The sequence below is a fragment of the Hyaena hyaena genome, unplaced genomic scaffold (assembly GCF_003009895.1).
Source record: "Hyaena hyaena isolate Hyena2069 unplaced genomic scaffold, ASM300989v1 scaffold_163, whole genome shotgun sequence".
NCBI lineage: Eukaryota > Metazoa > Chordata > Mammalia > Carnivora > Hyaenidae > Hyaena > Hyaena hyaena.
Genome location: NW_024080794.1, coordinates 2581118 through 2653206, shown reverse-complemented (window position 1 = coordinate 2653206; position 72089 = coordinate 2581118). Strand labels below are relative to the sequence as shown.

Sequence of the window (72089 nt, the reverse complement as noted above, 5' to 3'; positions counted from 1 at the left end):
TTATTTGAAAACATTTAAGAGCACTTGAATAGGTGTTCTTCATGTATTTGTCGGTAAGTAGCTTTTTGTCACTTGCTTCTTGCATAAAAAATATGCTGGTAAAGAGTTTCATCACCTTTTCACTGTAAATCTATATCCCTTCATGTGCAAGAACTGTGTACGTTTGGATTTTAAGTAAGAGCAAATTGCACTACATGCTTTGAGGGGAAACAAGTTTTAAGTGATTTAAAACAATGTTTCTTATCTAATAATACCCAAGTCTTATTTATGTCTCTCTGTCCATACTATAATGAAATAAGGGCCGTAGATTTAAAATAATATGAGACAAAAAAGAAAGCAAAAAAGATAGGCTGCGTAGTGACAAGACCTTCTCCCTTCGTGCCAGTAAGGTTCTAGCTCTGAGCATGCTCAGACACATGGGAGGCACCAAAGTTACTATATCAGAACTCCTTCGGAGGTATAAGGAGGATACATCTAATACTTCAATTGCTGAAAACCTATTGTTATTTTTCTGATATTAAACATCTCTTCAGCCTTGGACTGATTGCAATGTTCCTTCTACTTCATTTCATCATCTTGATAGATGTCAAAGGTAAGACTGCTACTTTCTCGCTTAAATGAGCGCAATTCCAAAAGAATAGAAAATAGACTATTTCTATTTAGTTCTAACATATTTATAAAGGACTCATTGCAGTGTTTGAGAAACAGACATCCAGTTTACATTGTCACTGTCATGATCACTAATTGTAGTCCCATCCTAGCAATTTCTAGCAGCAACAATTTTTCATGGGAATTTGCTTTTATATGTTATTAAAATTATAGATAAAACATTTTTTAAAAAACAATGTAGAATATATCAATCAAAATGATGACAATATTTTTTAGTATTTGTAAAAAAAAAGCGTAACAAATTAAAAAATTAAAATTTGCCTTATGAAATTTCAACCTATTGAAATATCTTCATAAAATGTATGTAATTGTTAGTTGCTAAGTTTCGTTGTTAATGTAGCTAATCTGGGAACTGCCAAAAGAAAAAAAAAAACAAAGCCACAGACAAATCTAAAAATCAGAATCTCTTCCTTAGAGCAAACCTATCTAAAATAATTAAAAATGTACAAAAGTATTCTCCTTACTGGTTTTGATATTTAAACATTTTTATTTCAGCTACATTTATAATTTGGCATTTTTCTTAGGAAAAAAAATAATATCCACCTGCTTTTAAAGAAAAATATAGGCTTGTTTTACTGTGAGCTTGTGCACTTGTATCTATGTTATATCCAAGGCATGTTGGGTTTATTATTAGTATTCAAAATGTGTCTAAGTTCCTAGTCTTTCTTTAAAAATCTTAAACTTCTAAGAATAAAAGTTAGAATTTGAAATTATTTTTGTTTTCTGAGAAATTTGTTTTAGGTTTTTAAAATATTCAGTTTTTATTAAATGAATTCAATTGAGTATTTTTAATCGTAAAATAAAATGCAGTTATTTATGAACAGTTATTTACAAACTTTAACAAATAGAAGATTTTTAAATATTTAAAATTTAGTTTGAACTTGAAATATTAAAATTTTCTTCATATTATTTTAAAGTATTATCCTAATACATTTAGCATGATTTTTATTTTGCATTTTAAGCTCTTTTATATAAAAAACTTAAGTTACCATTTAAGTGTTACCTTATGTGTTTCTTAAAGAGAAAGAATATATGAACTCACTTGACATGAAATATGGTTAAAGAGAGCAGTCTATTTCTTTGATTTAAAGTCTTCCTTCAGTTTATATCCTATGCATGTCTGTAATATTCAAGTTTATATGATTTTTAAGAATCAAAGTTAAAAAGAAGGTTCTTGGATCTGATACACTGTGTAGAGGTCATCTGTACCTTTAATTCTTTACTGTACAGGAATGGCAATATAACCAATTTTAGTATAATATACAGTAAAATCTATATATATAGTATAAAGTATATATGTATAATATAAAGTGTTATATCGCTTGTGGTAATACATTTAATTGACTTTGTAAAACAAAATTTTTATGAGATGAAAAACATCCATTACTGAAATAATGTTTTAGGATTCACTGTAATGTAATGGTGTTCTTTAAATTAAAAAAGAAAGTAAAGAAATTTTAAACAAATGATTTTTGTTCTTTTCTTTCTAAGTAAATGCCATGTTTCAGATCCACAGTCCAACCTGATAAATATTTTAACTGTAATTCCTTGGAAATTTTTATTTTTCAATTAACCGTTACTTTCAATTGTTAACTTAACCCTTTATATTTAAAATTATTTATTTTAAAAGTTTGACATATTAATGCTTTGATATCTTATTCCTATTTATAAAAATAATAATCATTTGCTATATAATTAGTGGAAATTTCTCACAATAAAATTAATAGGCAGTTAAAGTAGTTAGGCTATAATAAAGAAAAGTCATTCAGAATTACGTAAGAGCACAGATTGCTTTTTAAATTTACATAAATATTTGTGATAGATTTTTAGGTCAGACCTAAACAAAAGGAAAAAGTAATTATGTTTTATCTTTTCTTTTCTGGCCATGATCACCCTTGAGTACCACTGATCCCTTAGGATCAGTGATATTGACTAACAAGCTACAGACATTAACTGATGAGTAAAGATAACATGTCTTATTATAACTTTGTACATGTATTTTATCATGAATTTATTCACTGGGTATCCTTGTTAACCAGACTCAAGCCACCTCCTCCCCAACAAGGTTTTTGTGGATTAATTACAGATAATACTACAAATCAAAACATGGGCTTCTATGGGAAGTTAAAAGCATAAAGTGCCCACAATGCTACTGGGTAACTAAAGGTTGCTACTTACGTAAAAAATTTGCTAATCTTCAAAAAAATGAAGTCATTGAAAACAGGGCCGGGAACAACATTTTGAAGTGAGCAGTATTTGACTGCCCCCTAATGGACAAGTTCAAGCCTCAGGTTGGATGCTTCTTTTTCTAAAAAGTGTCACTTCTAATTGGTTGCTGTGACTTGAGAAGAGGTTTTCCAACTAAATTTTAATTTCACACAGTTACATCATGCTGCTAGTAGCTGTGAAAATCAATTATATTGCGGGTCAGTCATACAGAGAGGCTACAGTAGCACCACTAATGAAAAAGAAACTTACCTGCTGGAAGTCTGAATGGAGCCCACTGTGAGGAAGAAATAAAATATCAGAAACCCAGAAGTGAAAGCTATTTGAGATGTGTTCTCTCTAAAGGCACTAACTAAATACATCTTGCAACAGACACTTATTCATTTGTTTATCTTATTGTAAATAAATACTGACAGATATATTAAGAGTATTAATGACTCTTACGTAAACTAACAATATTGGCTGTCACCTGAATTTTAGAGACAAAATTATTTTTCTTCAAATAAGTTAGTTTTGAAAAATGGAACACTTTCATCCTAGAAAATTGTAGCTTTGAAAAAATTCAATAACTAAGAATAGTTTTTGTGTACATAATTATATAATGATAAATGTATTTTTAGGAATATATATGTATATATGTCTTAAATATATGTATTCAAGAATCCAAAATGGATTGGTTTACTTTTTTGGTAAATATATAACTTAACATTCATCCTAAAAAATTAATGTGCTTGTTTTACATGGGAAATAGTATGGAATTATCTGAAAACAGATAATACATCCGTCTTTTCTGCTTTATTCACATGCATCAATTTCTCACCCCATACTTCCAGTCACTGAGTGTGTATGGGTAAAAACTAAGTTTGCTGGGTGTCTGGGTAGCTCACAATTAAGCATCTGATTTTGGCTCAGGTCATGATCTCATGGTTATGAGTTCAAGCCCCATGCTGACAGCAGAGCCTGCTTTGGATCCTCTGTTCCCTTCTCTCTTTGCTCCTGCCTATGTTTTACACTCTCTCTCCTCTCAAAAATAAATAAATATTGTTCAAAACTTTTAAAATTAAGTTTGCAATAATTTCAACTGTGTTCAGTGCCTCAGAACATGCTCCCAAATCAAAATGAAATGATTGATTTAATGCTCTTGTGATTAGACAAACTTTTGAATGTTCTAAGATTAGAAAGATAGAAGAATTAACTTTTTAACCAAGTAAAAAGCCTTTAAATAAATTCAGTGAGACTGATAAAATGGTAGACCACTTGTCTTAGGCTACTCCTCCTTTCCACTATTCTGGCTTTTCATCATAACCTCTGTTCCTATTTAGGCCTCTCTCTTCCCCCTGATTCCCCCACCCATACCCTCCCACCAGTGCTCCTTAGATTCAACTCCTGTGACACTTAACTCCTTCTTCTCCTCCCCTTTGCACATCTGTCTCAGATGCCCTGCTGGCCTCTCTTTCTGCTGTTTCTACATCTTACCCTCTCACTGTGGTCTCTTCCAGGTTTTCTGGCCAATGAGACCTCTTCTGTCTTGTCTTCCTGCCTCGACTTTTCAACTCTCTTGCTTTTTGAGTTCTTACCTTCTCCAGCTCAAGCTTCATGCTTTTCACATTTCATACTCCCTAATTCCCATACCTGCTCCACTTTGATGGTTAGCATCCGCATCGTCATTTCCCTTTGGAATCCATTCGCCCCTGGATTTCCTCCTTCTTCCTCAAGTATTCCTCACCTTTAATGGCCTCTTGTCATTCTTGAGCTTTCTCTCCAGGTCTTCTTGTATCTGTCTTGCTCCTTTTGATACCCTGGTCTCCTTTCTGTTATTTGTGTCTAGCCCCAGCGTCTCCTGGCCTGGCCAGCAGTCATCATTTCTGTTGCTCAGATTGCTAGAACATGTGTTCAAACACAAACAAACATGTACTATATCTTGTCATAACTTCAACCCCACCTTGCACTCGTTTGGAGGTCCATGGTGATTTCTCCACAGTTCTGAAATCCAGAGAGCTCTGAAAACCGAGAGTGTGACCTCTTTTGCCAACAAAATGTGGTTAGAATTGACAAAAAGCTATTTAGAGTCTTGATGTATAAATTTACTGCAAAATGTCATACATTATGATATATAGATAAATATTAATGTGTTTGATCATGTGATTTTGCCCTAGCCCCAGCAGAGAATGTTATGTCATTATAGCCTAAACATCATTTAACTTTCTAAAATAAAACCAATTATAAATTCTGAAATATATTTCTCCAAAGGGTTTCTGTTAAGGCGATATAGATCTGTACTAGCCATCACCCTATTCAGATTATCAACTGTCTGTCCAACATTTTTCTCACCAGTAGTATATGACGTTTTTTTTTTTTTGCCTAGGGAAGCTCTGTATTTCTAGAATAAGTGTTTGATGAGAGACAGACCACAGGGAAAGAGAGAGAGAGATCGTTTCAACCAATTTTCTTTTTCTGTGGTTCCAGTTCATTTTTTATTTAATCTGTTAAGATGTTTTTTAATGTTGGTGACTATTTTTCCCATGCCATTAATTCCAACTGTATTTAAATATGTCTGTTCTCAATTTATAACTTTTATTCTTACTTCATGATAGTATTCCTTCCATTATTTCTTTGAGAAATAAATACAGACTTAAACTATTTTTTAAAGCACGATCATCTAATTCTCCAGGCATGAATTCTCCCTTTTTTGGAGCAGTGCACATTTTCAAAAAGCCAGAAGGATTTTTCTCCTGCACACCTCTGCCTTTGAGGGATCAGCATTGCTGCAATATAGCCCATTGAGGTGTTCATATCTGAGCTATAGTTTATGCACAAATTTCAGGGATTTTACCTCATGGGTGATCCAGCTCCAAATCTCAAGGCGCCACTGCTGCTTTCACTGCTGATGTGGGCAGGGTGATATCCAATTCACAACCTTGGGTGGTCAGGCAGAGCTATTTACATTCATTGTCAGGGGATCAGTCCCAGTACACGCTTCTGCAGGTCCACATACCTGCTGGCCCAGCTTTCACATACAGGCTTGGAGCCCAATGTTCTTCTCATCCCAGCTCTCTACCCACCTTGGGGGCTAGCTCCTCTCACTCTAGTGGCTTTTTCTCTATTCATGTTCTGTGGAGAGTTCTCTCTGCTATGAGCTTAACATTTTTGCCATAGACACAAAATAAGATGGATATCATGTTTCTTCATTAAATCATTAAGTGTATTATGGGGAGTGTATTCAGAACTTGCTCAGAACAGGTCATCTTGATACAGATGTTCAGAAAAGAAGGTAGTTTTCATTCTTCAGATTTTGCTTTATCAAAAGTTGGACACTAGTGGCCACACACCAGAGATTTGGAGTGGCCAAGTGAAGTGCCATTCAAATGTAGAGGGTCAGGGTCAGGGTAGAGGAGGCAGCAGACCAGCAAGGATGTTAGATTTAGGATTAGCAGTACAGTGTTCAAGTCACTGCCTTATCCTTAGCAGCCTTTGGCCTTCAACGTATCAAATAACTTCCTAGCCTCAGTCATATTGGTATAAGTGTTGGTTTCTAAGAACTAATTGTGATGATGTCAAAGAAATAGATTCTAGGATTCCACCCCCAGTAGATTCAGTAGATATAGGCTGGGGCACACGGCTCTGCACAGTATAGAAGCAACCCAGGTGATCTGATAAACCTGTCCTATGGATCGCATTTCTGGAAACAGTGGTATTACATTAACACGTCAAAATATAAGTAGGCTTTTTTCCTATAAGAAATGCTAATTCCTTGCTGTACTCTTTAATCATATCAGGATGCTAATTGGGCTCACCTGCAGTATTTAATGTATTAATTCAACTTGAATTGTTTTAAATTTTGAGGATGGTAAGAACAAATGAAATATTTGGCAAGGGAATAGCTGAACATATGTTGTCTAGTGATCAATATACAGCCTCTTAATGGGTAGCATGATTCAAAAAAGTATAATTAATATGCAAGTTTAACTGTAAAGGAGTACCACTCCTTTTTTTTTTGGAAGAAACTCTAAACCTATGATACAAATGGTTAGGGAGACATCTCTTCTGATTTAGAGTAAGATCCTCTTTTTCATTCATCGTCTGGCTTTCATTGTCCACATTTTGTTTGATTATGGTGCAGCCAGTGGACACTGGGCTAGTCATTTGCCTGTAGGAGGACAAGAGTGCTGTTCAGGGATCTCTGCTCACTCCCTTCCTGCCCCTCCTCTCACCCATTTCTTTGTCTCTTTTTTTTTTCTTAAGTGTTTATTTTTAAGAGAGAGAGCGTGCGTGCACAAGCAGGGGAGGGGCAGAGAAAGGGAGACAGAGGATCTGAAGCGGGTTCCATGCTGATAGCAGTGAGCCTGATGTGGGGCTCAAACTCCTGAACTGTGAGATCATGACCTAGGCTGAAGATGGACGCTCAACCGACTGAGCCACCCAGGCGCCCTTCTGTCTCTTAGTCACATGCTTGCCTGAGATTCTCTGTCTCAATCAGATAGGATAAAAATAGTACATCTATTATTGTAGATATTTCTACTCTTAATTTTCTGTCATGTGGATTCATAAAATATAAGAAATTCAAAAGATTGGGGCGCCTGGGTGGCTTAGTCGGTTAAGCGTCCGACTTTCGCTTAGGTCATGATCTCGCGGTTCGTGGGTTCGGGCCCCCCGTCGGGCTCTGTGCTGACTGCCAGCTCAGAGCCTGGAGCCTGTTTCAGCCTGTGACTCCCTCTCTCTCTGACCCTCCCCTGCTCACGCTGTCTCTCTCTCTGTCTCTCTCCTAGAAATAAATAAAAATTAAAAAATTAAAAAAAAAGAAATAACCTATAAGATATATAATGAAAAGGCTTTAAGAAGGGAATGAAAGCATGCCAGCACAAATATCCATGAAACACAATGGAAGGTAGTAANTCTTCTTTTGAGGGCCACTGCAAAAATATTCCCTCAAAAGTCTTAACTTCTATGGGAGTGAGATAAGAGAGTCTTTAGGTAAACTTAGTTATAGTCAAGAAAAGGATAATATTCCATGCTGAGGGTTAGTGAAAAACTCTGTTCCCTCAGAAATATTCCTTTATGGCTATTTCCTATTCCCCACTTACAAACACCACTCTTATTATAATTAATGCTAAAATTATCTACTTGGAAAAGTAAGTGCCCCTCACTAAGAGCAGGGTTTTGCAAATGCAATGTGATTTTTGTCCATTGTATGAGTGGATTGCAAGAGTTTTGTGAAAAGCAAAGCATGAGGAAATTACTTGTACTATAACCTAATTCCCAGGCATAGAGCATATACAATAATAAGTCCATGGGGGCCACCCTTCCCCAAGTACATAGCATTTACCTGGAAATTAGGAGATACCCGACCATCTCTCCTCTTCCATGGTAGGTAACTTCAAGCAAAAATGTCAACATGAAAACCCCCTGAAGTATTGATATTAGATAAATGAAAAAAAAAAAAGAAATGAACATAAAGATTTTAGATGTACCTAACCCATATGGATGCCATATGCACATGTACACTCAAGTTTGGCCAACACTTCTGACACGAAGTAGCTATGTGCCCCCAGTCCACATATAGGAATTCAGGGAACATGGCTACCCCTGAAAATGTTAATTCAGTTTACATAACAATTTTGAGGCATATAGTATGTGCTAAAAACGGAAAACTTTGTTAGGCAGTGAGGAATACAAAATTGGTAAAATAAGTTCCTCTCCATAAGTGGTGCACAATACAGTATGGGATAAAGTAAAATATCTATAATAATAATACATATTAAAATATGTATTATATTTTATAATCATAAAATATCATAATTAGAGATATGTGTAAGATGCTTTGGGAGAAGAAAAGAGAAGGTTAATACTTGTAAGGGATTTTAGAGGGGATCCTTAAAGTTCTCACAGAAATAATTTTTGAAATGGGTATATAAACAGTGAGGAAGAGAAACAGGAGAGAAATGGCATTTTGGATGCAGTGAACAGCACATGCTGAATGAAACCTCACTGTCTTATTACCACAGGAGTCAGGGCTGCCAGGAGCATGTTCCTGACAGAGTCCACAAAAATTATTAAAAAAAAATAAAGGAGAACCATTCATTGCCTTTGCTTGATCTGAAATCACTTTGATTTAGTTTGCTCATTTTCAATACCATATTGTATGCCACTGATAAATATACCACAATTTTTACCAATTTATTTTTTAAGGATATTTGGGTTGTTTCCAGCTTGAGGCTGTTATGAAGAATGCTTCCGTGAATCTTCTTGTCTGAGTTTCTGTGTGCACATGTCCATGCATTTCTATGGCCACAAGCCTGCAAGTAAAACTGCAGACCCATCAGGTTTTTAAGGCTTCAGGTTTACCAAATAATGACAAATAGTGTCCCAAAGAAATAACTCCAAGGAACACCCTACCAGTGTGTAAGAGTTTGCACAGCTTAACATCCTCACCAAATAGTTTACGATGGTTTTTTTTTAAGCTTATTTATTTATTTGGAGGCAGGAGGACTAGAGAGAGAGAGAGAGGGAGAGAAAGAGAATCCCAAGCAGGCCCCATGCTCAGTGCAGAGCCTCATATGGGGCTTGATCTCACAACTTCAAGATCATGAACTGAGCCAAAATCAAGAGTCCCACGCTTATCCAACTGAACCACCCAGGTGCCCTGCTGATTTTTAAATTATAGCCATGCTGGTAACCTGTAGTAATATTTCTTGTAGTTTTAATTTGCATTTCCATGCTTACTAATGTGATTTAATGCCTTTTCAAATGTTTTTTGGATATTTGTATTATCTGCTTTGTTATGTGTCTGTTGCCTCTTGCTCATTTTCTGTTTATTGTTCGTATTTTCCTCATTACTTCGTAGGATCTCTTTCCCCCCAACATACCCCTGCACACTCACACATACACACTCACACACATAAATGCACATACACATTCACACACTCACACACATATTCTAATTATAAACTTTCTGGAATATCTTCTACTCTGTAGCTTGCCTTTAAACTTTATTTTTTTTAGTTAAAAAATTTTTAAAGTTTTACTTAAATCCAAGCTAGTTAACATATAGTAGTAGCTGTAGTAATGTAGTGTAGTAATGGTTTCAGGAGTAGAATTTAGTGATTAATCACTTACATATAACACCCAGTGCTCATCCCAACAAGTGTTCTCCTTAATCCCCATCACCCATTTAGCCCATCCCCACTGAACACCCTGCCAACAACCCTCAGTTTGTTCTCTACATTTAAAAGTCTCTTAAGGTTTGTCTGCCTCCCTGTTTTTATCTTATTTTTCCTCCACTTTCCCTATTTCATCTGTTTTGTTTCTTAAATTCCACATATGAGTGAAATCATATGAAATTTATCTTTCTCTGATGAATTATTTCACTTAGTATAATATGCTGTTTCAAATGGCAGGATTTCATTCTTTTTGATTGCTGAGTAATATTCCATTGTGTGTGTGTATGTTTGTGTGTATATATATATGCCATATTTTCTTCATCCATTCCTCAGTTGATAGACTTTTAGGCTTTCCATAATTTTGCTATTGTTTACAGTGCTTCTATAAACATTGGCATGCATGTGCCTCTTTGAATCAGCACTTTTGTATCCTGTGGCTAAATACCTAGTAGTGCAATTGCCAGGTCATAAGGTGGCTCTGTTTTTAATTTTTTAGAAAACTTCCATACTGTTTTCCAGAGTGGCTGCACCAGTTTGCATTCCCACCAAGAGTGCAAAAGTGTTCCCCTTCCTCCGCCTCTTGGCCAACATCTGTTGTTTCTGAAACATCTTCTACTCTGTAGCTTGCCTTTACACTTTCTTAATGGTATCTTTTTACTTTTTTTCTAATAGAATTTCTTAATTTTAATATAGCCTAATTTAGCTTTCTTTTCCTTAACAATTAATGTTTTTGTTTTCTATTTTTTATATTCTCCTTAAAAGTCTCTACCCCAAAGTCAAAGACTTTTTCCCATATTATCTTTCAGAAACTCTATTGTTTTACCTTTAGTATTTATATATAATCCACCTAGCTGTGCCCACCCACAGCCACTGCTCTGTAGTGCTACTTGTTCGTACATTAATGTTCGTATCTGTCTGTCTTTTTCTCAACTTTCTATTCCATTCAATTAGTCTATTGTTCATCCTTTGCCCCATCTTCACTCTTTGCCTAAATTATTATACCATCTTAGTTTAGAAGTTCTCTTGCCTTGTTCTCCTTCTTCCAAACTGACCTGGCTCTTCTTGTCAGAAACATATGCCTTTTAGAAACAACTTATTCATTTCTACACAGTGTACATGCACACTGCTGGATTTCTATTGTAATTGCTTTGAAGTTGTAGGTCAATTGGGGGAGGAATTAACATCTTTAAAATATTAAGTCTCCATTTATTTAAGTCTTTAATGTCGCTCAATAATTTTATATACTTTGCATAAGTATCTTGCAGATTTTTATTACATTTATTCCTAAATATATGACACTGGTGATGCTATAGCAAAAGCTATTTTTTTATTTTATTGTCTAATTATTTGTTGCTGACATACAGAAATGACATGGATTTTCAGAAACTTTGCTAAATTTACTAGTACTAAAATTTAATTATTTTGGATTTTTATGTTCACACTCATATTATTCATAAATGATGACAGTTTTATTTCTTCTCCTTCAATATTTAAACCACTGACTTACTTACCTCATCTCACTCATTTGCTAAGTCCCCCAGTATAATGTTGAATAGATATAGTAACAGTGGACATTGCTATCCTGTTCCCAATCTCAAAGGGAAAGCCTTCAAAAATCCACCATTAAGCATATTATATATTGTTGGTTTTTATAGATATCCTTTATTAAATCAAGTAAGTTACCTTCTGTTATTAGTTTGCATAGTTATGTTAAAGTCAGAACCTGATAGATTCATCTCTGGAGCCCTTGTCATAAGCAAAGTTAATGACGAATGGCAGACCAGGCAAAAATATTTGTGAGTTATAGACCAGAGGGCTAAGCTCTCTAAAGAATTCCTGTAACATTGCCAGATTCGATTTTCTCACACATAGTTCCAAACACTGTGTTCTGGGCCACTGCTGTCAGTGGAATGAAAGTTTCACCAGTCCACAAGCATAAACAAGTTAGTATTTTTCATAGAGCTAAGTATATTATTCCTTTTAAAGATTGTCTTTTTTCCTGTGGATTTGTTTTTTATAATTTTGAATGATAAAATATTATTTTTCTTATAAATCATTATTATAATACATAGTAATTTAGGGTTTTTAATTTTTTTTCTTATTTGACAAACTAAAATATTAGTAACTTGTTGTAGGTCCCTCTACATTCTTCAATTGATTTGATGATCTAAGAAATCTCTGACCAAATGTTTATCAGTGATCTTTAGGGTGTTGACAAAAAAAAAAAAAAAAAAGAGCCAGTGCATTGAGATGGGAGTGGGGCAGGACCTTTACAGAGTATGGAAGAGGAAGTAAACCAAGGCAGTGAAACATCACAAGCCATGGGAAAAATAGTTTCAGCTTGGTGGCTGTAGTTAGGCTGTGTCAAATGCTATAAAAATTTATGTAAGATGAAGACTATAAAACACCTACTGTATTTTGTAACAAAGGGGACATTAATGACTCTGATAGGAGACTTTCAGCAGAGTAGTAAGGCCAAGACCAAATGCTGTGGGTTGAAGGAAGGTTGGTGATGAAGTGGAGACATTGACTTGTTTGATTTTTCTGAGAAATTTAATTTTGAAGAGAGAAGTAGATTTCTTTCTTTTTAAAAATGTTTTTATTTATTTCTGAGAGAGAGAGACAGAGAGACAGCATGAGCAGGGGAGGGTGAGAGAGAGAGAGTGAGACACAGAATCTGAAGCAGGCTCTAGGCTCTGAGCTAGCTGTCAGCACAGAGCCTGACGCGGGACTCAAACCCACCAACCGTGAGATCATGAACTGAGCCAAAGCCCAACACTTAACCAACTGAGTCACCCAGGCACCCCGAGAGAAGTAGATTTCAGTTCTATTGTGGATATAGTAAGATTTGGGTTGATGGATTGGTTGGTTGCTTGCTTGACTGGTTTGTTTGTTTGTTTTGAACATGAGAGCTACCTGAATAAAATTAACATTAATTTAAAAACCAGTGGAGGGGCACCTGGGTGACTCAGTTGATTGAGCATTGGACTCTTGATTTTGGCTCAGGGCATGATCCCAGGGTTGTGGGATGGAGCCCTGCATCAGGCTCTGGGCTGATCATGGAGCCTGCTTAAGATTCTCTTGCTCTCTCCTTCTGCCCTTCTGCCCTGCTTACACACACTCTCTCTGTAAAATGAGACAAACAAATAAACATTAAAAATATTGTTAAAAAATAAAAATATAAACCAGTGGAGAGACAGTATATTAAAATATAGGAGACAGATAATAATTAACAGAGAGAGATTTGGAGAAGATGAGGTTAAATGGGATCTAGAACACAGATGGACAGTTTCACTACGGGCAGGAAAAGAGACCTTATCCTTTGTGCATCAAAAAAAGAAGCACCAGGGCCTCAGCTGAGTATGGTGTGGCTTTTACGTGGCTCAACACCAACAGTCTATTGAATGGTGTCCCATGTTGTGTGAAATACATCCTAGCCAGGCACATGCAGCAGTCTTGTGTGTAGGTAAATCTGTAAGTTGATGGAACTAGAATTTGGGAGAATTGCCACCAAGAGGAAGAATAGCTGGTGAAATTCCCTTGACACAGAGTAGTCAGCAAATTTGGGATGAGTTAGATGAGAGACTGGAGAAGGGAAAATGGACCACTTCCTCTCCTCTCTACATTTCCTATGCCAAGTTTCCATCAGGCTTCATCTTCACAGGCACCTTTTCTGTTCTTCCTTTTACCCACCACAGTGATCATTCTGTGAGTTCATTGTGCCCAGGCAGGTTTTAGGAATAAGGTAGCCTCTCAAACTCATACAGAACAATGTAGTTATTTAAATACTAAGAGACAATATTTTAACCTAAAATAATCCATCTCTAAAGGTGAAATTTAAGCAGTTTATTAGTGGGTAGCACAGATGTTTTTGTAGTAGAAGTCTTCCTTGTGACCTTCTATCCCTTATAACCCATCAAGGGCCACAACATTCAATTCGTAATCCACATAAATGCACCTGGCAAAGGGAGACATGGAGCTGAAATCCATTCCTGTTGATGATGGTATTGACAATCTGAAGTTCTTGTTTTCTAATTTAAATCAACATGTGTTGAGTCAATACTTGTTCCAGCTAGTTTGACATTGTTTCCTCATATCTGTTTGTTTCAAACATTGGACAATCATCTGAAGAGGGAAATGGGGTGACAGTTTCTGCAGAAAATTTGTGAGTGGGATCCTGAGGGACATTCATCTCAGGCCTGAGAGCCTTAGATGGTTGGTTTGTCCCAGAAGAACATGACAGAGAATAGGGGCTTAGAGAAATTCAGCTAAGGCAGAAATCTTTGAAATGAGAAGGAGGTGGATAAATGTATGAATGAAATTGAATCTGAATCCTATACATACTGGTTGATATGGCCACACAATATTGTCAGGGCAGGGGGAGACCAAACAGAAGCATAACAACATAAGGTTTCTAAGTTTAAAAAACACCAAAAAAGAGGCCAATATCTCCCCACTCACCTTAATATAAAAGTGTTTTAGAAAGAATTTACTAGTTACTTTCAAACAAACAATAAATCATCCATCCCACAAAGGTGGGCTTTTGGAGATCCTCTTACTCTTCCTAGAAATAGGAGAGCTTCTAGAAGGTGGATTCTGTGAATGAGCTGGATTCACCTTTGTTTTGCATTGTAAATGTAGTTGCTGTTCCTCTTAGACATCCTAGCACCTGAGCTCTGGATAGCAGTGGGCATTGTCTCACCTGTTGCCCTAGCATATAGCAGGCAATCAGGTAACATTTTTTTGCACATTAAATGTTTCTTCTGGTGCTGCTCTTTATAGTAAAGACTAGCTGGCTCTTTAGTCAATGGCAGAGGCTTCATCTACATCTGAATTGAGCTCTGATAAGAGTGGTGCAGTCTGGGAAATGGCCCCATTGGCCAGGATATCCTGTGTTCCCCCCTGGGACTGTAGAGCTGTCATCTCTGGCATTAGTGAGGAGAGAATCTTAGCCAGAACACTAGGTTGAGGGGATAAGGGCTTTCTTTAGCTTCATGCAGGACTCGTACTGGCAAGAAATCAGAGAAAGCAAAGAAGGGCTCGCACACCTTCATGGGTTCTTAAACTGAAGACCTAAAAAAGCTTTTTCACCTGTTGCTTCCCAGTTACACAAAAAAGGTGTTGGCAGGCAGCAAAAAATGTCCTTGGGCAGCAGTCCAGTTGGCTTCAAAAGGCTATCAAGAAGTCATTTAAAAAGCTCTTTGCACAGACATGCCCAGAATATTGACCAGAAAAGAGAAGAAGAAGCACTCACTGAGCAATTTTCTCTCACATGTTCAAACCTCCCCTCAGCTGTGTGTTTGGCAGGGGTCCCACAGAAATTGCTGCAGAAGCTATCAACATAGCTTTTATGTAGGCATCCTCCATTTTAATAATCCCTAAGATTCAATAAAAGCTATGTCTTTCCACTTCCACAGATGGCAGGAAGACTAGACAGCAGAATGCACTTTCTACTGATGGCTATTGATTCTTTTTCAGAATGTGCCAAATATAGGAGGGATTCTTAATTGTTTTTTAAATTATATAATGACAGAAAAAGTAGTAAGTGGAGTACTTGGAAGACTAAACAATATTTTTGTTATTAATATAAAAGTATAAGCTTGCAACTTCGAGAAGTTTAAATCTTGAAAGGGGATCTTCTTTCAATTATTTTTATTCCCAAATGATCTATTAATTCATTTGTTCACTAAAAAAAAATATTGAGCACCAAGTAAGTACCAGGTACTTGGACAGTAGGGATTTGGGATACTGAGGGCAAGGGGTAGGGAGCAGATTTCATTTATTTCTTTTCCTTCCACATAAAATGTATACCTTGAGGATATCTTCAGGAAGAAGCCATTCTTGAATGCAGAATGGCGAATTATGAGAAATGCAATTGATAAGTTCTGTTGGCACATGGTCAGTATTTCCATTCACCTTCCCTCACTCTAACTTGCTAGATGTGTTCCATTTTTTTTTCCAGGGGCAAGGAAGTAATCTTGATCCCTCTTGTCTGTGACAATTGATTACTTGTCTTGCTTTGAATCTGCTTCTGTGAGATGGGCATTTAGTTGGGTCCAACCCTCAAGGAACTCAAGGTTATCTTCATGATAAACCCACAAAGGAACACAATATATTTGCCTTCAAAATATGTTACACAGCCTCCACTTTCTCTTTCAAAATTGTCTTTAATCAAATGTTTAATCACCTCTTCTAGATCATTAAGAAAATTTTATTATTATTAGATTGTAAGGACATTTTCATTGTTTATTTATCATTTACAGCCCCCCTCCCCTTAGCTTTCAAAGTAACTTGAGGCTGCTTAAAAATAGAAACCATAAATGCTGTTTCAAATAGAAAAACATGAATGGGTAGGGAAATTTTTATTATAGTCCCTGTCATTGTTTTCTTAGAAGTCACATAAAAAAATCCAAACTCCTGCAATGGTAAGGCACAGCAAACTTTCATTCTACATTAGAGTTTCCTTCTTAAAGTCCTGTTTTCTTACCTTGTGTTGAAATTACCTGCACACCAACATTAACTGAGGGCTTATCATAGGCCAGGAACTCTCCAGTATTTCACAATATTATCTTGTCCACCTCCTGAAACACATCCATATTACATGAACTTTATTTTAAATGTGAGAAAACTAATTTGGAGATTAAGTAGCTTTCTTGAAATCTCATAAGTGGCAGAAAGAATATCAACCCTGGCAGGTCTGATAGTACCTAGAGCACTCATCACCAGTAAATACTTGTGAATAATGGGTCCTCAGCCAAAGTGAGATCAACTTAGTGGATTGTGATCCCATTTTGAATGAATATGATAGAATAGTGATGCTCAGAGTACATCCCATATGGTAAAAGGGAAGTTGTATTTCAAGAAATTTTGTTTGCGGTGTGTGCCTGTTTGTATGCTGAATTGTAATACAAGATCTATGTCTGTGAGTTACTATCATAAAAAATGTCAAGGCTGCTACACTAAGATATATTGACTCTCACTCATTCATATTCCAAACATGGGGGGACTACTAGCTTTTTATAAACCTGCCCTCTACAGAAGTCTTTACAAAAAAGAAGAGATTTAAAAATCTATGACTCAGTATGCCTCTCCCGTGTGAATAGGCTTAACTAGCCAACTCCCAGAGCCAGGCAGCAAAGCTTTTCTAAAATCACCAGACTTCACTGGTCTTATGCCAAATTACTAATAGTAAATCATTCATCTACCACTGCAACAATAGCAGAGAAAAATATCTTTTGCTTTGCTAAGAGCAAAAATCCAATGGATAGAAAAACATCCAAAAACCACCCTCCCCATCTACAGACGGTGTAGCAGATGCAGCAGCAGCAGCTTCTGCGGTAGAGCGTGTGTTGGAATGTCCAGTCGTCTCCAAGACAGGGCCAGGCTCTTATTTATTTATTTATTTATTTATTTTAGCATTACTGTATTTCTTAAATGAAAGGGAAAATTAGACAAAGTGAATGTAGACAATACAAAATATAATGTTTTCTAAGATGTTAAACTATTTTCTATGAAATAGAAATAGTTTCTTATAAAAGATCTTTTATTTCTCATATCCTCCCTCCCCTATACACATATTTGAATTATCCCCTGACCCCAGAAGACCACTGTTAACTACTGTGTTATGAAGATACCGATTGAAGGGGAACCTGAATTTCAAGGGGGCATAAGTCCTCTGTGAGGATGGATTAAAAACATAAGAGAAGGAAACATAAGAGAAGACAAGAGCTGATAGTGGCTAGGTTAAACGAGAAAATGAAGAGATGAATATAATTGACTTTGACAAAATTATTCTGTGGATAAGATGATCAAAAACATTCTAGAAATTTAGATGCAAGAGACATCTTTGAATTTGAAAGAGTACTTTCCAAAAAATAAGGAAATGTTCTCCATAAATACAATTGTGGAAGTCATGTATTTTTTTTAAAAGGCTGCAAGACAAAACTTCACAGAAATTAGCTAAGAGAGACTGTATACTCAGGCATGACTACAGTTCATTATAACTAATTGAAGGGAGTGGGGGGTGTGGGTAACGTGTTCCTAACCATGCCACAGAAGGTTGGCATCATGGCCAGGACTTTCCTTGGGTTGGTGGTATAATGTTTTTTAATATAGCAGAAGGATAGAGAACAAACCTTCTGTGCTTTTCCAGATGGATGACTGCGTTTAACTTCTTTATCCCTAAAACATAAAGGAAAATATCACCCATACGTAGTTTGGTTGAATGAATACCTGAGATAAACCACTTGTGCAAACGGCCTGGGGCACAATAAGCTCAATGAGGGTTAGATATTATTCTCACTATTTATCCCTCCTTATGCAAATGTGGTTCCTGATTTCTAATTCACACTTAAACTGTCTTTGTACATATATATATGTCACTTCAAATCCTTCTCAGAGAGGATTAATAAGTAAATAAATCCATCTATTTAATTCTTTTAGCTCATGGCTTTACCTTTCTGTTTCCAAGAGCGGACAACTCTCTGATTCCATACAAAAGTAGATGATTATTTAAGTTTTGTTTACTATTACCTTCCTAAAATTAGTTCAAAACTCAACCTTGATTCTTGGAATAGCTATGTTAGATATGACCATGATTGTTTGGAATGTTATAATTAAGAATATTATTCAAAGAAACTGTGCACTATGGATAACAGACAAACTTAACTCATAGGATCCTTTTGAAAAATAAAGGGAATGCCAGAAAAAGATTTTGGCCAAATTAACACTTTCTTTCTATTACATGAGACTATTTTCTCCTCTTTCACATAGATTTTGCACTGACCAAGGGCAGTACAATCACTCCTTTGTGCCCAAAAGGATACTTTCCCTGTGGGAATCTTACCAAGTGCTTACCCCGTGCTTTTCACTGTGATGGTGTGGATGACTGCGGAAACCAGGCTGATGAGGACAATTGTGGTGAGTCCCCCTCTGGGCTCTAAACATACACCTCCCCTTGTAAATGCCCCCCAAACTTTGCATCAATCAAGTAAGTGTAATGAAAGGGAAGAGATGATTTGATATTCTATGGGGAATCCTACTGTAACACAAATAATTACTCCCCAATTTATTTGTGATGATGACTAGAATTTTTCACAGGTAGAGGTTGCTTAAATCAGAAATACAAATGTGATAAAGATGGAAATCATATTTTGAAAGCTGCTTGAATGCTCATATTCTAATTTTAAATGTCTTCCTATTGACTACCTCTTTTTGGCTTGGTGGTTTGGTGCCGCTACACGAATACCCATAAAGTGTGAATGGGCCCTGCCTAGAGAATTGATTCATTGAATAAACCTACACTGAATGACTACTATGTGCCAGATACTTGTCTGACTCACCCAGACACAGCAGGCTCACAGGAGATGAGGTCTTGCCTTCATGGAGTTCACGTGGACCTGGAGAACAAGGAGGACAATAAACCTGTATATAAATAAGTTAAATATTAAATGTATTTAAATATTAAATGTATTTAAATATTAATATTTATTTAAACAATAAGTATTTTAGAGCATCATGAGTATTGTAAAGTCTTGAAAAAAAGGTGATGGGGTAGAAAGTGACCTGAAGTGAAGGTTATTTTAAAAAGGCAACCAGAAAACTTCCCTGAGATTATAACGTTCAAATTGAAAACCAAACCATGAAAAATTGTGGAGGAACAGAGTTGCAGGCAAAGGAAACAGCAAGTGAAAAAGACCCTGAGACTCAGTGAAATAAGCCAATGTGTTTGTGAGGCCAAAAAGCCAGCGTGGCTTGAGCAGAGTGAACAAGGATATAGAGGAGGAGGAGGTAAGCAGAGACCAGATCACCAAAAATCTTACAGGCCATTTTGGTCTGCATGCAGCGAGTGCATATATGTCTAATATAACCTGTTTATTTTTACCTAAATAAACTATGCCAAATTAACATAACTAGTTAGTGAGAGAGTAGACACTAGAACCCAGATCTCTTGAATCTGAAAGAACCCTGCGGGTTTTCTATCACAGGGAACAGCCATTCCTTGGCACCACCTAACTAGCAATCAGTGAGACACAAAGTCCAGGAATGCCAGGCATCTGTCTCTAGAATCTTCTTTCCTGCCCTTGAGTATTCATGTATGCTCCCTCTCATGGAATATTATGCCCTCACCTCCTGTGGATCATTCATACTCATCCTAAAGGATGAGGTACCCCTTTCACCTCAGAAGCTTGGCTTCCCCGGCCCCACTCCCCACGCTGAAGCTGTACCACCAGACCACTGGTCTAGGATAAGCACCTTTTCTCTCTGTTCCCATAGCATCCTGGCTGTACCTGTATGGTCATACCAAGGACTGCCTTGTCTTTTCATTGTACTTCTCACTGTAGACATGAACTTCTTGAGAAGAGTTCTTATTTGTGTCTTATTTATTTTGTTGTCATTAGAGCTTGAAATAGTTAGGTTACATAGTAGGTGTTCAATCACTTCTCAATAATGGGGGCAGCTGTCTGGATGTCAGTGGGCAAGTCCATCAAATCTTTGGTGTTCCCTCTTCACTGCATGCAGATCAGAGACCTTGCATATTTATCTACCTCATGAGGATGTTTGAAACACAAATTAAATAATTCATGTAAAGGCATCAAATAGAATCATTTTAAAAACATTGTGGGTATTAATAAGAAATAGAAATGTTATAGGTTGCAGGGATCAAAAGGGAACTGTGGGGAACTATATAAATTGCTTTTTTATTTGTAGGAACTTAACTATCATACATTATAATATGTATCTTACCATTGTAATAGCATATGCTAAAGTAATGATACTTCAAAATTAGGTTTCCTTTTTAATAAGAATATAATTTTCTTGCAGAAAAGGAGAAGGATATTTGGCAAATAAGCAGGTTAGGTCTTCTGACAAACTGAGAAAATATTTTTCTACTCAATAGGACTAGATGTCCTTTATTAAAAAGAACTTTGTTTTTGCTTTATTAAAAAGGTCAGGTGACACATATTTTATTATTAGTCATTACATGTATCAAACATGTGTCTACATATACATATGTAGCAGTATGTATATGACAAAACAATTCAGATTGTATTTTCTTCTGAGGACCTTAAAATTAATATCAAACATTTAAACTTTCAGCATTAGAAACAAGTAGTACTTTCCAAGATGGATATATGTAGTAAAAAAATTATCTATTTCCAATATATATTTTATGGTTCATACATTTGAAATATTTTTAGTTTTCCAAAAGGGAAAAACTCCAGATGTTTGCCTAGCTTTTTGTCCCTTACCATTGATGTTACCATTCAGTTACTTAAACAAAGTTTTAATTGATTTCATTATCAAATTTTTATACTTTTGTTTTGTAATTTGATATTTGATTTCTAGAATAACTGACACATATTCATCACCATTTCACAGGAGACACTAGTGGATGGGCGACCATATTTGGCACAGTCCATGGAAATGCTAATTATGTGGCATTAACACAGGAGTGCTGTAAGTGGTATTGATTCAAAGACTCAGTATCAGCTTTGCAAGCAACATGATTCGTGGTGCATGGATTTATATGGGTAGTGTGATCAATTCCCTTTAGAATTTCAGTTTCAGTTCAGTGTATTTCAGTGGTCAACTGCTCTATTGTCTGCCATGGGACTGAAGAGATGGAAGAAAACAACATACTCCTTTCATGCCCATTTTATGTAGTAGCCTATGATTGCGGGAATAGATAGATACTGAATAATGATGATAAATAATAAAGATCTTTTTCCCTTTAGATACTTTGTTCAGTAGAGATATTGAGCACCAACTACTTCCCAGCCCCTATGTTAAGGACTGAGAGTGCAAAGATTTGGTCCCAAATCACAAATACTTCACATTGTAGCAGGAAAGACAAAACCTCATGGAAACAGAGATGATACAATATAATGCTAAACAAGAGGGCTGATGTTTGCACAAGGGGATGTGGAAGCCCGTTGGAAGAAATGATGACTGTGCCAAGGGTGGGGAAAGATCCACAGATACAATGACCTTGAGATGGACCTAAAAGGGTGGGGCTAGCTCATAGAGGATTCTGGGTGTACACTTTGGACTTTGGCCTCTACCCTGTAAGATAGAATCATGTCTTTATATATACCTATATTACATACATGTGTATAATGTATACATGGAGATAATTATGTAGGTTTACATATATATATACATACATTAGTATGTGTGCATATATATTAAACACCGTATCAATATTCTATTATGACCTTTATAATATTAGCTTATAATTACCACTTATTATATACTTTATTATGCACAGGTATATCATATATAAAAATTAGAACTTAAAATGAAAAATAAACATAACTGTAAATTCTAATATTTTCTTCCTGAACCATAATGGGTCATCTTGTACACATCCCATTGTGCAGATCACTGCTGTACATGGTTGGCAACCACTGATACTGTGGGCTTCTTTTCTTTTAATGAAGAGGAAGAAGTACATGATAAGAAGTATTTGTGAGAGTGATTCTTCCATCAGAATTGTAGAGAATGGATTAAAACAGTGGATCTCAACCCCAGACAACTTTTGTCCCCAGAGAACATTTGGCAATGTCAAAAGATATTTGGGTTGTCACAACTGGTAGGTTGCTACTGGCGTCTAGTATGTAGAGGACAAGGATGCTGTTGAGTATCCTACAATGCACAGGACAGCCTCCCCACAACAGAGAATGAGCCAACCCAAATGTCCACCTTCCCAAGGTTGAGAGCAAAGAACAGTGAAAGAGATACTGATTGACCATTCATGTTTCCTGCAATACTCCAGAGCAGTACTAAGAATCTGAGCCCCCAAAATGCCAGTTGGAAGAGTGAGATAGAGAGAGGTGCAAGAAGCATGTCTGAAGAAGAATCCAGAGGCTGTGGGTATGACTGACTTGCAGGTGAGGTAGCTATGCTCACATTGCTGGTTTAGGCAATCCCAGCTTGGACTACATGAAATTCTTTTATTGGGTAAATAAAGACTTTCCAACCCCAGGCTTTCAATCTAATAACATAAACACCATTTTTGCAGTCAATAAACATTGAAGTAAATATTCTGAGCTTTAAGAAGTTGAGCTCATAGCATAAACCTATAACATAGGATATTCTTGAAAACTTCATAAAAAAGAGATTTTTGAAAACTTTATATATGATACTTCCAAAACTTTGTGCATCTGTTGAATTTACTAAAATTCAGTAACATTGATTTTAGAAAGTTTGGTTAAAGGAATTGAAAGAAGCAGAGAAATTAGAAAGGACATATAAAGATCTAAATAAATAATAATAATGAATACAAAAATTGGAAAAGAATCCTCATTTTTTTAGCTCCATCAAAACAAATACCCACAGGATCAGAGGCAAAATCAAGTGTTCTATAAATATCACAACTCTCTCTCTCTCTCTCTCTCTCTCACACACACACACACACACACACAGTGATTGTCCCATTGGACAATTTGACCTATTTTCTCCATAGATTTATTACCCCTTTATATGCCATTATCTTAATAATTATGTAAGCTTCTTCACAGTAAATCCTGAATTTTTGTCTCCTGAATGTTTCAGATCGATAGATCTTTGGTTTTCTCAGCTTTATAGCGTCTTTACCATTTTTATCTTCCACTATAACTTTATAGTAATGAATAACAAAGAACCAAACTAAGACAGTATCCCAACTTGGTTTATTTCAATAAGGCACAATGGAGGCTACTGCATCTGTCTCTTCTCACAGCTCTAGGAGAAGTTTGAAATGGGGAAAAATTGAATTTAATTTTAACCAACAAGCATTTATGGAGGAACCTCTTTGTGGCATTCAATTAAATTAAATTTACTGTTATACCCACTGCAGATTAACTTCGTCGTACTAATGTTTTTCATTGAGAACTAAATCTTGCTTCACTACACATTTTTGTGCTATTTAAACCTTTTTGTGGTTTCTTCCTAATCACATATTAAGTGCCTCTGAAATGACCACTGGAAGCTAGAGCTGAGATGAAACGCCACATTAGTCTAAGTTGGACTAGGAGCAATTCTTCTTTGCTTTTATTATGGACCTTTGTAAATTAGGGTGCTGAAGATGTAAATATTATACATTCAATGAGGAGAGAACAATGTCAGCTATTAGAGTTGAGGTCATAATTAAAGAAAAGTATTTTTTTCCCCAGTGAAATACTACTCTTTTACTCCCTAGTTCTAAACCAGTATCCACAATCCTGTGACTGTGAAGGAACTGAATTGGAATGTGTAAATATTGGCTTAAAGTCTGTGCCAGTGATTTCCAGCAATATGACATTACTGTGAGTAAAATTCACATCTTGATGATATTTGTCCCTGAAATCATATGAAAACCATGTAGTCCAATCTAACCTCTTGTTCTGTTTTGTGTTAGTTGTATGTTAGCAAAATAATAAAAGTTCCCTCTAAAACCACCAATTATCAGAGAATTCCACATGCTTCTTCTCCAGGGAAAACAAGTTTTTAAACACCGTGTGATAGATTCACCTGGTTATCATGAAGCTCACAATTGTCTCTGGTCTGGAGTGCTGTTTTCAGTTAATTTCTGATTCATTATTTTTTACTAAAACGCAAGTATTGTACAGCTAAAAATGAAAATAAAAAGGCAGAGCGCCAGCTTATTCTGCCTCATTTTAAATAGTGGTAATTGTCCAAGCCTGCAAAGAAATGAAAGACCCATGAAGCTGGCTACACTGTCACTGTGCAAGTTTGTCTGTACTTTGCAAAAATGTTTTGAGAGCCTCAGGAATTTGCAGTCATGTTATGATTTGAGTATGCACAAGTTGGTTAGGAACTTTTTGTTTTGTTTTGTTTGTTGTATTTTGTTAAATTTCCCAGAGAGTAAAGATGTGAAATCTTAATAGACATTCTAGTCTATGATACTGACTGGCCAAACTTGTCAGATACTTGCAAACTGCTTTAATTTTGCCTTATGGACTCCTCATTCTCACGTGAGAAAGTTTCAGTTACTAGAGTCATTTTCAAATGTGTGTTAAGTAGCATGGAGTATCAAAAAATATCTTGTTTTCAGGCATGCACTTTCTAGGGAAAAATTCACTTGGTCATAAAACCCATAATGAAGTCTGCTTTACCTGTTATTTTAGGTCTCTTAAGAAAAATAAAATTCACAGTCTTCCGGATAAAGTTTTCATCAAATACACAGCACTTAAACAGATGTAAGTAGCTATTAATAGTGTTTTTATGATGAAGTCTTTGTGATGTTTTGTTTAACATGCTTTTTATCTTTAAGTAAAATGGAACATAAGCTTAATAATCTTTATCATTAAATTTATTTTTCAAATGTAATTAAGATTAAGAATTAAAGCTTTGAAAACTAGCACATTATCTTTCCATTTCATAATTTAAAGTAGTTGAATTAATTTTATTTAAATTATTTTTAGAGAACTAAATTGAAGTTGAGATCAGGCACCTCAATAAGAAAACACATAGTTCCATTCCATGCTGTTTTCCCATTTGGAAAATGACATGATAGATTCAGAGGCACTAGACGCACTTCTTAACTTTAAAGGGGAATGTCAGACTAGATAAGAAAGATCAGATCATTTAAAACACATAATGGTACGAGGATGTGGAGAAACGGGCACCCTCCTACACTGTTGGTGGGAATGTAAACTGGTACAGCCCCTCTGGAAAACAGTGTGGAGGTTCCTCAGGAAACTAACAATAGAAAACTCCCCTATGACCCAGCAATAGCACTGCTAGGAATTTACCCAAGGGATACAGAAATGCTGATGCACAGGAGCACATGTACCCCAATGTTCATAGCAGCACTCTCCACAATAGCTAAAACATGGAAAGATCGGTGAAATCTGGCCATGTGTAGCAACATGGATGGACCTTGAGGGTGTTATGCTGAGCGAAATAAGTCAGGCAGAGAAGGACAAATATCATATGTTTGCACGTATAGGAGGATTAGGAGGAACTTAACTGAGGAACAAGGGGGAGAAGAAGGGGGGAAATGGTGGGGGAAAGGGAGAGAGCAAACCATGAGAGACTCTTGAATGCTGAGAACAAACTGAGGACTGATGGATGTGGGAGGGAGGGGGGAGATGGGCACGGAGGGGGGCACTTGTGGGGATGAGCACTGAGCGTTATGTGGAAACTAATTTGACAATAAACTATTTAAAAAAAAAACATTAAAAAAAATAAAGAAGGGCAAATGCTTAAAAAAATAAATAAATAAAACACATAATGGTAGGATACAGACTGCCTCCCAGGATAATAGGAACAAAAACTGCGATCTTAGTGAAATCAGCGATATTAGCATATCTGAGGAAAGAAAATGTTAATAAATACAACACAGTTGGCAGTGACGAAATGGTAGTCAGAGAGAAACAAAGTATCAAGATGCTTCCAGCATCTTCCGGGGCACCTGGGTGGCTCAGTGGGTTAAGCATCCGACTTCTGCTCAGGTCATGATCTCACAGTTTGTGGGTTCGAGCCCCACATCAGGCTCTGTGCTGATGGCTCAGAGCCTGTTTCAGATTCTGTGTCTCCCTCTCTCTCTGCCCCTTCCCCACTCATTCTCTGTCTCTCAAAACTGAATAAATGCTAAAAAATTAAAAAAAAAAAAGATGCTTCCAGCATCTTCCAAGAAAGAAAACCAGGATCTGGGAGACATAATCCCTATGTCTGTGCTGGAGGACTGGGAAGGATGGTCAATCTCCACCATGATTTGCATGAACTATCTTTTGATAGAGATTCCTTTACTTTGATGCTCTGCTCACCAAACAACCTTATGATGACTGCACTAACTTCCCAAATTGTCCACATTAAAGTATTGGGCAGTTACCATGGGAAATTACCTTGGATAGGGAATAAGAATGTTCCTTTTGGTGGAATATGATACCTTCTATTTGAATAAAGATATTGAGACTATTAAATCTCCTGTCAGTTGTTACTTTATGGTGGCCCCTCTGAGCCCAATAACTCTGGTATAATGAAGAGATCATGTTTCTACAATTGCCAATAGGATCATTAGACTAGATTTAAAAATGAACAAGGTAATGTTGTAAGGCTCCTGAGCAGGACAATCATACTGTTTTATCTTTGGCAGTCAGCATAGAAAGTTTCTAGAAATGTGAAATATGTTAAAATCTAGACATGTTAAAAAGAATAAAAATAATCTGATCCTTTGCTGATATCAGACAAACCTATTTGGTTTAAAATGCCATCAAAATTCTATGCTGTTCATGAATTTAGGTACAGATTTTCCCATCCAAGTAAAGAAGTCACTGAAGGAAGTCCATTAGTGAGGTAGAATAATCTAGATAATTAAGTGAACATAGATAATCATGCCTGGGTTAGATTACAACCTTTGTCAATGCTATCTGCAGTCAGGACTTTCTGCCCCATCCTGGTGCATGTTGTCATGTTGACATCACCACAATGGAGTAGCTGTGCATGGACTCTGGGTTTCCAGATTCCTCTAGAGAGGAAATCCTAACTATACTGTTGCTAATCTTACTAGAAATTCTTGGAATCACCACATGTTCATTTTGTGAATCAATATTGTTCTTGCATTTCCTGAATAATGCTGAAGGGAGGAAAAATAAAATGGCACTAGTGAAAAGGAAGGGAAAATATTTATGTTGTAGAGTACCTGTTTCAATTCTGTTATCTAGAGTCATGGAAGTTTTATGAATTTCTAATAAAATGTTCTTATTATTCCTGAGGTAACTAAAGTCTGCAATGGCAGACTTTAATTAGGATCTACAACTAGTAAGTGAAAGAGCCAGAATTAGAGCCCATAGCTTCTGATGCCCAATGCAGTGTTTATTTTACAATAACCAGGAAGTAGAGATGGAAAGACATTGTTCTAGCATCAGACTGAATGTTCTACCAACACATACTGCCCTGTCCCATGCAGAACTCCTTTCTCTCCATGTGCCCTCTAGTTTGGGACAATTTGATTTCTGGGAAGGCAGAGAGATCATCAAAGAATCAAGCAAAGGAGAGTTAAATTTCAACTTCTCCTACCACATTCTTTCATGGATCACTGATTTATATTTATGTCAATACTTTTCTCTTGTAGTATCAGCTAGCTACTTAAAGAAAGAATATGAAATCACTAATTTTGATAATCTAGGCCCCAATTTTTCCTAGTGAAATAAATAGGGATTAACCTTAATTGCCCAGATCAGCTGGAAAGTTCTCCAAGTAAATGTTTACTTCTACCTTGAGAAAACTTAGGTGTGACATCATTACCCAGCTGAAGCTCTCCTGATGCAAGGTGCTATTTGATGCTTTCTAGGCAAGTTAATTCTCCCAGAGGCTCAGAGAAAAAAGAATAGGAGACTCTCATCAATAAACATTCACTAAGTGTTTATCATAGGCAAAGTACAGCACAGTTTCTTATATTTGTTATCATCTTTTAAAGTTTACAAAAAATCCCAACATTTGGAATTCTCACTTGGACTTTGATCCCCATGATCTGCGAGGTGGGAGTGGACATTACCAGATCCTTTTAGGAATGAGGATATCTACCTTAGGGATTGTTTGCTCAAAGGCAACCAGCTGACAAGTTTAGATTTGACCTTAAAGCCAAACCTCTGACTGTGATCTTTTAGAAGCTTAACTGCATAGTCTAGTCTCAGAATATTGTTATTGTTGATGAAAATGACCACTAACCAAGCTTTGATTTGAAAATAACTCAAGGTCTTTACACTTGTTACTTAAATATCATAAAGCAGCTTATGATCTCAGCCATTCTTCCTTAAATCCAGTACCCCCACCTTCTTTCCTCCTACTCCTCAGTCACTCGTGCCACTCCTCTTCCAACCACCAGCCTCAGCCATGCACTTCTTTCCTGTCCTTCCACTCTTACCTTCTCCTTTCTTATTCTGCATTATAACAGCCCAAATAGCAATGTAGCAAAACCAGAATGATCCCCAGGGAAAGGTGCCTGGGGAAGGAAGAAATGGGTTCTTGGTAACATTTAGCAGGAAGGTAAAAGCTGACAAAACCACATATTCATTAATTCTTTCAACAAATATTTGTTGATACCTGCCAGGCTCTGGGTACTGAGGATAGAGCAGTAAATAACACATATGTAAAGCCCTCTCTTCATGGAGCTTGAGGCACAATGGAGGAGAATGGGCAATAAAATAGAAAATACATAGATACTGATTAAAGCCATGGAGCAAAATAAGCCAGGAAGGGAAGGAGGGTGTGCTGAGGAGAATAAATTTCAAAGAATACATTCATAAATTTTGTTCTGTCATGTAACTCTACTACTGCCTAAGGTATCTTTAACATTCCCAATTTTTCTTAGACTTACCCCCATGAAACTGATCAGAACATTCCCAATCAGTTCTCTACATACTGTAAATACTTAAAGCTGGCTGTTATCACCCTGAATGTTCCACAAGTCTCTTCAAGCAGAATTCTCCCCCAAAGGATGTGGTTTCAAATCCGATCATCATTCTGGTGACACTAATCTGTATATGTTCACCTACATTTGCCTTTCATGTAGTATCTAGAACAAACATAATATTGTCACTGAGACACGGGCAGGGCTGAGCGGAAGAAGGCTAGCAAGACTCCCATTGTAAACTCTTTATGCTCCAAGCTTACATTTGATTTTTTTAGTGGCTATTTCATACTCTTAACTCTTAGTGATCATGCTTCTAAAATTCCCAATCCCATACCATAGGTGTTTCTGCAAAGTGATGGCTTCTCCATCCTGCATTTGTGCACTTGGCATTTGAGAGCTAGTTGTAGGTCCATAAGATCAGTTTCATCCTGTTAGATTCAGCTTCTTTTATCAGACTATAAAGAACTTTTTGGAAAATTCAACATATTCTCTATGAATATGCTGAATATTCATATGAATATAAATATGAATGCAAGGAGGTCAGCATTACGCCATCTGAAAATTGGATGAAACATCTTTACCCAAATCATGGAGTAAAATATTGAAAAGGACAGTGCCAAATACTCTTTCCAGAGCCTTCATCATCATCCTTCAAACAATGTGTATTATTCTTTATTTTGTCCACAAGAACATCATAAAACCACTTGCTCAATGCATGGTAGACATATAAACAGTGTCAGCCACATGTTTGTGTTGGACTGATCAGCTTTTCAAAGAAGAAAATCAACTTAGTCTGACATGATTTGTTTCTCATGAAATGCCCTGTTCACTTTCTCTTTGAGGTTTTCACAGGCAGTTTCCTAAATAGCTTGTTCTGTGATTTTGCCCAGAACTAACATCAAGCTCATCTTACTACATATTGGAGTATATCCGAAGAGATCACTGAGTCTAACGTTGAGTGAGTCTGTGGTCTAGAATGTTCTAAATATGCAGCGCGTTGAGGTCATTTAGGCATCCAGAAGAATAAATTCATAAATCAAAATGTAATTTTAATTGCCAAATGAATAAATGTTGTTGAACATGCCCGAACGTTTTTACTATTGATCAGATTATTCATTTTAATAATCTTTTAAAATATGAAGCCTTTCTAATGTTGGGGGGAATAAATTTAAGATGACCTTTCAGAGAAATAAAATATACTTTAACAGTGACTATAATGCTTTATCACCACTACCGTGGAAACCAATAGCAGCTCTCCTCATTGTGAGAAAAACCTTATATAAATTAGCAATTTCTTCTTAAAGATGGTTCTTGTTCAAAACAATCATTGGCAACGAAATATAATTCAAGGAGTCTGCCTGGCTCATGAATACAAAATGTTGCATTAAAAAACATCCCATAAACATGCATGTCATTAAAGCATTTATTTGCTTTAGTTTCAGGTACATAAATTCCTGGCGTTTCTGCTTGAAAAGTCCTGACAGCTGAAACAGCAGGAATTCATGAACCAGTAAGTTATTCTTAGAAAAGCCATTCAGTGGAAAGTATATTAAATGGGCTCATATCTCAGCTCTGAATAAAAAGTGGACACCACTTGCCAAATTGTTATGTTTCCAAATTTCCCCTCATATTCACCAAGCTACTATTCTACAACAAAGAAAGGGACACTACAGTATCAAGTTAAAATCCAGTAGCCTAAGTCTGAGACAGGCGATCTGGAGCTCTTGTTCTCTGTGGGGTGCCAGCAAGCTGAAGCCGAACAGAAGACTAGAGGCTCTTCATTATTTAAAGTGTTGGAGTCTTAACTCATGTCAGGGAAGGCAGATAGGCTGTACACATCCAGTGAGTCATGCAGATCGAAAGCACAAAGTCAAACTCACAATTTATGACTGTACCCATCTCTTCAAGATTGACAACATGTAGGTAAAATGTGCATTACACTTTTGAATTCATTATCTTTTTTAATGTTTATTTATTTATTTTGGGGGATAGAGAGAGACAGTATGCATGTGCACAAGTGGGGGAGGGGCAGAGAATGAGGCAGAGAGAATCCCAAGCAGGCCCCACCCTGTCATCGCAGAGCCCTGTACAAGGCTCCATCTCCCGAATAGTGAGATCATGACCTGAGCTGAAACCAAGAGTCAGACACTTAACTGATGAGCCAACAAAGCCCCCCTTGAATTTCTTATCTGGAATAAAATATAAATGACACTAGCTAGGTAGTAAACTTTACACTTAAGAGGAACTTTGATATACATATATTATAGCATTATATTATTTTTCTATTTTCACTTACTATTGTAACATAATTCATTACATTAATTTTATTTTATCACTTCAAGGGCTTTGAAATGTTAAAGCAAATATTGATCCATATAGATTCATTCTATTCATAGCAGAACTTTAAAACCCAATGACAATTTGTGCTACACTGGGGAGCATCTCCTCATAGATGCGGTGCAGGGGACAAGGCAGGGAATGACACGAGTTCTCCATGGATTTCAAGTTTACTTGGAGAGATGGAAACGGATGCTCTGTGTATCTTATGGATGTAATGCATGTGGTCTGGAGTAGCAACTGTTTCCACTTGGTGGTACACAGAGAAAATGATAATATATGTTCAACACTTGGGTTTGAACTTGGGATGAATGGGTTTACTGATAACTGGGAGCTGATATTGGCTTTACCTAGCTACCTTGAAAGCTGAGGGCTCTGATATCCTGGCACTCCTATAATGGTTTCATGATTCAAAGGCTGGGAAGATTTGACAGAGCATAGTTATAGTACAATAAATTCAGAGTACAGCCAGATGCCAAAGGAGTACGTGTTCTACTAATAGTTTTGCAGTGAAGTATCCTAACAATTAAGGAAGTGTTGTGTAAGATTTTAGGAACTGAATTAAATCAAAATAAGAGATAGGGAAGCCATTCAAAACACTATGTAGTCATTAGTCACTATTATTAGTGTGGATATTTCCTGCTCCTAAATACCTTTAGAAAATATGAATTCAAGGCTAACCTCCCATTGTATAATGAGCACAGGAAATGGAAATTATTTTACTTAGATACTCCCAATAGTGCTATTATTGAATCAATACTATATTGCTAAATTGCTTCAGGGGTTAAGTAAATCATGACCCTGTGAGCTGAAGTTGATGTACTAGCTCCAGTTCAACAATGGATACCATTTGTGACCTTGAATACCTCACTAAATCCCTTTGTGCTTCCCCTTGCTTGGCATCTCAAAATAGAAACGGATAAGACTTGCCCTCTCCTTTTTTCATGGGAATAGAATGAAGAGAAATGGGGAGTTAAAGGTAGAACTCTGTGCTGAAAGAATAAAGCTCAGCAGGGAGAGACTGGCTGGTTCACATGGTGAACATCACCTGCAAGTCAGAATAAAAAAAACTGCAACACAAGACCCCTTCCCTCCTCAAACTCATCACATGGTAGCTCAGCAGTGCAAACCAGAGATGCCCAAATCTCATTGCATAGTTGCCAATGGGACAAAAATGTTGGCTAGCTTCACAGCCAACTCCTGAGCAATGCCACTACTACCCAACATAAGAATAGGACTTGGGACTTCATAAGCCAGTTTCACAAACTGTCCTTAGTTGAATAAAGTGGAGACCATGTTCCACAACTGGATAAAGTACCTATACCATAATCACATGGCTCTTCTATCTTATTCCTACCAGATTTCTTCAGCATAATTGTATAACACACATATCACGGAAAGCATTTTTTGGATTACATAACCTGCAAATATTGTTAGTAACTTCTTTATAATTATATTATGAGTACAATTTTAAGTAAAGATTAAAAGAGTAGAAATGGCGCTTTTTAAGGGCTTGACTTGGCTGTAGCAAAATAGGAGAAATAAGTTATCAGAATGCACTTAGATGAGTTATTAACCTGAAGAATTATTAAAAGATTCCTAGTTTTACCAGATGACAGAAACAAAGGCTCTCCTAACCCTGATCTTCTCAAGTTTGGGTCATTTCCACAATATTTTAGCATTTTATTTTTTCTAACCCTTGCTAACTTACCTATATATTTTCTTAAAACACATCCCAGTCTACTAGGGATGTGACCAAAAAGGACAAAAGCAAAAATCGCCTACTCTTAGCAAAATATAATATCCCAACACATTATTTTTGGCAAGTTTGCAGGCCTGGCCCTGATGTCATATACACTAGGCTTGTGGTTATCTCTATCTCTTGGTTGTTCCTTGATTTCTCCCCATCTTCTTATCCAGTTGAGTGCTTTCAGTAACAGATGTCCTTACTCCATAATCATCATCAGAGGCTCATATTCTGATTATATGTGACTAAAATGAACTATTGAGTTTGCCTAATTGACTTGCTTATGCTATTTATAGATATCTCAGCCACAACTGTATTACAACTCTCAGACCCGGAGTATTCAAAGACTTACATCAGCTAACTTGGCTGTAAGTATTCTAGCTTTTTCTTCAGAAGATCAGTCTTGATGATATACATCAATGCTTATAGTTTCTATCTATTTATGTGTCTTGTTTATTATACTCATTTTTCTGATTGTCACATAATCTGGAGCACATTACCCAAGCAATTCAGATAATGGCATGCCAAATGGTAGCTGTGTGCAAAGGAATCTGTGCCATGCTTTTTTCAGGTGGCTTTCTGAGCCATCTGTCCATCCAGTGTTTATCTATCCCAGCATTTTCAACCTCAGCTCTATTGGCATTTCATCTAGATAGTTCTTTGATAAAGGGGATGTTCCTTCGTACTTGGAGATGTTTAGCATCATCTGTGGTCTCTATCCCACTAGATGCCAGTAGTCCCAATTCCCAGAGGTGTGACAACCAAAGATGTCTCCAGACATTCCCAAATGTCCCCTGGTGGAAAACTGACCTCTGTTGAAAACCACTGACCTGGAAAGTAAGCAAGTTAGGGACCTTTTAGTTTTCCAAAACATTCATAGAAAAGTCTGAAGATACGGTAGCTTGTGGTGTTTCATCACTTTCTTGGCCAAGCCACCAGCTCTATCCTGAGGAGTCTCATATCAGATATTTGTGTTTTCATCATAAAAATGAACATCAGTCAGTTAGAAGACTGTTTCAGTCAGCCCATTTCTGTAGGTCAGATGGGTCTAGTGGAAAAAGCCAGAACTTCATCTTTATCCAGATCCTGTGTATACTATGGGCCTCTGCTAATGTTCCAGGCAACTTTCTTAATCTTCCTGTGCTGTTTTTTTTTTTTCATCTGTAAACTATAATCACAGTTCCTTTTTAAGAGTGATGTTGTGGGGATTAAATCACAAGGCATATATAAACTGACACGCAGAGCACTTGGAATATTGTAGGTGTTTAATGTCACTTCCTTCTCCAAATCCTACTCTCAAGAGCCTCTGAGAGTAAGAGGAAATGGTACATGGCTGCAAAGGCAACAAGAGGAAAGAAGGCATATTTCTCTTTAGTCTACTTCTTTCTAGGAAAACACCATATATGGTTAGAAATGGTTATTTGAATATATTAATATTTTCATTTCATCCTGAGAGCTCCTAATGAGTTTCTTTGTACAGAACTTATAAATGCATCATTTAAACACCATGAGACCAAAGAACCATTTGTGATTTCCTATGAATTTTTTTTCATCCACTCTTCATTCAGTCAATCAGTAGGTCAAAGCATTTACGGAGCCTGTATTCAGCCAATTAATAATTCAGCTTATGCTGGACTCAGGTATCCAGAGGGGAATGGTCTATCTCTGATCTTTAAGTCCAGTGAGAGGTGGATGCATTCAGAGAAAGCAATCAGGATGGAGCCCTCATAAGGGCTGGGGGCAGGAGTGGTGGAAATTTGGAGAAAGAGCTAGGAAGAACTCTTAGGGAAGAGGACGAGGAGCCCAGTGTGGACGGGCAGGAAGGAGGAGAGCAGGTATTGGGGAGGCAGGATTGGTGTGGGCCTTTTGTTGTTTCCTGGTTTCATTTCACAAAGGTCTCTAATGTTGGGAATGTTTGTGATATTTTTTCAGAATTCTAGATGATAATCCAATAACCAGAATTTCCCAGCGGTTGTTTACTGGACTAAAGTCCTTGTTTTTCCTGTAAGTGTTCATCTACCCTTTAATACATCCGTCTATAAATTGCAATGACATCTAACACTAGCTTACAAAATGAGCTTTAAAAAACTCAAGACTGTTAACATTTTTATTAGTCAAAACCTTTCCTGTACGTCCAGCCACAGTTACTGTTGTGACTTCCTAGCCGTGGCTCATGGTATGTTTTAAGCCTACTGGTTGATCTCTTTTTGATTTCCTTGAATTTCCTTTTATCCTAAGACATGTTTTACTCGCAGTGGCTGGCCGAAGAGAGTATTTGTTTTTATCTCCTAACTACACTTAAATCTATCAGAATCTCCTGGGAGTTCAGCTTAGACTACATTTTTAACAGAGGGAAATGTGCCTTTGCCCTGCAAGAGTCTCTAAACGTTCCAAAACCTTCATCCCACCGATAGAACTGTTCTCGTAATTACATTCTCACTGTTTATTAATACGCTGGAATGATTTATCAGCAGGGATTATTATGTTCCTTTATAGTTCATCATATAGCATCATCATTTTTCCATTTGTCAAAAGGGACCACAATATCATAAATTAATTGTGTACCTTAACATGTTGATGGGTTGTTTTCTTTCCCCCAGTGCCCCCTGCTGTCACTTCTTAGATTTAATGCAGTTTCTGATGTGACCCCTTAATACTGTAAATGATTTATGTTTCCCTTAAGAAAAGACTTTGGATGTAGGATGCTGGAAATGATTGCAAATTTGAAGTTTACAAGGAAAATTACCATGAACTTTAAAATTATTACTTAATACATACTTTTGTTTCATTTCATAAAATTAAATTATATAATATTTATTCCCAGGTTATATATCATACTTTTGCACTCAGTTTCTTTGACATGTGTTTTCTAATCTATGCCATACATATATGTAGAGACCATTTTGAAGACATAGTCATGTTTACATTATTTGTCCTGCTATATATTTATTTTAGCCTGAGTTTCCAAATTGTGGAAATAGTAAAAATGCTGTTCTTAAAGTGGCATATCATTTTGTTTCTAATTAATATCTTCCTTGTGTAAAGGTCTATGGTTAATAACTACTTAGAAGCCCTTCCCAAACAGATGTGTGCCCAAATGCCTCGACTCAACTGGATGTGAGTATGCATTTAGGAGCTAATTTGTTCTTAAGGAAGTTAGCCCTAAAGTTAATTCATGATTACATAAAAAGCCCATTGGTGATCTTTCCAAAGAAAGAAATCTGATTATGTTACTTCCTGGTTTAAAAATCTTTTGAAGGGTGCTTGGGTGGCTCAATCAGTTAAGCATCTGACTTCAGCTCAGGTCATGATCTCACAGTTTGTGGGTTTGAGACCCATGTCAGGCTCTGTGCTGACAGCTTGGAGTCTGGAGCTTGCTTCAAGTTATGTGTCTCCCTCTATCTCTGCCCCTCCCCTGCTCACTTTCTGTCTCTTTCTCAAAAATAAACATTTAAAAAGTAAATTAAATTAGTTAAAAAATAAAAATCTTTTGAGAATTCCTATGCGTGTGCAAGTTAAGTTCATACTTGCCCCTTGAGCACCCTAGATCCCCCATTTCTATCTCTTCCTCCACCTAGATGACTACCCTGCTCCTCCTATGTGCCTTCTTTCCAGATGCACCAAAGTGCTATAATCTGTGTGCAATATCTGAGCACATATTGTTCCTTCAATTAGAAAGGTCTTGCTCCAGGGGCTCCTGGGTGGCTTAGTCGGTTAAGCGACTGACTTTCGCTTAGGTCATGATCTCGCGGTTCGTGGGTTCGAGCCCCTCGTCGGGCTCTGTGCTGACTGCCAGCTCAGAGCCTGGAGCCTGTTTCAGAGTCTGCATCTCCCTCTCTCTCTGACCCTCCTTGCTCATGCTGTCTCTCTCTCTCTCTCCTAGAAATAAATTAAAAAAAAAAAAAAAAAGAAAGGTCTTGCTCCTTTATTCTTTTGGTTAAATTCTGCAATTTCCTTCAAAAGTCAGCTGAAACATCCCCTCCAGGAAGCCATCACACCAGCCAATTTCATTGACCGCCTCTGTGACTCCCTTACACTCAGGACAGACTTCCACAATGCCACCCATTCCCTTCACATCTATCTTGGTTCTACTATCACACAGATTTACTTGTCTGTCCCCAACCATTCCGTAAATTCCATGAGGGCAGAAACCCACCTTGTGATTTACACCCCAGCATTTGTACAACAACCAGCACATTAATAACTGCTCAACAAACCTTTGTGAAATTAAGGTGCTAAACCATGTCTACTCCTTGTTAGCTCTTAACCAATACTTGTTTAAAACATTTACTCAAGGTACTTCATGGCTTCACCACCACTACTCACCATTCCTTGTCACCTTCATCTTCACGGTCTCCTAAGACAGGCAGGATTGTTGCACACAGTGATTTCTTCCCCTGTAAAATCCTGACTGTTCTGTCCTGCAGAACTCTTCTCATTGTCAAACCAGGGGACTCAATATCTCAGAGGATAAAATATTAGCACCTCAGCTTTTGATCCTTTCTGAGCTAGCCTCACAATTACTTTTTACAACTATCAGGGGTCCTTAGGTTTATACAGACTTGTATTTATTTATATATCTTCTAAGGCAATAGGGGTCTCATGTAAATGTCCCACTCCTGAAATGGAAATAATGATCTGAAAAACATGAGACTCATACTTGTTAAGAATAGGTGGTGGAAAAAACTTAGAAAAGACAAGAGTATATTTGCACAATGAGAAGAAAACAGGAAAGAGAGAAGGTAGCAGAGAAAGATGAGGGCCCGAACCTGCCTCTCCTCCAATGGGCATTAGCAACCAGGAGGAGATCGGGAACCAGCATCAAAGCTGGGGTTTCTAGTATACTCATGGTCACTGGAGGCTTCCTCAAACAAGAGGGAAAAGATAGACACCCAGTGAAATATCATTAGTAAGATTGTCTGATCACACATGGGAGAGGGCCTTTAAACCAAGAGGACAGAATTAGGAGGTCAGACCTCCAAAAAATCCTTACAGGAAGGAAAACCAACCCCCTGGACAGGCCTCTGCTCCCTCACTTGACATCAGTAGGGCTGTTGCTCTCAAGTCCTTACTGATATACTTGTAAAATGCAGAACTATTTGTCCCCACTCTATTCAGCAATATTTGGGCTTTTAAGAGAGTACAGTGTTTATTATTTTAACCACAGTATTTTCAGGGTAAAAAAAATACCTACAAGTTTTTGTAAGTTCCTACAAGACCATCTGGATGGATATAAAACAAGATTTAAAAGGAAATAACAAACGATTGGTGATTTTCGTGTTAGCGTGAGAAATGTTCAGAGGCAGCAAAATAGCTATTGTCATATATGGGGAAGATTGTAAGAAGCGGATTATAAAAAGAAGTTACGAGACTCGGCAGGAAAGTCTCCTCTTTCTCACTCCTTGGCGCTGCTGGAAGCGGTGGCGTCAGAGCATTCCTGAGGAGGTCCTTGATCACATAGGATGCTGCTGTCATAAGGAGTCACTGGCAGAAGGCCACAGCTCCGCCATGCTTCTCAAGCAACATGAGGGCTTGATAGGACCTGGGTCTTTTTTTTTTTTTTTTTTTTTTTTTTTTGCAGCGATGTGGATGGAGCTAGAGAGTATAATGCTGAGTGAACTAAGTCAGTTAGAGAAAGACACATACCATATGATCTCACTTCTATGCAGAATTTAAGAAACAAAACAAATGTGCAAAGTAAAAAAAAGAGAGAGAAAGAGACAAGCCAAGAAACAGACTCTTATCTTTAGAGAACAAACTGTTAGTTACCAGAGTGGAGGTGGATGAGGGGGAGGGGTTAAAAAGGTGAAGGGGGCTAAGGAGGGCAATGGTGAAGAGCACCAGGTGTTGTATGGAAGTGCTGACTCACTATAGTGCACACCTGAAACTAATACAACACTATTAACTATACTAAAATGAAAAGACCTCAGTCCTAGAGTAGGAAGAGGATGGAGTCAGAGAATCTGCATTTCTAAGAAGTTCTGGGGTGACACTGAGGGCTGTCCCAGGCACCTTGGAGCAGTGCTACAGTCAGCATCAGGGTCTCAGAGCCATAGTAGAAAGAGCGGTTGCTTTCATCACCCAGATGGGTATATATTCTTAACTCTGGGATTTAGCATTGAGAAGATAATTTTGCCTGAGTTTCTCCTTTACCAAAATAGAGACAAAAGTATTTACTTGCTGTCAAGGGAATGCGAGAGTGTAAGGACCTATGATGCATGGTTTAGTGCCTAGGCTTTAGATAGAGACAGATCTGAGTTAGAAGGTCAATTCTACTACTTCCCAGCTGTGTGACCAGAAATTAAGTGAATTCCCAACAGCCTCACTTTCCTCATATGTTAAATGGGGGTGGAAGGGAAGGGGGGTAATACCAACTTTGCAAGAGCACCGTTATGCACTCAGACCAATATCTGACACTGTAAAAGTCTAATAAATGGCAGTTATGACTATTATGGTGGCAATATTATAATTAATAACATGGTATCTAGCACACTCACTAAATGTTGGGCTGCTCTTTCCCTCAATTTTATTAAGTTCTAACATTAATTGAAAGGGGAAAAGAAGCATAATATTAATTATATTAACCTTGTAGTAATTAGGAAGAAAGCATAAACATTGAAACGAGGTAAAAAAATAAAGCTTAGTGACACCTGGGGGCTCAGGCAGTTAAGCATCCGACTTCAGCTCAGGTCATGATCTCACAGTCCATGGGTTCAGCCCCGCATGGGACTCTGTGCTGACAGCTCAGAGCCTGGAGCCTGCTTCAGATTCTGTGTCTCCCTCTCTCTTTGCCCCTCCTCTGCTCATGATCTGTCTCTCTCCATCTCTCAAAAATGAATAAACGTTAAAAAAGAATATTTTTAATAAAGTTCAGAACTGTTATAACCACAAAAAGTGCCTCTGGATATGTAATGTGTGCAAAAACATTAACAGTATTCACCCCCCCCCCATGCGTTTTAGGAATTTGGAAGGCAATGGAATAAAATATCTTACGAATTCCACCTTTCTGTCATGCAATTCACTCACAGTGCTGTAAGTATACAATGGAAATTGGTAAATGAGGGGAAGCCCAATAGATTTGGAAGTCAAAAGAAAACACTGACAAGGAATGTTTTATTTACAGCCTCGGTCTGGAGCTACAGCCCTAGAAAATGCACACATGGATGGATTGGTTTTGATGGTGGGGCCAAGCCTTCAGCTAGGCTTCCCAGTAGTTAGATCTCCAGCTGCTCCCTTTCTAGCTGAGGGCAATTGTTATTTCATTGCATCCTCTCAGATGAGCTGAGCTGGTGTATAACCCCATGACAACTAAGGAAGTGAGATCATGTGTGAGAAAATGCTTAGCTCTAGAGTAATTAGTGGTTACTGCCAGTGACACTTATCCCTTGATGTCTCTCACTCTCTCTAAAGAAAAAAATAGTTTTACTTTTAAGGAAAGAATATCTAATGTATTCTGATTTGCCAAAGATTCTGACTGGTGATTCTGATTGCTGATTGTGTTTTTTATCGGGGGGTGGTACATGTGGGCTGGTTATGCCACATTTGCATTGCTAAAAAAAAGAATTTTGCTTTTGTTTTAACCAACAGTTTTCCACAGGTAGTAAGCAGTTAGTAATGTTTGATGGTTGCACAGGAGGTTGGAAAAGAAAAATTGGAGTATATACATTTGTAGTAGTCTAACCACTGCTTTTTTCAACAAACTAAGAGATAGGGTTATTGCCAGGCTACATAGTTATCAGTCAGATTACAGACAAGCATCTTTAATGAGAAAAGAAGGGCTATCCAACTCAGAGGATGCAAATAGTTTATTCTTTTTCTCATGGATAATGAGAGAGAACACTGGCAAACCCTCTGGCAAACTGGCAAACTCACTGACACTTTCTATTTTATAGCCCAGCGTGGCTTTTGAGTTATGGTCATACTCATGAGCTCACCTCTGTCAGACAGTTAGCTGCCACCCCCTGCCCCCTTTTTACCTTAGGTCTTGGAGAATTCCATTTCTAGACAAAGGAAATGTAAATCCACTGCCCCTCCCCCAAATTTAAAATCCATCTGTGGCCCCAGAAGCTGTGATGGGATTGGTTCAAGCTCTGTTCTTTCTGGCCTTCCCCTAAGGACTGTGCCTTACACAAGGATTCTCTCAAAACCTGCTCTATTAACAGGGTTGAAATCTGACATTAACATGTGTGTTGGGAAATAAACACTTTCTGAAATAATCAGAATCCAAACAAAATGCAGCCTTATAGACCACACTCAGCACCTCAAATTACCTCTGGCTAGCATTTCCTGGAAAGAACATGTGGACGCCCTCGCTGAGAAACTCCCGCCTTGTGTTCCACACCAGAACACACCTCACTTTGAGACTTCAGAGGAGGCCTTAAGAAATTACATGTGGATCAATGGCATCTCCCAATGAGAACTGATTCTTACAGCAGACAAACCAACAGTGCTGACTCTCACCATGTCTTACAGGTTTCTGCCTAGAAATCAAATTGATTTTGTTCCAGAGAAGACATTTTCTTCATTAAAAAATTTAGGAGAACTGTAAGTAGCATTGTCTACTAGGAAAATAGGATTGCTTCTTCCAAGATTACAAATTTAAATGACCAGTGAGCCTTCTTTTTTGCTAGTGGCAATCAAATCCTGCAGACTCCTGGATATTCAAAATCAATTAAGAAAACCAACATTATCCTAAAGTCAAAAGCAAATTAAAATTCAACAGTGGGCTTAATATGGATTTAGTCTACTTGAATTTCTCTGCCTATTTTCTTTGGGTGATTTCATATGTGTGTGTGTGTGTGTGTGTGTGTGTGTGTGTGTTTTGGAGCAAATGAGTTTTCTATAACTCCTCAAACTCAAGGATCATTATCTCTAATGGCTGGAGTATAGTAAATTCTCAGTAAATGCTTGCTGAATGAATGGGTGACTGAAATAATATTAATCACGAATGAACAAAGGAACAAAGATGCTTATTATCCCTTGAGAAATTATGACTTCTAGAGCAGATGAAGTGAGTACAAATGTCTAGAATGATAAGGATTATTGAAAAATGTGTAGAGGGATCATGTAACTTTTTCTGTTCAAATATATATGTTTTGTAGTGCTAAAACTTTTAAAAGCATCTGTCTTGCTATTAATTCATTGCTACCCACATAATTGTTATCATTGCAAGTTAAAACTAAGTCTGTTATATTATAAATAGTGGCGATTAGGGTACAGATCTCCTCCTCCTGATCTGAAACCTAAAAATGGAAACTAATCTCTTAATTAACCTCTTTCCCATTCTTTATACCTTGCTTTATAAGACAGAAAGGACGGAGGAAAAGAACTCAGTAAGAGTAATCTGAAAAACTAATTCATGGATAATTAAGATAATTCAATCTCATGCATAAGTATCACAAACCAAATCCACATATATTTTCTAAGTGCCTAGCGTGTGAAAGACACTGCAGTAGAACTAAAAATATTGTTCATATTCTATGGCAAAAAGTGAAAGACAGCTTGCTCAGAATTGTTCACTCATTCTTCACGGCAGCATTCCTGATGAGGCATTAGGGGTCTGATAGGGATTTGAGTTACAGGGTGGAGGAGGTTAACAGCCCAGGACAAACAGGAACATGTTTTAGGTACAAACTTAAGAAAATAGTGGTAAGGAGTGCATATTTTGAAAACTATTCGAATCCTCCTTTTATCCTATGCTTTGGCAGAGCTATCCACACCCCTGCCCCCTAAAGGGCCCAGTTAAGAGACATTAGCTTCCTTTTTAAAAGACCACCAATAATTCATTCCAATCCACTAATCAGCAGTAAGGGAAAAGAAATTCGGAAGTTTATAGAATTAACTGGAACAAGGTACTTTTAACTCCTCAGTTTACAAAAATGTTAGATAATTTTGCTGTGCCCTCATGACAACAAACTCAGCCTGGAGAAGAATCAAACAGACTTAGGTGAGGCCACTGAAGTCCTTTCCCTTACAAGACTGTACTTTGTTTTTCAATAACGCTTAGCAGAATGCTTTCTAGCTGTACAAGTCATCATCATCTTGCTGTTTGGTCACACTTCCTCTGACCCATGCATACCATGGCTTTCCTTCTGCACTGTGACCCTGTGTGCTCTACTTACCTGCAGTTCCTCAGATCAGAATTTTCAGCTGGCGAGATGAGTACACTTGGGTATCATGACGGTACCTCAAAAGCAATCTCTTACAATTAATTTATAGATGCCAGCTTCCTCCCTTGAACTTGCCGTCTTAGTGGTATCAACATCCTTCGCTATTTCCTTTCCTTCCAACTCTCATTATGCTTCATGTCCTACCAGACTGTGAGCCTGTCCATGCTCCACTTAAGCCCTCATCTTTCACCTGGTCCAAGGTCAAAGCCACCTGCCTGGTCTCCATCCTTTTACTCTCTGACTTTTTATGCTTCTGACAGAACTATCTTCCCATAATGCAGAGCATAGTTTGCCCCTGTCTTGCTTCATATTCTCACTCCTTGTTGCCAGCTCTCAATGTTAATGTTCAGAAGAATCATAAGGGATACTGACTTTAAATGCATGTTACCAGTCTCTCTTCCAGAGATTCTGAAGTGATAGTTCTGCTGGAGTAGGCACCAAGAGAGTTCTTGAGTGGGCATTAAGGAATTATAAGCATCCTCCTTGGTTCTGATGCCTGGACTATGCTCTAAGAAGTACTGCCTTGGAATGTTTTCATGGCTCTTCCATTTTGTCTCCATGCTCATTTCCAGGCTCACTTCCTCTACATTTCTCCATACTTTCCATCCTCCACCCATGCTGGGCCATTTACCAATTCCAGAAGATGTCATTGAATTCCAAGTCTCTGATTCTCTGATTATGCTTAACCCTCACTTGAAAAGCTGACCTTCTATTCCACTTATGAAAATCATAAATCTTTGTTCACAAAGTTCCTAATTTCCAACTCTTTTCTCTGTTTTTCTGTTTTTTTGTTTTGTTTTGTTTTCTTGGGATTTTTTGGTCAGTACATCTGTAATAGCCCTTGCTTCATTCCTTCCTTGTTTTATAATCTAGTTGTTTATCCTAATTGTAAGCTTTGTTACAAAGAGATCTGGGGTGCCTGGGTGGCTTAGTCAGTTAAGCGTCTGACTTCAGCTCAGGTCATGATCATGGGTTCGAGCCCTGTGTCGGACTCTGTGCTGACAGCTAGCTCAGAGCCTGGAGCTTTCTTCAGATTCTGTGTCTCCCTCTCTCTCTGACCCTCCCATGCTCATGCTGTCTCTCTCTCAGAAATTAAAAAGAAAAAAGAGAGAGAAATCTAAGTCTTAGTTATTTGTAACTTCCACATATCCATTCATCAGCAGCTCCAACACATCAAAAATAGAAAAACAATATTTTGTTTGACTCTTAAGCAATGGAATGTCTGTTTCACTTTTTAATACCTTCCCTGGTTCAGAAGCATATTTTAAACTCTTAAAGATTCCCGATTCCTTCTGATCCTAGATATCCTTTTCTAGATTATCTAGATACACCTCATTATGATTCCTCATGGATTGTACAATACTATGATATTTCATTCTAAAATTTTAATTTCCTTAAAAAATAGTACCATATCAAAATAGATTTAAAATGCACGAAAGTATCCATTCAAGATTATCTGGGAGGACAACATGTGGCCAATACAGTCTTATTTGGAATGCAAAGTAAGTAAAGGCAAAGGTCTTGGCCTTAGAAAGCTTGTAATAGAGTTGGATAAACAAGATATCACATGCTTGAACCAAGTAGGAATCACAAAAGCAAACGAATGATTGCAGTGTACAAAGAGTATCTGAAACAGAGGAAATTAATCAAAGTAGATACTGAAGCCATGTTGGGAATGTGTTGGAGAGGCACTGAGAGGAAATTCCAGACAGGAACTGGATGAGCAAAATGTCACGCATCTGAAATGATGAAAAACATATCCATTTGGCTGACTCACGCAGCCCTGTTTTGTAACAAGTTATCTATCAGGTTGGTTAAATTGGACCATATTTTCTATTACGTCAAATGGGATGATGATAATTGTGGGGAGTAATACCCATGTCATTTATTTCCAATGTAATTGCTTTGGGTTTTCACTGTCATCAACAGGGACCTGTCTGGCAATATGATAATGGAGCTACCAGCCCACATTTTTAAAGATCTGAAGCTTCTACAGAAACTGTAAGTACTTCTTCCCACCATCATCAGATTTAAATGGCAACACCTTGAGCTTTCAAACTAATAACATCCTGATGCTTCTTTCCTTCCTCTTTCTAATGGTACAAAAGGAATCTGTCGTCCAATCCTCTTTTGTATCTCCACAAGAACCAGTTTGAAAGTCTTAAACAACTTCAGTCTCTGTAAGTGAAATATAACAGTATATTGATTATCATTTTAGTGGATGTATTTTACTAAGAAGCACATTTTTAAAAAATGGGTATTTTATATACAGAGAGCTCTTACTTTGAGCACCTATCATCAGACAGTTGTGAATATCATTGTTACCATCAAATGACAACAAGCCACTTTTACCATTTAATATGTTGTAAAGGCCATTTCTGTGTTGGAAGCTGCACATACCGGGTTCATATGGAAAAATCTCATCCTACAATTTTCCTAAAGAATTGCATTTTCAGTAGTTTGGTTACTGAACTGTTGGCAAAACGCAAATTATGTAAGACTTGCCTGCTTTTTCCTTTCCCCTTTGCTACAACAATCTACCTGACATTGGTCTACAGTGTATGCTTTTTATATTTCTATCAGTAAAGAAAAAAATATCCTACCAATATGAACATTCAGACATTTAATGTTCCTTAGTATTTTAAAATTTCTAACATATTAGTGTCAAAAACTCTGCCAGTTCTCCTTTGAACTTCCTCATCCCTTTTCTATGAATAGCCATTGTTGGTTAAAGTTTGTTTTTATACAGAGGACATATGCATTACCTGATGTCAGCCTAAAGCCTTTTTTTTCATTCAATTCTAGAGTCTAATTCTTAATATCATTTTTTCTTCTTGCTAAATCTTAATGCCAGATTTAGGTTTCCTTTCAACAGGCATTAGTGAGAATCCACTGATGAAAAAAGACTTTTCTCATTTTTTTTTTGAGATTCATTCACACATTTATTTAACAAACATTTGCCAGCCATCAACTTATCTGTACCACTGTGTTAGACATCCAAGATATAGTGATCTCTTTTGGAAACTATTGGCTATTGATCAAATAATCAAACAATCCATGTAGAGCTAAAACTGTAGTAAGTCCAGGAGAACCAGAGAGCAAATGAAAGAAGAGGAAAACAAATCCTTTAAAAAGGACTCAAGAATTTCCTGTAGCATGGGCCCTGTGATGATTCTGGAGTATAATTGCTTCACCAGGTTTCATTTTTTTTTTTATATTTTTATTTATTTCTAGGAGAGAGAGTGAGAGAGAGAGACAGCGTGAGCAGGGGAGGGTCAGAGAGAGAGGAAGATACAGACTCTGAAACAGGCTCCAGGCTCTGAGCTGGCAGTCAGCACAGAGCCCGACGCGGGGCTCGAACCCAAGAACCGCGAGATCATGACCTGAGCGAAAGTCGGACGCTTAACCGACTAAGCCACCCAGGCGCCCCTCACCAGGTTTCATTTTTGACTGCCAATGAAAAGGCAGTTCTTTTATGAAGGACTCAATGGATAAAGAAAACTTAGAACCATGTCAAGAAGTCCCTACTCAGATCAATAAAAAAGAAACTGAGTGAGAATCAAGCAGCTTTCAAAATAAACATTAAAAGTCTTTTTAGATTTTTCTCTCTCCATCTGTTTCCTGAGAACATGGCAGATTCCCTTAATTCATGCCATCCTAAAGAGTCTTCAGAGAATCCGTATTTGAAGAAGCTTCTGGATAAATGAGGAGTATAGGGTTTCCACTGGAGTTCTCTGAGGACATCTGATAGTGTCTGGGAAGGAAAGGCATATGCTTCCCACTACTATCTTAGGAACGCTTGTTATGAGTTGGAGCTCTGCTCCACCAGAAGGACCCATAAGCCTGGAAGAAACAACTGCATTTGAATCCAGGTTCTCATGAAACTCGTTTCAGTGATGATCTCAGGTGGGAAATATCAGCTCCTGTCAAACCCTCCAAAACTCACACGATGTGGTATATAAAATCAAACTATGCAGCCAATTTCATGATCACACAAATCACCATCGCTGTTTTTAAATCAAAGAAATACACGAAAATGTCCTATTAGAATTAATTCTGCATTTGAAGTGACAAAATCAGCCCCAATTTACAGAAGGCCTAAATAGAAATAGCAATCTTCTAAGATAGTTTACTATAAAATTTTCATGCTAATTTGAATTGATAACAAGACTTTGAAGCACGACATTTAGGATATGACAAAATGCAATTATTAATAAGTTAAGCCCTAAAAACATGATATCTATTGTGCATATTTTCCAGAGACCTGGAAAGGATAGAGATTCCAAATATAAATGCACAGATGTTTCAACCCATGACGAACCTTTCTCACATGTATGTATGTATGACAGAATGGAGAAGTAAGCATGGTGAAATATTGCAGATGTTCTAGTGTAAACTGTCTAATGTATCACTGCAATGTGTTTTTATGCAAGAAAAGTCTTTTTATTGAGAACTTTTTAATTTTGTCACCTTTGGTCCCTGTCAAATAGAGTTCAATATTATGATGTGCCGACATGAATGACACTTCTCCCTGGAAACACGCTGTTTATCCAATTGAGGTCCAATAAGAGATCAGGGTACCAGAATGCCACACATTACACAAGATGAAGTCACTGGCTAAATGGTACTCAGGAGACCTGGAAACATTAATTCACCTCACATGAATGAGCAGTCGGCTGCTCTAAGATTTGAGCCCTTAGGAAGAAAGGTGCTATATAAATTCCAGGTGTTGTTACTGTTACTAAGTGCACTACAAAATGGAGGTAATTAATCTTTATAGTAGTTTTTGATAAGTCACTTTAATATATTTGGCTAAAGTGCACTGTGTAAGTTGTGTTAATATATGTGTTTATGACATGATCATTTCTTTATCAACTGTATAATCTATGTGTTCATGATTTCAAAAATTAACCATTGTTATCCACAACAATAGGGAGAATTCGATGTAAGATTACAAGTTGGGTGCAGCAATGGATGAAATGGTTGGTGTGAAGGTGCTCTTTTGGGAGAACATTTTGTTTATGTCTCTGCAGTAGGTGTGATTACTAAAAGACAAGTATTTGATGCATATCCACATGACTTTCATAATTTCTCTTTCTGTGGCACCAGTAGATAAATATTTAATGAGGCTATCATTTCCTTGTTGCAGGCAGAATGTGAGGTCTTTTTAGAATAGAGAAATTCACCCTGTTTAGAATGTGCTGGAGAAGCTGCCACTTAAATTATGAACTTCAGGTTGAGGTCAAGATGGACCCAACAGTTAACAGAAAATGTATTAAGTTAGTTGCTTCTCTATTAGGTGATCTATTCTTCTTTCACCTTTCTTGTCCACCATTTATTGAAATGCATCCACCTCAAACCCCTATCTTCCAACCCTTCCAGCTAGTGCCTTGGTCACAGCAAAAGAGAGGTTGAATGACCAAGACCCTAGCTGGCTCTATCTGAAGGTAGCAGACATGATGCAATCTCCTTTAAGACTAAGAGGTCAAGTCAAGTGTGTGCCAGGGACTCCAGGAAAGGAAAAGATAAAAAGAGAATTATACATCAAGCTCCTTTAATCAGATAGATGATTTCAGGAAGCTGGACTCTAAGCTACTCGAGGTCAGTGATTGCCTCCTATTTCTCTACCTGACAAACCCAGAACTAAATTATCCATCAATCACTTGTTCATCTAGGAAGTATTTGTTGAGTGCTTCCCATGTGTCATGCACTGTTCTAGATCTGAGATCACAGGGATGAACAAGAGAGAGAAGTGTCTGCCCCATGGAGCTTCCGTTTAGCTTTGAGAAACAGAAAATGAACAAATAAATAGTTAATAAACACTGTGAAAAAAAAGCGTAGCAAGATGAAGGGACAGAGAGAGGATGTAGATGGTTCACATAGAAGTCAGAGAGATGTGACACCAGAATGAAGGGAGGGAGCCAGGCCTGGCAATATCTGGGGAAAGAATCTTCCAGGCAGAGGGAACAGCAAAAGCATTGCAGTGAGAAGGGGGTGAGCCTGGCTTGTCTGAGTCTGGGAAGAAAGACAGTGTGCCCGGGTGAAACTAGCAATGAAGGGAAGGAGGCGAGGTGGATCTGGGCAGCCAGTCTTAAGGGGCCTTGAGACCATAACAAAGTAAAGCTTTATTTAACTTGCTGGTCTGGAAATTGAATGGAGAGAGTTAAAAAAAAAAAAAAAAAGAATTAGACAAAAAGAAATAAACTAAAAGAGGTGGTACAAGAAAACAAAAATGGAATGAGTTTTATGGGGGGGAGCCTAAATACACAGGTTTAGGGGGTGGCAATAAGCCAAGTGACTTCTGAATTCAATCACACGAAGCTTCCACACACCTAGGTCATAAATGCATTGGTCACAAACAAACCTATATTTTCGTCTAGAAACTGTATAAGCCCTTTAAGGCTCTGGTGAGAAGTCCACTTCCTCTCCTAGCTCCCGTGACTGAGGTTTCCTAGTCTCAGAAACACTCCCTTCCTGCCAGTGTCAGGGGAAAGGAGGCTGGGTAAGTGAGTGTACTTAAACTGAGTACTAGGCAGGAATGTTTTCAGTGAGGTCCTTTACATCCCAAACCCCGGCCCCTGAATGTTTGCTACAGATCAATGTAACAATAACGATTTGCTTTTCATCATATCCTAGAGAATAATCTAGGAAATGAGGGAAAAATAGAGTCCAGGAGACTTTACATTCTCATGTCCCCCCCTGACTCATCTCAGTCAAGCCGCGGAATTTCTATGCCCTTTAGGTTCTTCGTCTTGCCAAGAGGAACACTGCCTAGAGTAACGTAATATGTAATGAGGCACACTACTGCACAATCACAACTAAGCAAAGATAAACACACCTAGTGCAGTTGCACACCTGACAGAGCGGTAGCTCTGACAGGGTGGCAACTGTCGTTTCTCTGTCATTGCTGCAAAGTGACTCTTTTTTTCCCTTTGAATTTAGTTATTTCAAAAACTTTCGATACTGCTCCTATGCTCCCCATGTCCGCATATGTATGCCCTTGACTGACGGCATTTCTTCATTTGAGGACCTCTTGGCTAACAATATCCTCAGAATATTTGTCTGGGTTATAGCTTTCATAACCTGCTTTGGAAATCTTTTTGTCATTGGCATGAGATCTTTCATTAAAGCTGAAAATACGACTCACGCTACGTCCATCAAAATCCTTTGTTGTAAGTATGTTTCCTACCTAAATGGATTTAGGATGTCTTCTGTGACCTGAGTACTAGGAACACGTTGGCCTTCAACAATGACACTTAATACGGGTTAGTGAGCCAGGCAATTTTTTTCCCTAAGTATGAACTACCGTTCTCTTTGGCTCTCTGTTTTAGGTTGCATGAGTTTGCAGTGATCCAGCATTCACCGCTGGGGGTTGTATCTTGGAAATGGGGTAACAGGGAGCTAATGAATCAATAGAAGGATTTTGGAGGACAGATTGTGGGTTATAAACTAAGCTCAGTCTGCCTTCAATTACAATAGCACCCATGCTCCTCAAGCCCAGAAAATTATTCATTGTTAAGTATACAAGTAATATTTATTGTTTAAAAACTAGCTTCCCCCACAAAAATTACCCCCTCACATACACCACCAGTTTTAAAAATGATAAAACAAAGACCCAATATAGTTCTTTAGAATTAGGACACTTTTTGTGAAGTCCATTGGCTTTTAGAGAGTGCTGTAGGTGTTTATCCTAGTTCACTTAATACAGGATGGAGGAAGTAGACCCAATTAGAAAACTGAAACCGAAATGTTGGAACTATCAACATATACTGTGTTTATTTCTTAACAGGTGCAGACTGCCTGATGGGTGTGTATTTGTTCTTCATTGGCTTTTATGATATAAAATACCGTGGGCAGTATCAGAAGTATGCGTTACTGTGGATGGAGAGCTTACAGTGCCGCCTCATGGGGTTCCTGGCCATGCTGTCCACCGAAGTCTCTGTCCTGCTGCTGACGTACTTGACTCTGGAGAAGTTCCTGGTCATTGTCTTTCCCTTCAGCAACATTCGTCCTGGAAAATGGCAAACCTCAATCATCCTTATTTGCATCTGGACTATGGGATTTTTAATAGCTGTGATTCCATTTTGGAATGAGGATTATTTTGGAAACTTTTATGGAAAAAATGGCATATGTTTCCCACTTTACTATGACCAAACAGAAGATATTGGAAGCAATGGTTATTCTCTTGGAATTTTCCTAGGTAAATTATATTTTTCACTTTCTGGACCAACATAATTTTGATAGAAATATAAATTTCAGCAAAGGTGTTTTTGTCCTTTTCAGAAAGTAAATGAATATATCAAGTCTGTGTCCCTTTTAAAAGAAAAGTACTTACTGAGTATTTATAGTTTTTATTAACCTTTTTATTATAGAGATTTAGTATGGGAAACAAAGATATACTGTCAGGACCTCTGGATGATTTTTTTATTATCTGTGAGACCCTTTGATTTTCATACTGTTACTATGAGCTGGAGGAATTCTAGGTTAGTGCCTTGACCTGTGACTCCATCAAGTTATCTGAACTCTTTTTTCTTTTTTACAATCTAGATTATGAGTCAATTAAATAATAATAACAAAATTCTGGAAACTCACTGACAGGAGATTATTGGAATGGAAATACCAAGAAGGTTTATTGCCTTTGGTAAATGCAGCTCTAAAATAAAAAATGGAAGCGTGCTTAATAAAAGTTTGTTTTCAATTTTTCTTAATTTCCTCTATTTTATTTAGAAAAGAAGACCCTACCTTCTCTGTAACAAAAGTGAATGAGAAGTTGAGCTCTTTAAAGTTAAAAAACCCCACCACATTTAATATTGTCTAATAAGTATCCCTACTGTTTAAAATTAAAATTAAGACAATTTCCATATAATTTCTTTAACTAGGGCAGTATTATCATTTTAATTCCCTCTTCTCATCTTTTCCCCTCTCTAAGTAGTCAATAAGTTCTATCATCCTTTCTTTTTCATTAAATGTTTTTTCATCAAAATATACCACTGCTGTCCTCCAGTCTCTATCTACCATCACCTTCATTTAAAACCTTACAACCTCAACCCTGAAGGGTTATACATAAGGGCTTATTACATTAGCCCTTACTAGTCTTTTGACCTCAGGGGTTTTCTCTCTCTTATTAACCTGTTCACTCCCTTGAGTATCAAAAAGACTGTATTTACCTCAGCTCTGAGGCCTTCAATGACTCCCTGCTACTGCCAAGGTCAAGTGTACATTAATCACTTAAGATGCTTCATAAAATGGCTCTAACCACTGGTCCAGCTCTTCTTCATCTATTCCTCTTCTTCTGAGAAATATACCTTCTTAGCACCATTTTAATAATACTCTTCACATACCACCCTGTTCTGTAGCTATTTTTTCATGGACATTGTAAGCTGTTCCTAGCATAGACGCACTTCATAGACACACACACACACACACACACACACACACACACACACACACTACATTACATTGTATTCACTGATTCATCAACAATTTATTAAGCACCTGCTATAGGCCAGGCACTATTTTGGACACTGGAGACACAACAGATCAGCCCTCACAGACCTACCATCAGCAAGAAGGATGAAGACAAGTAAACACATTCTTACGTCACAAACTGACAAATGCCACAAAGGAGGAGAACTGGATGTTCTAGGAGGCCCCAAATCTGAGCACAGGGAAAGCTTTCCAGTAGGAATGAATCCAAATCCTTAGGCCCAAAGGATAAGGAAGGATTAACCAAGTGAAGTCTGTTCCAGGAAAAAACATAGTGGACATAGAAGTGCAAAGCCACAGAACAGGCCCAGATGAAGGGTCAAGAAGTTAGACGTAGCTGGATCTTATAGGTAAGGAGAGTGGGGTAAGCTACAAAGGGTTTAACACCTGTGATGTATTCCAGGTAGATGAAGAGATAGTAACCCCCTCCCACAATCATCATCATCATCACCTATACACCCTTGGCTTACCTGTGAGAAGAGTCCTAGAGCCCTCTTTTCTCTTTAAAGAGTATACGAATACAGTTTGGAAATAAATTCTTTATCTTAGAATGGAATAAGATTTAGAGAGAAGTTTCAAAGATAGTAGCTTCCATTTACCCCTCACCCAGTTTTCCCTACTGCTAACATCTCAAATCCCTAGGGTGCTTTCAGAACACACACTTTTGATCCTTCTGTAAGTCTGTTTTCATAATTTGTACTGGAGGATCATCTTTAAAAGTCATTATCTATTATTCTTAACTGAAGTTTCTGACAAGAGGCCTACAATAAACCAATTTTATAAAATTCCATTGAATGGCTTTATTACGAGATTCTAAGGAATGTGAAATGTTTTGGATAAAAACAACAGAACACTAGGAATTTGTAGAATTCTCCCCTAGACTTCACCCATCTTATACATAGTCTAGATTCAGACAGACATTTTTTTTAAAAACAACTTTAAATAGTATGCACGTTTTATGCTCACAGTGAAGAATGTGATGATTGCTCTTGGGATTTTTATCATGGCAAGAATATAACAAAGTGACTAAGAAGTCAGCATTAGAAGACAGTGATGTTAAGTGAGAATTGTCTGAATATATTTGACTCTAAAAAATAATTCATACAGTTGAATTTATTTTTTATTTCTTTTTTCTTTCAAAACAAGTCTAAAGGGTTCTGAATTTTAGTTTAAATTACCGTAAGCTCTCTGAGAAAACTCAAAAATGCATTTTCGTTCTATGTAATATTTACCAATACCAAAAACATGAGAGGTAATGTTTCTGAGGCTATTATCTTCTTGATATTCCAAGTTATTTTGTTCATATTTATAAGATAAAGAAATGGGGTCATGTTTATTTTTTTGAGATAATCATATGATTACAGTAATCCTTTAAGATTTGAATTTGCAAGGAGTGAAAAATAAAATTAGCTTTTTTCTGGCTTTAAAAAAGCTAAAATTCAGCTCATGCTACACCTAGATCTGAATTTCAGAGGTCTGTAACTCTTTATAAAGGATTTGTGTATTTCCAATATCTTTTTGATCTGACAAACCCAATTCTTTTAGCTTATTCTAGCTTATAACCTTGGATTCAGGGTTATTAGCTGATTGCCACTGGGTCTTTACAAAAGAATGCTTCTTGGAAGTGTGGCCTAAGAGGCACCATAATGAACATCTATGTAACACAACACTTTTACTGTTGATTTATACACCTGAAATGTTAAGAGCTGTGCTTTTCCCAACAGGTGTGAACTTGCTGGCTTTTCTCATCATTGTGTTTTCCTATATTATTATGTTCTGTTCCATTAAAAAAACTGCCTTGCAGACTTCGGAAGTGAGGAATCACATCGGAAGAGAGGTGGCTGTTGCAAATCGTTTCTTTTTTATAGTGTTCTCTGATGCCATCTGCTGGATTCCTGTATTTGTAATTAAAATTCTCTCCCTCTTCCGGGTGGAAATACCAGGTCAGTCCCTTCTATTATTTCCAAGCACATTGTGCCTTCTTAAGCCCCTTGACAAGACCAGAATACGGTGCCTTACATATAGTAAATTCCATGTAAATACCTATTTAGTACACACAACTATTATTTTCCTCAATATTTTATAGTCTGTATTCTAAGAGAGCAACCTGGTAGTGGTGCAATCCAGACAAGAATCCAGACAAGAATGATAAGAAAAGAGGAGCTAGAAAAACAACAACAACAATGAAGACTTAGTGTCTTCTTTCTATCTGAGCTAGATAGTGGTTCTTAACCAAGAATACACATAAAAAATCAAAATATAAATGCCCAGGTTCCACTCTGGGCTTCTGGATTTCACCTACAAGGACCAAGAGCTAAACGCAGGTATTTTGGAAAAGTTCCTCCCATGCCCACGTGATTTGGAGGCACACACCCCTGGTTAAGAACCACCAGTTTATTTCATGGTCCTTGCCATGTGGTTGTCACTCTAGGCTCCACTCTAGAGTGTTAGATGTTTGGTGGCAATAGGTCTCCCACCCACACCCCTATTTCAACCAGAGGGGAGAAGGCCCTTTTTTTGTTAGGGTTTTATGTGAATCCCTTCCTGGGACTTAGAAGTCACAGTCATCGAGGGGCCACCTGGGGCTTTGGCCTGACTCTCTGTGAAACAAGGTTTCATCTGGGGCAGGAATCATATCTATTCATCTTGGCACCCCAGGGTCAAGCATGGGGTAGACACTTCAGAAGCACTTATACAAGAGTTATGAATGTACAGGTAACAAACAGCTGTAATGATTATGTCCCTCTGGCTTATGTGTGGGAGTCATGGGAGGTCTTGTCAAGTGCCTCACTGCAAAATGACACACAACATCCACAGCTTTCCCTTAACCTGTCAGTTTAGAGTGACTGATCACAAGGCAGATGTAAGGTGTGAAAGTGAAGATCAAGAGAGACATCAGGGCTGACTATTTGGGAACTTTCACTGAGTGGTGAGAGCAGAGGCCTTGAGAATGCATGTGCCATTGCTCCAAGAGAGCAGGTTGGATGTGAATGAGGAGCAGAGTTAATTAAATATTAACAGTCACAGCTGAGGAACTTGATGAATCATTCAGTCTACTACAGTTTCCTGGACATTTCAATTTTTACATCCTTGCATTCCACATTTAGCAGGACTAAAATGTCCGTTGGCCTCCATTGCCCATGGAATAAAATCCAAGTGCTGGATCAGCATTAAAAATGTTTATCCCCGACCCCACCCTCATGTATTCTGTGATCCAGGCTCCACTCTAGAGTGTTAGATGTTTGGTGGAAGTGGGTCTCCCACCCACACCCGTGGTTCAACCAGAGAAATAAAGCCTTTCATTAGTTAGGATTTTATGTGAACCCCTTTCTGGGACTTAATAATCCATTAACATTATTAGGATTTTTTTCCTGCACCTTTTTGATGCCTTGCCTTTGTTGAAGGTGTGTGTGTGTGTGTGTGTGTGTATGTGTGTGTGTGTGTGTGTAAGGGGGTTCTGGGCTACCGTGCTGATGCTGGGTAGGACTAGTGGGTAGAGAACCAGGCTCTCACTTGTCCTGGAGTGAATATGAACATTGTTTAACATGAGTTGGCGCCTAGAGGTAGCACTGTGGTCAGGGAGCTAGCCTGAGGATGCAGGACAGGTGGGGGAAAGCTCTGAATTTCCTTGTTTCACCTGAGGTGAGTCACTGGGGGGAAGCAGAGCTCAAATGAAAGTGAAAAGATAGCAAAAGAATCCTATACTCCAGTACTTACTCTCTCTGCACCCCTGAGAAAGAGGCTGTTTTAGGGGAGCAGGCCCAAGACCACCGACAGTCTGAGAGCAGGAACTCGGGGACAGAAGGAGTGGGCTCTCCTCTTTGTAATCACTCTTCTTTAAACGTTTATGAGTTGCCTTTCATAAGATTTGTAGCCTTGGACCCTCCCCCCCCCCCATATCTTCTACCTTCCCTCAAGCAGCTGTGGGTGGCGCCCCGGAGTGGGGTATAGATCAAAAGGGATGGAGGCTTATACACAGAACTCCATTATCTCACAGACATGTAGCAGGCTAAGGACTGAGAGAGTCCTCTGTGTCTTCTTGCCTTTTCCTCAGCTGCGGCCAGGGCTGTCTGGGCCTCAGAGTCAGGCTGAAGTGGAGGTGGGTAGATGAGACAGGAGCCAGGACAGTGGTGGTTAGGTCTCATCATGGTTCTGCTCCAGATGGATTAACTGGAAGAAGATGAAATTTAATCCCCTTCCTGTTCCTGCTCTAAATAAACACTTCTGAAAACAAAAATATTTTCAACCTATAAGACTCTAGCTTACTAAATACCCCTGATCATCCTTCAAGATTCAATCCAAATACTCCTTCTCCCATGGTACCATTCTAGATCTCTCTTCAACCCATGCCCATCCAACTCAATTGCTTAAATGTCTATTATATTTTGTTTGGACTTCACTTATTAACGTCACCCAAACTGCCTCCCATCAGTGTTGTTGTTTTTTTTTTATGTGTTCATTGCCCCCTTCAAATTATAAGCTTCAGGACAACAGGAGCCATGTGTTATTTATCTTTCCACAAGTGCTTTTTGCATAATGTTATGTAATAAATACTTCTTAAATTAAAGATGTTGAGCTCTTCCAAGAGTGGTGGAACAGGGTGGGGAGGGGATGGTCTCATCAGCCTCCCAAACTTCTCTTTCCATGCCTTTTGATGCCCTTCCCCACCCCAGGCACTTGCTTATTTTGGATGTGGGAGGAGGCAGCCTTATGTGGCTGAAGAATGACCAAGTGAGGCAGGAGTTCTGGGTTTCCATCCTAACCCCACCACTGACCAATTGAGGAAATATAGGCAGATCACCCCACCTCACTGAGATTTTTTTTTGTTTTTATTTATTTATTTATTTTATTTTATTTCTTTTTTCCTTGGGTGAGCAGAGACATTTTATTTTATTTTATTATTTTTTTAGTATATAAAAACTGTTTATTTTTCTTCCTTATTGTGTATCTCTTTTATTTTTTTTCTTACAAATAGTTTATTGTCAAGTTGGTTTCCATATAACACCCAGTGCTCATCCCCACAAGTGCCCTCCTCCATGCCCATCTCCCCCCTCCCTCCCACATCCATCAGTCCTCAGATTGTTTCTCAGCATTCAAGAGTCTCTCATGGTTTGCCTCTTTCCCTTTCCCCCACCATTTCCGCCCTTCTTCTCCCCCTTGTTCCTCAGTTAAGTTCCTCCTAATCCTCCTATACGTGCAAACATATGATATTTGTCCTTCTCTGCCTGACTTATTTCGCTAAGCATAACACCCTCAAGGTCCATCCATGTTGCTACACGTGGCCAGATTTCATTGTTTCTCATTGCCATGTAGTATTCCATGGTATAGATAAACCACATCTTCTTGATCCATTCGTCCGTTGATGGATACTTAGGCTCTTTCCATGTTTTGGCTATTGTTGACAGTGCTGCTGTGAACATTGGGGTACATGTGCTCCTATGCCTCAGCACTCCTATATCCGTTGGGTAAATTCCTAGCAGTGCTATTGCTGGGTCATAGGGGAGTTCTATTGTTAGTTTCCTGAGGAACCTCCACACTGTTTTCCAGAGGGGCTGCACCAGTTTGTGTTCCCACCAACAGTGTAGGAGGGTGCCCGTTTCTCCACATCCTCGCCAGTATCTAGAGTTCTCTGATTTGCTCATTTTAGCCACTCTGACTGGCGTGAGGCGGTATCTCTCACTGAGATTATTTTCATATGGCCTCTCAAATTCCTTCCAGTTTTCATATTTTGTGAGTCTGTTAACTCCTTGAGGCTTTTCCCTCTGTATTACTCTGCTTGGAGTGTCATAACAGAGTAACACAAACTGGGTGGCTTAAGTCATGGAGAGTTGGAAGTCCAGAAAAAAGTGTCAGTAGATTTCTGCTGCAGCTTCTCTCCTTAGCTCCCAGATGTCCACCTTCTTACTGAATCCTCATGTGGTCTTTCCTTTGTGCGTGCACCCATGGTGTCTCCGTGTGTATGAAAGTTTCTCTCTTCTTCTAAGGACACCTGTCAGATTGGAATAAGGACCACCCTAAATGCCTCATTTTAACTTAATGGAAACTTTAAAGGGCTGTCTCCAAATACACTCATATTCTGAGGTCCTGAGGGTTAGGACTTCCATATATGAATCCTGGAGTACACAATTCAGTGGATAACACCTTGGGACTTAGAGGCAGGAGATGTCTGTGATCAAGATGTCTGGTATCTGAGAGCCGCAGGAGTGGTCATCATCCTTGGAGAGCTTATGACATTCCAGATCATGATAGGAAACTGGAATAGGAAAAAAAATGTTTTTTGAAAACCTTATTTGGCCACACATCAGTCTTTCTCTATATTATACTCAATGCTTTGAGGTCTTTCTTGAACACCTGGGTGGACCTAACAGAGTAGTCTCGACCACATCTGACTAAGCCCCTTCTTGCTTGCCCGACTTCCCATGTGTTGTAGGAAATGCTGCCCTCCTTGGCCTTATCCCATTCTGTCCTCACCCTCCAAGAACTCTGGGGTGTGTCCCATCATGGCCTGTCACTGAGAGAACAGGTGGTCAGCCCAAAAGATTCGCTAGCTTTAGCCTTCTTTTCTCAGAGTTTACCTGCTGACCTTACATTAGCTAGTCGCCCTGAGACTGAATGGGAAGTCTCATTCCTGGTTGCAATTTCCTCTGGGAACACAACAGACAAAAAACAACTTGTTTGGTTTGGTTTTGTTTTGATTTCAGTCATGCACTGTCCATATTATCTAATAAAAGAATTAAAGACAAGTAATACAGTATTATGAAACTTTAATAAATCTAAGATATGCTAAATATAGATATTTTTCTTCCATATTCTTTTCAGTTCAAAAAAATAAATAAGGACAAGAAAGAGAAGATGGGGTGGGAAAAGAGGAAGGCAAATATAGAAAAAGAGAAAAGGGAGATAAGAGGAAAGAAGGAAAGAGAGGAGGGTAGTTCAGATAAGCAGTCAGAAAAAATAGAAAAGAAAGAGAAGAGGAATAGAAAAGATGGAAGGAACAAAGCAGGGTAAAGAAGAACAAGGAACAGTGTCTAGTGGATAAGAATATTGTGAAAGTGGGGAGAGAAGAGAAGAAGACAAAGGAGAGTGACAGGGAATGTATCCCTGGCCTTACCATCTGGTTCTGGCTCTTCATCTGAGCTGGGAGTTCTTAGCACTTTTGGAGATATAAAAGGAGGCAGCCTAATGTGGTGGGGTCGCAGAATTGCAGGTGTTAGTGCTGAAGAGGGACGTCAGCAGAGCCGCCGACTGTGGCCCACCCAGCCCCCTGACTTCGATCAAGTAAGTTATCATCAGCCCCTTTCATAGATAGGGTAGTTGAGATCCAGGAAGCTTAGGTGATTTGCCCATGGTCCCATAGTTAAATGTCTCACCCTAAGAGCAGGCTGCGTGCAAGGGGAAAACATACTTCATCCTAACCAAGTGCGTGATGTATTCAGAAAGGGTACAATCATCACAAATATCTACTCAGAAAGAAGTTTTATGGTGTCTTTTCCTCAGTATTCTAATTAACATCTGTAAGGCCTCACCCAGAAAGATTGATTAAGTTGGAAGATGTATTCTAGTCTGCTCTTCACATATTCAGTCTCCACTCTGAAAAAGATGGTTGGAATAAGAAGGTGGGGCAATTAGGCTTTCAGGAATGAAGTTAAGACCAAGATCCCATCTGACGCCAGGACCAGATGTTTCCTGAACAATAATCTATTGATTAAGAAACATTTTGTCATTTTTTTACTTATCTATAAAGAAAAGCAATAACAATTGCTTTATATATCAACTTACATCTATGAAGTGTTGTTTTGTTTTGTTTTGTTTTCTCATTTGGCCTCTCAACAACCTACCAAGTAGTTACTGAAATTCAGAAAATTTCTGAATAGTAGGACCTTGAATTCATAGGTCCTATGCTCCTCCAACAGAGAGATTTTCATGGTGAAAGAAAAGTGAACTTGGGAGCCCTCCCCAAAATAACATTGACTACAAAATGTTATGTGCTATTTGTGTCTGTTTAAAATGTCCACTTCATGAAATTTTCCACATTTCGTTTCCCTCTCCAGGCACACTCACCTCCTGGATAGTCATTTTTTTCCTTCCAGTAAACAGCGCCTTGAACCCAATCCTCTATACTCTCACAACCAGCGTTTTCAAGGACAAGCTGAAACAGCTGCTGCACAAACATCGGAGGAAATCGATTTTCAAAACTAAAAAGAAAAGTCTCTCTACATCCATTATGTGGACAGAGGACTCCTCTTCACTTAAACTTGGGGTTCTGAACAAAATAACCCTTGGGGATGGTATAGTGAAACCAGTTTCCTAGTACTGGTTTTGTACCCTGGACTTCCAGGGGACTACCTGTAAGAAAAGTACAGCGTTTGGAAATGACGTCTGCAATGCTTTTTCATCTCCACCAACAGCAAACCTTTCTGCACAGAATGACTTCTGGCACTGCATGCCAATGGCAGCTGTACTATTCGTCAACTGTGCTAAGAACTGTACCTATGGGTTCTTCTCACTTTTACCATTCCTGAAATGCACTAGTGAATCCATACATAGGAGGCTGATGTGCAGTTGATCTGTGGCTTGTCAACGCTACCAACCCACAAGTGAATGCCCACATATTGGCACTGCATGTCTGCGTTTAAGTTGAATTGCACTGTCCATAAAACATTCATGATGCCTAATTCCAATGAGGCCAAAATAACATACACCTAACATCTATTTCTTTGTTTTTTTCAATGTCAGAGGAAATCATCAGCATCCTGCTGAAATGATGTCAAAGGATTTCTGAGATGTTTACCCACCGCAAGCCCTACCCTCTACTCTGGTGGAGTAGAAACTTTGAAAGCAGATCTTTACACAAGGCTATCACATTCAACAAAACAGCAGAGAGACACACTGACTAAGCCATGTACCATTCACCTTCTTGGCTGTTATTTAATGTCAGAAGAGCTGAGATCTCAAACAAGATTATTTTTCTCCAGATTTCCCAGGCCACAAAGAAAAATTGGACACCCCAACTGCCAAAACTACATTTTAGTATCTTTCAAGAATAATTTCTTTAAAGTAGTATCCTTATTGCTAGAAAGTTCTGTCTTCATAAAACAAACAGATTAGAGGTATTAAAGAGTTTAAGAATCCTGGTTTGCTTCGGTCCATTTGCTTACTCAGAGAAATTCCCATTGTTTTGAAAAGAAGGCCAGTAAGTTTGGACATGATTTTAGAAAATGTAAAGTACTTATTTGTGAAGGCCTGAATGTGTTGTTATCATGAAAGTTTATATGTGAAAAACAATCAGATAAATAAAATTATATTTTGCATTTGTTGATATATTATTTTATGTTTGACAAAGACTACTATTGACTATTACCATGTTTCTCCTGAGAGAGAACATAGCCAGGAAACACAGCACCTCAGTCAACAAGACACATCTTATATTTTTCTCTTACACCTTTTTCCAAAGCATGAGCAGTAACTGAGCGTCTTTACTGCTCTCTTCATTGTGAGTTCCTTTAATAAGTGGAATATAAGCAGCTGATCGAGAACTCCAGATTACCTCATATTATGTGCTTTTATCTAGTAGAATCCAGGATAGAATTTCAGAGTTCATGTGTCACAGTAGTTCTGGTAATTTATTTGTTATTGCTTAATAGTGACTGAAACCATTGTTTCAATCAAGTGAAGTATCTTTTGCATCAGTGAAATCTTTCTGAGGATTCTGCAAATTATGTTCCTCCCCATTAAGTAGGCTGCCTTTTTCCCTTATGGTTTCAAACTTTTTCCCATCTTGTCTCTTCACTATGATGAGTTACTTCCCTACTTGCTTCTGGAATTTGCTGACATTTTATTAAATGCCTTTTGCCGGTCCTTGATCATCAGATGATTTATTTCCTAATACATTTCCCAACATCAAGAACATAAATAAGGAGTAGACCCTGAGCCTAGGGTATTTCAATCTTAACACAAATGTGTGTCCCCCTTTCTTGAAAAGCATGAAAGGTGGGCCATGTACCAAGCATCTGGGAACTGTGTTTGTGACTGTACTTACTGTTAAGTACTAGACATAAGAAACACAAGGTCAGGTGCATCAGGGAAGTTTTCACAGAAAAATTGAAGCTATATATTGGTTAGCAGCATGCTAATGGATAGTATAAAATTGAATTCTAATAGCTTAGTGATTTACAGTCTTATTCTGTTTTGCTACATAAATAGAAACCTATAAGAAATATGTTTGATTTTAACAAATAGCACTCTTTTATCTGGATTGAGTGAGATCTTTTGCATTGTCAGAGTTATTTTCTAAACCCAATGTTTCTGTGTGGATAAGAAAAGACTACCTCTTCTTTAACCACTTCCCGTGGCAATATAAACAACAAATAAACATGACTTGAGAACATAAGAGGCCAGAGACTGTGCCATCTTTGAGTAGGAGAGAATGAGGGCAAATTACCCAATCCACATCTCTATCATATGCTTGTGTATTACTGACATCTGGTATTGGAATTAAAAAAGAAAAAGATATTCTAAAAAACCAGTATGGAGCCTTAGATGAGTATATAAAAAGAGGGTACATAGTTTATCTGTGTTAGACTTAGCTAAGCTTACTTACATCACTTTGTTTTATTTGTAATCAAAATTAAAATAGTTTATGCCCACTGAGGTTGCTGAAATAGACCCTGATGACCAGGGGCTTTAAATGGGGTTACATGTAGATGAGCTTTAGCTCACAGGTAGTAGTTTTGTTGCCCTTCCCACCTCACCATGCATCTCAACTCTGCAGCTCCATTCGGCTCAGTCTCTACAGCATCATAGAGCCACAAAAGCAGACCCATCACCCCAATGTGTTTCTCTTAAGGGTGACTTTGGTGCCAGATCAAATGAGATTCTGGTAATTTGCTGTGCATATGCTCATGCTACATTTTCAAGAATTATCTTACCCAATATGATTCTTCACTCTGTTTTCCATTCTCAAGTTGGTAAGCAATGCAAAGATCCAGAGAATGCACATGATAGAAATGAATAATGGTGAAGTGTCACCAATCATATGCTCCCTATCATTTTATATATGCCCCCAAGGGAGGTCTGAAGTAAATGGATCTTCTAAAATGAATAAGGAATATATGTAAGAGATATTTCATTTTAGTCTTTTCAGTGTAGCATAAATGGGCATAAAGTTCTATTTAATAAATGGCTTTAGGCAACTTTGCTCAAGAAACAAAGCGTGGAAGATAAACATTTGTATTTTCTTATTTCCTGAATAAGAAAGAGAAAGTGATTACAAAGATTTCTCCTTTTATTAATCAGTTTATATGTCAGTTGTCTGATATCCTGTTTATGAAAGATGGAAGATGCATTTCTAATAAAGATAATGCTTATTTCTGAACCAGGAATATAAAATGTATTTAGAATATTCTTTGTTGTGTTGTTGTTGTTGTTTTGAGTATTCTTTTAAATGGTTTTTCAGGGGCGCCTGGGTGGCTTAGTCGGTTAAGCGTCTGACTTTCGCTTAGGTCATGATCTCGCGGTTCGTGGGTTCGAGCCCCGCGTCGGGCTCTGTGCTGACTGCCAGCTCAGAGCCTGGAGCCTGTTTCAGTCTGTTACTCTCTCTCTCTCTGACCCTCCCCTGCTCACGCTGTCTCTCTCTCTCTCCTAGAAATAAATAAAACATAAAAAATAAAAAAAAAATAAATGGTTTTTCAGTAGGAGATCTTAAAGTCCTTGAGGAATACTTCCTAAAGCCCTATAAGTTGACTGAAGCCTATCCTAAATATATTTCATTAGAACAGTCTTCAGGATATTCTCCATGTGACATATATGAAAGAAATCAATTACAAATAAAGAAATAAAAAACAATAAAGGCCAAGTGAGAAAATTGCAGATCCAAGGATGGGTACCCTATGCCATTTCAACAGTCTGGCTCCAGTCCATGGTGACACTTCTTATCTCCAGGGCCTGAGCAAACATAATTATTTTAAGTTATAAACTCACAACTAGTTTGGATATAAGAAGAAATTATTTCTTGACTGTGTGGGACCCACTAAAACTTTCACCTGTTTACTCATTTTCTGAATTCATGATGCTAGAGTATTTGATTCAGTAATGATTTTGCAATGGAAGCTATTATATGCTTTCCTGCTACAGACAATATGTATTTAGGACAAAGAAATAAGAGTCAAAAGCTGGTCTCATAGTTCCCATTCAGTCATCAACTACATGTAAGTTCTCAGGTAAATGCCTTTGAATCTCCCATTCTTTATAAATGGGTTTCCTTAGGATCATCACAAAAACTGAGGGCCTATCTCATTTTGGGGAAGATCTATAATGTGGATTAAACCACTTTCTGAAGGTCCATGTGGACTGAAAATCCAAAAGTTTACATAAAATTCAAGGATCATCCAATTCTCAGTTTCCACAGGATATTACAAGGTCTTAGAAAAAACCAATGCACGGGTCCATGAATGTTCAGAAATCCTCTTATGGTGGAGGCTTACAGTGCCCCCATTCTATTCTGGAAAGAACACTGAGGCGCAACCTCAGACAAAGTTCTCCTAAGATGTGGAAGATTACAACAGTATAGCAGTGAGTACAACTTAAAAATTAGGTGACCTAATGCTAGCAAAATCTGGGAATGAAGACAGCAGTGTAATTAACAAGCAAACATTTTGATCAACTACAAGTCATAAGTTGGTCTCTTCATGTAAGTGTATAAATAGGTCTACTACCCATCTACATTATTCTGAAAAACACATAAATACACAGGTATGCCACTTATGACTGGGGATATATCTCCATATACTGGGTGTAAAGTGTTTTAGGGTAGAGACATAACAACATATCTAAATTCCCCACAGAACCAAAATACAACACATGGTTCTTGACCCAGGATTGATCTCTGCCTCAAACCTTGCACCATTCAGCCATGAACTCCCTCCCCTTTACCATCAACTTCTCCTCTATGCTGGCCCTTTCTGGTCAGCTCACAATGCTCCAATTTCTCATAGCTAAGACAGTCCTGCCATCCAACACTAGCATCTATTTTTGCCTTCTCTTTATAGCTACACATTTAGAAAGGATGGTAAACTCATTGTCACTAGTGCTTTGACTTCTCAACAACTGAATGCCTCCATGTTCACCACACCATGGAGGCACTCCTCCTTGAGATCTTCATGGTAATAGCTCAATGGACAGTTTCCTTTCTTTAACTACTTCATCTTTCTGGAGATTTTGTCACTAACAACCACTTCCTCCTTCAAATTCCTCTCTTAGAAGGAAGGACATCATTCTTTCCTGCTCTACACAACTTCGCCGGCTCTTACTTCTCACATCTTTATGAGTTTCCTCTCCCTCCGCCTGCCCCCATAAACTTATAAATAAGTTTCTGGGGCTTTATTCTTGGTTTCCTGTTCTTTGTCCTCCTTGAATCTCTCCCAGGCATCAACCTCTCTATGGCTGTCATAGCTAAGTAAACTAATTTTTAAAATCCACTTAAAAATAAGTATAAATAGGGGTGCCTGGGTGGTTCAGTCAGCTGAGCATCCAACTGTGGCTCAGGTTGTGATCTCATGGTTCATGAGTTCGAGCCCCACATTGGGCTCTCTGCTGTCAGCACAGAGCCTACTTCAGATCCTCTGCCCTCCTCTCTCTCTCTGCACTTCCCCTGCTCATGCTCTTTCTCAAAAATAAAATATAAAAACAAACTAGGGGTGCCTGGGTGGCTCACTCGGTTAAGCGTCTGACTTCAGCTCAGGTCATGATCTCACAGCTCATGAGTTTGAGCCCCTCATCAGGCTCTGTGCTGACAGCTCAGAGCCTAAAGCCTGCTTCAGATTCTGTGTGTGTGTCTCTCTCAGCTCCCTCCCACTCATGCTCTGTCCCTCTCTCAAAAATAAATAAACATTTAAAAAAATCTAAATAAATAAATAGGAGTTTATTTCAATAGTTCTTATTATATCTTGACACTTACTTTTTAATCTCCTCCACCATACAACTTTGTTGAAATTTCTAACCTCCCTAATGAGAATCAGCTATTCTCTCAAGCTCATCCAAAAATGGTGCATTTTTACATGTTCAGCAAATGGGTTTGAAACCCACCAAAATCATTTGTTTGAAGATTTTTAACAGGAAGTCCCATAAACTTAAACTCTATAAGTGGCCCAAGCTGGAGAGGGGAGATGAAGATTCTAGTGGCCCCATATATAAATTTCTGATCAATTCCTCTATTTTCAGTCCAGGACCTATGCTTAAATAAACTTCTTCCTTTTTCTTTATTTTTATTGGGCAGGATCAGAATGTGCAGACATGCCCATTGAAAGCATGAAATTGAGAAACGTATCTTAAGGAAAAACTGTACACATATCACTGAAGAGTCATTGGATGGGGTAGGATGGAAACCTCAGATCACATGACAACCATCATAGAGGTTGAACCAGTGACATTAACCGACTTACCTTTCCTGTTCTTATGTAGCTGGCAGTAGCTTTACAGATCAAGTGTTGTATCTTTTTGGTGCTTTATAAACAGAAAATCCTTTTTGTCTTAGTTTTCCACTCTTCTGAATCTTATATTTTCCCTTAAAAATGGTAAAATGCTTGGTTCCTGGGGCACCTAGCTGGCTCAGACAGTAGACTGTGTAACTCTTAATCTTGAGGTTGTAGGTTTAAGCCCCACATTGGGTGTAGAGATTAGTTAAAAATGAAACATTAAAAAAATGCTTCATTCCTCCCTTGCTCTGAATTTTTCATTTCCACCTCTTTTATATTATTGTTTAAAATAAAGAAAAGCCTCAACATTTTGTCCTGAGTAGGGGCTAACTCTAAATCCACTATACATGGAGTTTGATTTAGATTCACAACCACGGCTTTCCAGCCATTAGCCCTGCCCTTTGCTCATCCACTGTGCATCATAGCCATTCTGGAGTCCTGCCATGCTCTTTGTTGGCTAGTAAGAAAACAGTGGTACATAATGTATGATTCTAAAATAATAGTTTTTTAAGGAAAGGGATCACTTTAGGAATTATACATCTAAATGTATATTGCCATTCATCTATTCAGTCAACAAATAGGCCTGTGCAGCTATCTGAAGTGCTATCTGACAAGGTCACCTCCAAGGACAGGGGATTCACACTCCAATAAAATATGCTTGGCCAGACAACCAAGGAATTTCTTTAGAGTAGCCTTCAGAGGTTAAGTCCCATGGATGTATCAGTCTTATCACTTTTAACCACAGGACACTCCTTTTTACTGTAATATATTTTTCCTTCTACTTCTCTTCCTTTTTTCCTCTTTCAAACTTTTTGCTGACATTCGTTGTTCTTTTTCTCTTGCTCTCTCACTACAGCTACACACACAATCCCCTCCTTACTGCTCTCAAATCTCCTTCTTTGCCTCCTCATTTCTGTCCTGATTTTTTCTATTCCTGGCTTTATGTCTGTCTGTCTCTCTCTCTCTCTCCTGGGGTAGGCAGTGTTTGGAGAGGAGATATAAGGCCAGAGTGAGGCCCAAAGTGAGATGGGCTCTTTGGTTGAGCATATCAGGAAACAGACTGATTGATTAAGTTCATTTTTATGCTCTCAGCTGCCTGTAAGTGCCCTAAGTCAATAATAGGAATTCTAACCATCTGACCACCATCAAATAACAACAAATAATACTAGAAACATAACCGAACAGTTCTTTACAGACTGCCAAATGCTTTCAGATAGGCTTTAATTTGCTAGAGGTCAAGCATTATTTATTCACAAGCGCATGCTTTTGCAGACATGTACATACACATAAACACCTTGTTATGTTGAAATTAATCTATTTGATGCCCTCACCTACTTGGAACATAACTAAGTTAAAAGAATAAACCCATTAATTTTTAAAGGCCTTTCAGTAACTCAAAACATTTTTTTTTTTTACAGATTCGTAAATTAAAGCTCAGAGGTAGGATGGTGCATAAGCAAAAGCACACAGCATCTCATTTGAGTTGTTCATTCATTCACAAATATAAATTGGGTGCCAGGCAATTCTAGGTAGTAGAAATTAGCAGTGAACACATGGACCAGAAAGTAGTGCCTGTCTTAATGGAACTTACATTTTGGGGGGGGCTGGCAGGTGAAGGGGGGAGAAATGTTAATAAATGAAAATGAGCAAAATCTATAGTGTACTAGAGAGTGAGAAATTCTACAGAAATAATAATAAGGGAAGTGGATAACTTATTGCCAGAGGAGGGAAAATGGTGATGAAGTCATCAAAACAGGTGACATCTGAGCCTGCCACCATTTCTCCTCAGTTTATTTCTTTTTAAAATAGGAAAAATAATGACTGTCTCACAAAATTAGTGAAAGCATTAAGTGAACAAATACATGTTTTAGCACATAGCCTGAAATGTGTTAATTACTCAATAATCAGTAGATTCAGATTAATCTCATAAATGGTAGCCTGCCACCATTTCTCCTCAGTTTACTTATTTTTAAAATAGGAAAAATAATGACTATCTCACAAAATTACTGAAAGCATTAAATGAACAAATACATATTTTAGCACATAGCCTGAAATGTGTTAAATACTAAACAATCAGTAGATTCATCTTAATCTCATAAATTTCACTCATCTTGGAGAGGCTTATACATTCAGAATCCATCTTCCTATAATTTAGATATAATTTTAGCAAGATGTATTTTCTTACTTCAAAACTCAGAGAAGACTGTAAGTATGTATGTGTACATGCATATAGGAGTGTGTATGAGTGTGTGCATGTGTGTATATTGGATATTCATGTGGATTTCCACTACAAATTTAGACTTCCTAAGATCTATGAACCCCAAAGCCAATAAATTTACCCCAAATTAATTCTAATAGGATGATAAATAACCCTGAAATAACAGGAAGAGCCAAAAATAAACTTCTCTAAAACATCTATCCCCAACTCAGATCTCACAACATCTTCAGAATGGTATTCTCATACAAGCCTTTATAGAAGTTGTACAGGTAATGTCTCACAAATGATGAGCTTATAATACAAAATTAATAAACCACAAGGAAACAATACACCATAAATGGGGGTCAACAAACCCAAAAAACTAAACAACAAAGTTTCAGGTAACATAATTATATGACAAGATCTATAGAACACATTTTAAAAAATTATTCAAGAAATAAAGAAATTGACACCATAAAATGTATAAGACCCTATGAAAATTATCTTTTTTATTTTAAATTTTTTAGAGAGAGAAAGAGTGCAAGCAGGTGAGAGAAGTAGAGGGAGAGAAAGAGAAAGGAGAGAGAGAAAGATGGGGGGAGAGAAGGAGAGAGAGAGAGAGAGAGAGAGAGAGAATATCTTAAGCAGGATCCATGGTCAAGGTATAGCCTGATATAGGGCTTGATCCCACAACCTTTGGATCATGACTTGAGTAGAAATCAAGAGTTGGACACTCATTTGATTAAGCCACCCAGGCACCCCTGAAAAGTACCTTTAAAAACAGAATTTTTTGAATTGAAAATGTATTCATTAAAATTAGAAACTCCATGGATAAAGATCAGATTATGTACAGCTGAAGAGAAAACTATTGAACTAGAAGTTAGACATGAAAAAAAAACACAGAAGTTGGGAAGAGATTTTAAAAATACCTAAATTACGATCAAAATTTAGGAGTCACAAAGGATAGTACAAGAATGTCAAGTGCACATTTAAAAGGTGTGCCAGAGGGGTGCCTGGGTGGCTCAATTGGCTAAGCATCCAACTCTTGATTTCATCTTAGGTCATGATCCCAGGGTCATGAGATAGAGCCCTGTGTCAGGCTCCATGCTAAGCATGGGGTCTGCTTAAGATTGTTTCTCTCTCTCTTCCTCTGCCCCTCTCTCCAGCTCATGTGCTCTCACTCTCAAAAAATAAAATAAAATAAATAAAATAAAATAAAATAAAATAGGAGACCCAGGTTTTGGGGATCTAATGTACAGCATGGTCATTCTACTTAATACTGTACTGCATAACTTGAAATTTGTTACGAGACTAGATCTTAAGAGTTTTCACCACCAAAATAACCAGAAAAATGTAACCGAGGTGATGGATGTGTTAATTAATTTGACTGCAGTGATCATTTTACAATGTAAGCAATATAAAATCACCACATTGTACATTTTTAAAATACACTATTTTATTGGTCAATTATATCTCAATAAACCTGGAGGAAAAATTTTTAAATAAAATAAAGGAGTACCAGATGAAAAGAACAGGAAGGATGGAAAAGAAGCACCGTTCCAACAAATGATGGCTCAGATACCAAACAACATATGAAAAGATGCTCCACATCCTATATCATCAGGGAAATGAAATTAAAGCTACAATAAAATATAACTACACACCTACTAGAATGGCCAAAATCTGGACTACTGACAACATCAAATGCAGGCAAGGATGTGAGAAAGAGGAGCTCCCATTCATTACTGATGGGAATACAAAATGGTACAGCCACTTTGGAAGATGATTCAGTGACTTCTTACAAAACTAAGCATACTCTTTCCACACGATCCAGCAATTTGTGCTCCTTGGTATTTGCCCAAAGGAACTGAAAATGTACCTCCACACATCCACATGAATATCTACAGCAGATTTATTCCCAATTGCCAAAACTGTGAAAGGATAAACAAACTGTGGTCCATCCAGACAATAGAGTATTACTCAGCTCTAAAGAGAAATGTGCTCTAGAGCCATGAAAAGACATGGAGAAACTTAAATGCAGATTACTAAGTGAAAGAAGCCAATGTGAAAAAGTTACACACAGTATATTTCAACTATTTGACATTCTGGAAAAGACAAAACCATGAAGGTAGTGAAGGGGTACAGGGGCAGGGAGCAAGAGAGATAAATAGGTGGAGTACAGAGGATTTTTAAGGCAGTAAAAATATCCTGTATAATCTTGTATTGATAAATACATGTCATTATTCATTTGTCTAAACTCATAGAATATACAATACTAAGAGTGAACC

The 72089-nt window shown here is 37.8% G+C and overlaps 1 protein-coding gene across 1 annotated transcript; it reads left to right on the top strand.

Moving 5' to 3' along the window:
- Positions 1-13333: 13333 nt before the first annotated feature.
- RXFP2 (relaxin family peptide receptor 2) lies at positions 13334-61444 on the top strand. Its single transcript, XM_039239824.1, has 18 exons — positions 13334-13430; positions 18801-18971; positions 21435-21512; positions 24235-24340; positions 25163-25234; positions 33092-33163; positions 33775-33846; positions 35411-35482; positions 36524-36595; positions 40439-40510; positions 41951-42022; positions 45577-45648; positions 45756-45827; positions 47908-47979; positions 50590-50819; positions 51437-51847; positions 54858-55076; positions 61185-61444. The coding sequence occupies exons 1-18, from the start codon at positions 13334-13336 to the stop codon at positions 61442-61444; spliced, it is 2292 nt and encodes a 763-aa protein (XP_039095755.1).
- The last annotated feature ends 10645 nt before the right edge of the window (positions 61445-72089 follow it).

What these genes read in the sequence shown, in the direction of transcription:
- RXFP2 (XM_039239824.1), top strand. Translation starts at nt 13,334, where the DNA reads ATGGACAGTTTCACTACGGGCAGGAAAAGAGACCTTATCCTTTGTGCA. An exon ending in TTACATCAGCTAACTTGGCT is followed by an intron (nt 33,847 to 35,410) that starts GTAAGTATTCTA and finishes ATATTTTTTCAG; the next exon opens with AATTCTAGATGATAATCCAA. An exon ending in TGCAATTCACTCACAGTGCT is followed by an intron (nt 40,511 to 41,950) that starts GTAAGTATACAA and finishes CATGTCTTACAG; the next exon opens with GTTTCTGCCTAGAAATCAAA.